The 71,611-nt window shown below is 49.8% G+C and overlaps 1 protein-coding gene across 2 annotated transcripts; it reads right to left on the bottom strand.

The window, feature by feature from the left end:
* Positions 1-13,560: 13,560 nt before the first annotated feature.
* On the bottom strand, positions 13,561-41,185 carry LITAF (lipopolysaccharide induced TNF factor). 2 transcript variants are annotated; one of them, XR_012380445.1, is made up of 5 exons: positions 41,116-41,185; positions 20,800-21,024; positions 18,212-18,368; positions 14,983-15,163; positions 13,561-13,944 (listed from the first exon to the last, which is right to left on the bottom strand). XR_012380445.1 is itself a non-coding variant. In XM_025855646.2 (4 exons), exons 2-4 carry the CDS (start codon positions 21,017-21,019, stop codon positions 15,055-15,057), a joined length of 486 nt encoding a protein of 161 aa, XP_025711431.1. In that variant the 5' UTR covers positions 21,020-21,024; positions 41,116-41,185; the 3' UTR covers positions 13,561-15,054. The 2 variants fall into 2 exon arrangements, 1 of the variants encoding a protein (XP_025711431.1); XM_025855646.2 differs by having other exon boundaries at positions 13,561-15,163.
* Positions 41,186-71,611: the final 30,426 nt, after the last annotated feature.

Genomic DNA, 71,611 nt, shown 5'->3' with positions numbered 1-71,611 from the left:
ACATACACATAGCACATAGCCTTCTCACATTGGCTGCTTTTACTCAGGAATATGCATTTAAATTTCCTCCCATCTTTTCATGGCTGGATAGGTCATTTCTCTTTAGAATGGAGTAATATTTCATTGCTTGGATGTACCATGTTTATTTATCCATCCACCTACTGAAGGACACCCTGGTTGCTTCCAAGTTTGGGCAATTATGGATAATGCTACTATAAACATCTGTGGGCAGAGCTTTGTGCGGACATAAGTTTGTTTGTTTTTTTAAATAGGCTCTATTGCTCAACGTGGGGGTTGAACTCACAACCCTGAGATAAAGAGTCACATGTTCTACCGATTGAGCCAGCCAGGCGCCCTTGTGTGAACACAAGTTCTTAACTCCTCTGTGTAAACAGTGAAGAGCATGATTGCTGGGTCACACGGTAAGAATACGTTTAGTTTTCTAAGAAACCACCAACTGTCTTTGAAAGTGGCTGCAGCATTTTACTCCCACTGGCAATGTATGAGAGTTCCTGTTGCTCCACATCCTCACTAGCATTTGACGTTGTCAGTGTTTCAGATCTTAGCCATTCAGATAGGTATAAATAGGCATAAAGTAAAATTCATTATTTTATTTTGCATTTCCCAGATGACATATAATATAATCTTTTCATGCACTTATTTGCCATCCATACATCTTTATAAGGTGTCTGTTAGGGTCTTTTGCATATATATTTAGTTCTTTTATTTCTTTCAGCAGAGTTTTATAGCTATCCTCATGCATATCTTACACATATTTTGTTAGGTTTATACCTAGGTATTTCATCTGGGGGAATACCACTAGAAATGGTATTTTTATTTTCAAATTCCACTTGCTTGTTGCTAATAGATAGGAAGGCAATTGACTTTTGTATATGAACCTTGTATCCTGAAACTTTACTATAATAGTTTCATAGTTCTAACAGTCTTTTAGTCGATTCTTTCCGATTTTATACATAGATGGTCAGGTCATCTGGGAAGAAAAATAATTTTATTTCTTCCTTTACAATCCGTATATCTTATATTACCTTTTATTGTCCTATTGCATTAGTTAGAACTTCCAGAACAATGTTGAAAAGGAGTGCTGAGAGGGAACATCCCTCCCTTATTTCTGATCTCAGTGGGAAAGCTTCTAGATTCTCACCATTAGGTGCGATGTTAACTGCAGATTTTTTGAAAGATATTCTTTAACAAGTTGAGGAATTTCCCTTCTATTTCTGGTTGACTGAGAGTTTTTGTCATGAATGGGTATTGGATTTTGTCAAATGCTTTTCCTGCATCTACTAATAATAATCATGTGATTTTTCTTCTTTAGTCTGTTTGATGTGATGGATTACATCAAAATTAACTGATTTTCAAATGTTGAGCCAACCTTGTATACTTGGGATAAATCCCACTTGGTCATGGTGTCTAATTCCTTTTATACATTGTTGGATTCAATTTGCTAATATTTTGTTGAGGATTTTTGCATCTATGTTCGTGAAAGATATTGGTCTGTGGTTTGTTTTGGTTTGGGTTTTTTGTTTTGTTTCTGTAATGTGTTTGTCTGATTTCAGTAATGGATTAATGCTGGCCTCACAGAGTTAGGAAGTATTCCCTCTGCTTCTATCTTTTGAAAAAGATTATAGAGAACTGGTACCATTTCTTCCTTAAATGTTTGGTAGAATTCATTTCACCAGCAAACCCATCTGGGCTGCTTTGTTTTGGAAGGTTAATTATTGATTTGAAGGTTAATTAATGATTGGTTAATTATTGATTTCCTTAATAGATACAGGCCTATCCAAATCATCTGTTCCTTCTTATATGGGTATTGGCAGATTGTACCTTTCAAGGAATTGGCCCATTTCATCTAGGTTATCAAATTTGTGGGTATAGAGTGACTAATATTCCTTTACTATTCTTTTAATGTCCACAGGATCTATGGTGATGCATTCTCTTTCATTTCTGATATTAATAATTCGTATCCTTTCTTTTTCTTAGTTAACCTGACTCTAGGCTTGTAAATTTATCTTTTCAAAGAACCAGCTTTTGGTTTTGTGGACTCTGATATACTTTTTCAATTTCATTGGTTTCTGCTCTAATTTTGGGGATTTCTTCTGCTTTCTTTGATTTGCTCTTCTTTTTCTCGTTTCCTAGGAAGCTTAGATAACTGATTGTAGATGTTCCTGCTCATCTAATGTGTGCATTCAATGCTATAAATTTCCCTGTAAGCACTGCTTTTGCTGAGTCCCACAAATTTTGGTTAAGTTGTGTTGTCATTTTCATTTAGTTTGAAATATTTTTTTCATTTCTCTGGAGATTTCTTCTTTGCCCCATATGTTATGTAGAAGTGTATTGTTTAAATCTCCAAGTATTTTGGGATTTCCCTGCTATCTTTCTATTATTAGTTTCCAGTTTAATTTCATTATAATCTCAGAGCTGGCATCGTATGATTTCTACCTTTTGCCAGATCTTTTATCTTTGAAATAAAGCCTGCTCCCTGTTGACCAGTGAGTTTGGAAAAGCTGGGGTGGGGTGGGGAATGCTAGCTCATCTCTTTACTTGCGCAGTTAGTAGTGTGAGCTTAGAAAAGTCACATGACCTCTCTGGATTTATTTATTCATTGGCATAATATAGGAGTTGGAAATTATCAGTCTAGTGTGTTCTGGCTCCACATTGTGTTCAAGTGGAGGACAGAGGGACCAGGAAAAGAAAAAAATCAAGTACACACAGGAATTACCATGTGATAAAAATAGCATCACGAACAGTTGGAGACAAAGTTTATTCAATAAATGAACCAGGTATATAATATGATCACCCTGTTCACAGAAAACAACACTTCAGTAGATTTTCATCCAGCTAAAAGAGGCTCAGGGGCGCCCGGCTGACTCAGTCAACAGAACATGCAACTCTTAATCCCAGGGTTTTGAGTTCGAGCCCCATGTTGGGTGTAGAGATTACTTAATCTTTAAAAAAAAAAAAAGAAGAAGAAGTCTAAGGTGGATCTCACTGGGCTAAAATCAAGGTGTTGGCAGGGCTGATTTCTTCTGGAAGCTGAGTGGAAAGAACCCATTTTCTTGCCTTTTCCAGCTTCTGGAGGTTTCCTACACTCATTGGCTTATGGTTCCTGTGTCCATCTTAAAGATTATCCAAGATAATCTCCCCCAACCCAAGGTCCTTACATTCATCATCTGCAAAGTCCCTTTTGTCATATAAGGTAACATTCACAGGGTCTGGGGATCAGAATGTGAACATATTTAGGGAGCCACACTCACCTTGACACATTGGGCACACCCAGATAATCCAGGATAGTCTATTTGAAGGTCTGTCAACCTTATCATATCTGCAAAATCCCTCTGGCCTTGTACCATAACATCAAGTTTCCAGGGGCCTTTGTGTGAACCTCGGGGACCACCGTGCTCCCCATATTTCCACCATCAAGAAAGCAAGATGCAGAGCGCTACAGGTTTTAAGCCATCATCCTGTGTTAAAAGACTGAAGCAAGAGAGAAAATAAATGTGTTTGCTTGTTAATGTGTAGAACACTGCAGGCAAGAACCTGCCAGGAACTGGTAACCGTGGTTTTGTCTGGGAGAGGGGGCGGGGGGGGTACTGGAGGGGGAAGCCAGAGGTGTGAGGAAGAGTCCATTCTTACTGCACCGTTTCAATTTTGCTATGAGGCATAGAATGCTTATTCAAAAATTAACTGTTTGGGGCGTCTGGGTGGTTCAGTCGGTTAAGCACCTGCCTTTGGCTCAGGTCATAATCCCAGGATCTGAGGAATCAAGCCCCACATTGGGCTCTCTACTCAGCAGGGAGCCTGCCTCTCCCTCTGCCTGCCGCTCCCCCTGCTTGCGTGCTCTGTCAAATAAATAAATAAAATCTTAAAAAAAAAATTTAACTGTTTATGGGGGCGCCTGGCTGGCTCAGTTGGAAGAGCATGCGACTCTTGATCTTGGGACCGTGGGTTCGAGCCCCATGTTGGGTGCAAAGATTATTAAAAGATAAACTTAAAAAAATATTCTAAAAGACATTATTGGGAACATTTAAGAACTTTTAACTGTTTATGAGTGAAAGGCCAAGAAGTCTGCATGTAATATTGGCAGCTAGTGAAGAATGAGGGAAAAGAAACACAAAAGGCATTTGGATGTCTTACAGGTAAGATGGAAGGCAGGTAAGCACCAGGGATGCAAAACTCTTAACAGTATAATAATGTCAAGGGCAAAGACCACCCTTCCCTCTGTATCCCTCGTTGCGGGATCAGTTGTGATGAGAAATCAGCTCTTCTAGGTTGCTATGCAGGGATGTGACCAAGGACAACCCAGCTCACACCCAGTATCTGCACATTTAAGATGAGAACGCCAGCTTAGGATTCCTGCCCCAAGTTCCCACCCTGCTTTCCGGGGGTGGGGGGCACCTTTTACAATAACCACTTAGAGTTGAGCACTTGAAAAATCAGGGTCCTCCTTAAGTCACAGGGGCAGACTACCCTGCTCTCCATCCCCTGCTCCCTCATAACCTGGAGCAGAGGACTGCCCATCCCCCAACTCACTGGGGCCCCACCCCATTTCTTTCCATAATAAATCTTGTGACCCTGCTTCCTTTGTGTGGGTGTATTGAAACTACGTTGTCTTCAATGAAAACGACTCTGTGGGTTTCACTTCCCTGAGGCAGGGGCTCTGATGCATAGAGAACCACCTGCCCACGGCCCCCACGTGGGTGGCTGGCCCCTCATCATTCAGCGGGTTGGTTGTCCTGCCTACTGTTCATTTCACACACCAGCTACAGGCCTCCCAATACAGGCTCCGTTTCACAAATCGAAGACCAAGGACCCATTCCGCGGCTCTCAGGTGTGGAGCATCGAGTTAAAGCAACCAGCCTAAAATGACCCCTTAACCCTTCAATCACTCAATGTGATGGGGTAAGTGGGACACCCTCCTGCTCCTCTCCCCCCACCCCCACCCCTGGGGAACAGGGCTCCCACTGAGGTTCAGGTGGATCAGCCCAGACGTGGGGAGTCTTCTCGCCATTGGGAGATTCCCAAAACAAAAGGCTGTGGTTGTTTTATGGACCCTGAGTGGAGGGAGATGGGGAAAGAGTGGGAAGCAGTGAGCCCTGCGATCAGCCTGAGAAATCACACACAGGGTCTTCAGCAGGGACTGGCCTCCTCAGCATCCTTATCAAGGGTCCGCTGGAGCAAGATAGTTCCCTGCCCGCACCTGGTCCAGGAGCGGGGCATCCATACCTCTGGTTTGCCCAGGACCGCCCCCACTCACACTTGCCGCCTCGTACAACCACCAACAGCGACCCCTTTCATCCTTGAAAGTTCCTACCTTGGTTTGCCACAATTAAAAAAAAAAAAAGAAAAGAAAAATCTTCAAAGAACACAGAGTAAAACTATCTAACAAGCCATCGTTTTACTAACAAATAGCTCACAGCTGATTCTTTTTTGAACGGCGGCAGCCAGTACAGCAAGTCGCCATTTCACAACCATGAATTTCGTAGCAAAAGGTTGCCATTTGACGGAGGAACAAAATGTGGTCTATCCGCACAGCAGAAGCCTTCCTGACACCTGCTACAACATGGATGAAACTCGGAGACATTATGCTAAGTGAAAAAAAAAAAAAAAAAAGCCAGACGCAGAAAACCACACACTGTATGAAATACCCGGAAGGAGCAAACCCACAGAGATGAAGTAGATTAGTAGGGGCTTAGGGCTGGTCGGGGTTTGGGGAAAGATTGGGGGTTGGCAACTGTAAGGTATGGGGTCTCTTTTTGGGGTGATGAAAATGTTGTAAAATTGATTATGGTGATAGTTGCAAAATTCTATGAATGAATATACCCCCCAAAAAACCCCATAGATCGTACACCTAAAATGGGCAGATTCTATCTCCATAAAATAAAGCTTCCCCCTCCCCGCAATAAAGCTCTTCCTTTGAAACCCTTTGTCCGTGGCTGTCTACAGAGGAGATCCCACAGGGGAGTCTGAACACTTCCTTCGTGTTCAGAAGACTGCCTCTCCCAGCCCCCTCTCCCCGACTTTTCCCCACTCAGACACCCACCAGCCACCTCGCCTGGGCGTCTGTTATATATCGTTCACACCTGCTTGCAACCCCACCTCCTCCAAACCGGAGTACACCTGTCCGGTATTCTATTCACACCGGTTGCTGGGGCCTGCAAGGTAATCAATGAGCCCCTGTGAGGACTAGAACCCATGTCCAAGCGTGTATTTGTTCCTGCTTCGAGGGAATGGGCTCCGTTAATCACGACCCGAGGATGAAACACCTCGCCTGAGGTCCATGAATGCCAGAGACATTCTCATGATGGCTTTGCAGGCTGAGGAGGAAGGCGGCCACTCACTCCTGGCAGCAGATGGTGGAAAGGAGACCCAGGCAGTCAGTTCTTGTGGCTGAGTCTCACCTGCTTGGCTCTTCTGATCCTGCTCATCAAAGCTGAATGCTGTCTGGTCCTAATGGAGACTGACTACTTGGTGCTGAGCATGTGTCTTGAGAAGTTCCCTAGCTTGACCCTGATAGGGCAAGACAGCCAGCCCCTGCCATATTCCAGCATGTTCTGGCATGTACCAGTACTTTCTGGAATATTCCATAGCCTTCCCCTGGACCCGCCTATTCCACAGCACAGACTTTTAGAGCCGGGAGGATCAGCCTGCCTCTTTTTCAAGAGGAGAGGAACTTGGCCCAGGGAAGTTTAAATGACTTGCCCCAACCACACTGCAGACTGTAGGTGACTCAGGCACAGTTCTTGATGGAACTGCTGCTTTCAGTTCTTTTTCCTTCTGAAGGTCAGCAAGCCTGGACTGCCCCCTTCCCCTGCACTGTCCTGGTTCCAAAGTACGGAGGGCCTGCCCTCAAATTCTACCTTGTGCTTTACCAATATTATTTAATTACATGTTATACTCTTATTATACTTGTTAATGGTTATGATCTCATTTAGATAGCCCTTCTTTTTTAAGATTTTATTTATTTATTTATTTATTTATTTATTTATTTATTTATTTATTTATTTAAGAGAGAAAGAGAGTGAGCACGGGAAAGAGCAGAGGGAGAGGGACAAACACACTCCCTGCTGAGTGCAAAGCCCACTGCGATCTCACGACTCTAAGATCACGACCTGAGCTGAAATCAAGAGCCGGACATGCTTAACCGACTGAGCCACCCAGGCGCCTCGAGATATCCCTTCTGATTTACCCTGCACGCACAATTCACTCTGGCCCCGTTTTACCGACTGTCACAGGAAATCGCACACATGGGCGCATTTTGCATGAGGGTAAAACTCACCTGGCCTACAACGAAGCATTTTCAAGTGAACAATTCAGTGGCATTTAATACACTCACAGTATTGCACGACCACCACCTCTGTCTAGTTAAAGACCTTTTCATCCATCCCAGAGGAGACCCCGTACCCGCGAGGCAGCCACTCCCCTCTCCCTCCGGACACAGGCAACCAGCAATGTCTAGAGGCATTTTTGGTTGTCACAACCAGGGCATGTGCTGTGGGCATCTGATGAGTGGAGGCCACAGATGCTGCCCCACTCCCTTCAATGCACAGGACAGCCCCCCGCCCCCCAACAAGGGATGATCTGGACCAGGCTTCCAAGAGTGTCCTCTATTCCTCACCTGATCTGATTCCACATTGCAGTATGTCCCAAACTCAGCTGTCATTAGGAACCACGTGTGCTTTTTTTTATTTAAGATTTTATTTATTTATTTATTTGAGAGAGAGAGAGTGAGTGAGCTGGGAGAGGGGCAGAGGTAGAGAGAGAATTTCAAGCAGATTCCCCACTAAGCGAGGAGCCCGATATGGGGCTCTGTCTCATGACCCTGAGATCATGACCTGAGCCGAAATCAAGAGTGGGACGTTCGACGGACTGAGCCACCCAGGCACCCCAGAAACCACCCATGGTTTTTTTTTTTTTAAATACATACTCCTGAGCCCCTCCCGGGCCTTCTGAATCTGAATCTCCAGGCAATAGGCCCAGGGATCTGTAGTTTGGCAAGCATGAGGTGAATTTCAGGACCAGAAGTCTCTCTGTTATGGATTGTTCAGTGGTCCCTGGTAAATCACTTGTTCTGTGTCTCCATTACTCTATCTGTAAAATGGGGATGAAGTTTTTCCTTTCCATCTGGAAGCATTCTTGGCAGGATTGGTGAAGACAATATGCAAAGAAGCGTTAGTACACAAGATAACCTTATAACATGCAAAGCAACCCTAAAATGACAACGTTCTTGTTTAAAATCCCAGGAGCAGGGCGCCTGGGTGGCTCTGTCGTTAAGCGTCTGCCTTCAGCTCAGGTCATGATTCCAGGGTCCTGGAATCGAGTCCCTGCATTGGGCTCCCTGCTCAGCGGGGAGTCTGCTTCTCCCTCTCCCTCTGCCCCTCCTCATGCTCATGAGCACGCTCACACTCACTCTCTCTCTCTCAAATACATAAGAGCAAGGGGACTGCGTCTCTGTTTGCTGCTGTGTCCCTGGACCATGCTACACATCCAGTAAGCACTCCTTGAAGGAAAGAGGCACAATCGAGTCTGTCACATCAATGATAGAGCTTTGAAATGAAAACCAAACCCCAGACCAGACTGCAACTCGGGGGCACACGGGAGCCCCATGCAGACATCCCTGGGCTCCTCCCTCCATAAAAATATATTCAAAAGTGTATTTTGGGGCGCCTGGGTGGCTCAGTTGGTTAAGCATCCAACTCTTGGTTTCGGCCCAGGTCTTGATCTCAGGGTCATGAGATCGAGCCCCACGTTGTTGAGCTCCTCGCTCAGCAAGGAGTCTGCCTGTCCCTCCCCTTCTGCTCCTCCCCCGTGCTCACTCTCTCTCTCTCTCAAATAAATAAATAAAATCTTTTAAAAAGTTAGCAAATTAATTAATTAATTTTAAAATGCAATAAAGCAGGGGAAAGTTAACCAGTGCAACCACAAAGAAAGGCTCTCAGTGATATGGGGCAAGAATCCTGTAATTCCATGGTCCAGATGCCAACTGACAAACATACCATGATCACACATGCGTGCGTGCGCTTGCACACACACACACACACACACACACACGCAGGAGCTCACTGCTGTGCTAACAGCTTCGGGTTTGAGAACGTGCAGAAAGGCGAGACCCCAACGCACAACCTCCCCACCAGCCTCATGATGAGGATTTTTTTTCTACCACTTTAATTTCAAACATGAACAAGAAATGTAAAATAGCGTTTCTAAAACTCTAAGATGCTGTGTGTGTTCTTACCATCTATGCCCTCCCCTCCTCTCTCAGCCTGGGACACCCTGGGAACAAAGCAACAGAAACATCCCCGCTGGACGTTCCCACAGTGTCCTTAGCGGGGATGGCAAAGTCTGCTCAGCTGACCCGGCTTCAGGAGGGGGTCCCCACCCTCAGGGGCAGACACCTAGGAGAACGATGCAGCCCTGCGTGCAGATGTCCCATTTCCACTGACCAGAGGCAGGTGGGCAGAGCCACACCCCACCAGAATCTACCCACTTACTGGAAGCCAGTCCTGCACTTCCGGCTTATCAACAGGAAATCAGGAGACAAGAGCTAGAGGAAAGGATTAGGTTTCAAGGACTGCTGCTCTTCCAAAGAAAATGGGAGGAATCTGGTGATTCCACCCAGAGAGGGAGAAACAGCAAATTAAGTCGCACAGAGCAGCAAACAAACTTTCAGACTCCTCTGCCACAGGCCGCCTCCTACCAAGGAGAAAACACCAGAAAGACTTGCTCCCCTAGAGGATGAGGCGCCCCTCCCCGCACATGCCATTGCTGCCCAGCCCTGTTTCCCTGCCCTTCTCCCTCCTGGCTTGTAACAGTTTGTAACGTTAGGTTTATTTGCTGTCTCTCTCTCCCCTTCTATTGTCAATGCCACAAGGGAGCGGACAGTGTCCCCCTTCACTGCTGCACCCCAAGCCGGGCGTACAGGTAAATAAGTTTGCACCTGAGGACTCTATTTTGGAGTCTGTAGCACCTTCCCAAAAGAGGGTCCACACAGAGGGCTGAGATGCAGCACCCACCCCTCCTCACTTTTTCAGGCTCAGTAAGAGCCCCAGAAGGATTGAAGAAGGTTCAGATGAGCCCAGGAATCAAGGCGGGCCAGCCTGGGGGGCAGGTTGCTCCGAAACCAGCTCTGTGGACAGCAAACTGCTCCAAATGGCTCTTGTTGTGGGAGATGACCAAGTTCTCCATGCCAGCTCAGTTCGCAAAGGGGATCCCTTGCTAGAGGTGGCTTTGCAATAGGAAACATGTGTTTAAGAAGCAGCAGGGAGGGGCGCCCGGGTGGCTCAGTCGTTGGGCGTCTGCCTTCGGCTCAGGTCATGATCCCAGGGTCCTGGAATCGAGCCCCGCATCGGGCTCCCTGCTCAGCGGGAAGCCTGCTTCTCCCTCTCCCACTCCCCCCGCTTGTGTTCCCTCTCTCGCTGTCTCTCTCTGTCTGAAATAAATAAATAAAATCTTAAAAAAAATAAAATAAAAAGAAGCAGCAGGGAGGTTCTTCAAGAAGTTAAACCAAATTATTGTATGGCTCAGCAATTCCACTCCAGGTAGATACTCAGGAAAACCGAAAACAGACGTCCACGCGAAAACCCACAAACCAACGTGAACAGCACCTTCCGTTGTTCGTAACAGCCCAAACAAACTGTGGACTGGTGTGTCCACACCATGGGATACTTTCCGGCCGCTAAAAGGCGGGAAGCACTGAGATCTGCTACAACATGGATGAACCTCAAAAACAAAAACAGGCTGCATGAAAGTAGCCGGACACGGAAGGCCACAGATCAGAGGACCGCATTTATATGAAATATGCAAAATAGGTAAATCCAGAGAAACAGAAGGCCCATGGGAGGCTGCCAGGTGCCTGGGGAGGAGGCAAAGGGGCATGACTGCTTCAGGGGGGTGTAATTTTATGCGGGGGGGGCGATGAAAATGTGCAGAATTCGGTAGAGGTGAGGGTTGCACAGCACCTCGAACATTCCAAACAGCACTTTCATGGCAGGTGAATTTTAGCTTAAAAAAACAGAAGCCCCCAGACCTGTTGGCAGGGCCAGGCGGGGCCCACTGCTCAGTCTTCCCAGGCAGGGCGGTATTTGGTACCCCAGCTGTACGGCCAGGCAGGAGTCAATCAATAACACAAAGACAAGAGGTGGCAGATCGGAGGTTCCCAGATGTCACCCTTAGCACTCACTTTGCACCTCGATGCCCCTCCCTACACACATGCATGACTCTACACACACAGGTTCACAAACAACACTGTGCTCTGTGATGCCCCGTCACCCTGCACGCACCGCGAGGCTGATGCTGCCTATTTGGGAAACGGTGCACGAGCACTTAGGAGATGCGGCAGCACGAGAGCTTTAGACCCACTTGAACGTGTGGCACATCCGCACCACGGAACACTATTCAGCATCCAAAACAAATGAGCTCTTGGGCCAGGAGGAGACAGGGAGGAACCTTAGATGCACAGTGCCCAGGGAAGGGTGCCAATCTGAAGAGGCTCCATCCTGGATGATTCCAAGTGTGGAACATTCTGGAAAAAGCCAAACTGTGGAGACAGTAAAAGGATTAGTGGTTGCCAGGGGTTAAGGGGGAGGGAGGGATGAAAAGACAGAGCGCAGAGCTGTGAAACTAGTCTGGAGAATACTTTAATGGTAGACATATGTCATCACACCTTTGTCCAAACCCATAGAAGGTACACCACCAGGAGTGAATGAACCCTGATGGAAACTATGGACTTTGGGTGTTAATGGGTCCGTGCAAGTTCATCAGTCGTAACATACGTCCCCTCTAGTGGGGGGAGGCTGTGCATATGTGGGGAACAGGGGATGCCTGGGAAATCTCTGTACTGCCTACTCAGATCTGCTGTGAGCCTAAAACTGATCTCAAATAGCTTCTTTAAAAGGTAAGTAAAAGTACTTAAATGCGTGAACATTTTCCTAATACTGAGGAGATTAGTCACAAAACGGTTAAATGCGCTAGCTGGTATACTTGGCTGTGAACTGGGGTTTTGTGTGTGTGTGTGTGTGTGTTGTGTGTTTTAATCTGAGCCTTAGAGTCTTGTTTCTTTCAAATTCTTAAGACTGGGGGAAAAAACAACAACAATCACCAAAAAAAACCCCTCCTGGTTTCTCTCTTTCATCGCCTTGCTGGATCTACTTACAATTCTCCCGTGCACCTATGAAAAACAGACGGCTCATTGTAAACATTTGAGTCATAAATGCAGGAGATAACTTTAATAGGCTCCAAAATGGAAATCAGAATTTTGGAAGTAAAATTCCAATGTCTCCATTTACTCCTAATAGAGATCTTTGAGCCCAGAAATTCGGAGAAGGATCTTAACATCCTGAACACGAGAGGCTGTCGCTGGGGAGAAAACTGAGGCCAAGCTGTGTGAGTGTACGAAGCCACATTTATGAATAGCTCAGTGCCCAACAGAAGTGCTCACAGTAGCAACTGGGAAGCCAATTGTCCCAGAGAAAACATTTTCATGGGTAGCGCTGTGGTCAGCCAGGAACCAGTCACGTGCTTCTAGCTGGCTTAAATAGAAGCTATAACTAACTGAATGCTTTTTGTTAACGAGACACAAACCCCACACTTCTGCAGAAGCCCACCTCTCCTAGACGGACTAACAGCAGGTTAAGACAGACAGCCATCAGGGGCTTGAAACTGGTAGAATTCTACTTTGAGGTCTAAGCGGATATAAGGCTCTTTCATTAATTGAATGTGATTCCGTGTTAACAAACTTAACTCCGATGTCCCCGATGCACAGAGGCCAAACAAAAGAGCCTTTCAATTTGTAACCATATATGAGTAAGCCCACACTCTGCACAATACAAGGGAATGACGGATGGAGGCTTCCTACTCCAGGCATCTAACATTATTTTTAGTCCCACAGAGTGTATGTTTGATGGTCCTTGAAATAGGGCTCTTGTTTTGTAGACTCTGCATATGTAATTAATAACAGCTTGAGACCATTTATATACCCCCATCTGAGCAAAACCGCTAAATATGCACAGCCCCCATTTTGTCAAATGAAAGGAAAACACATGCTCAAGATCGGGTGAGCGGCAATTTTTTCAGGACTGTTGAAGGCAAGAGTTTAAATGACAACGTCGGCCACACCAAGAGGACATGATTGTCCTGTGCCTTCCGGAAGGAAGCTTTATCACCAGGTAGGAGAAGGGTGGATGACATTCCTATTCCCGGCAGAGTTAACAATGCCCCCCTTCTCGCATCTCACAACTGCCCCGATCAATTAACAAAGCATGTTTTGTTTGGAGAATGAATGAGGACAGCTTTCTTCTGTGCATTTTATTAAAACTTGAAAGCTATGCCTTACACCATAGATAATGCCCAGTGAGTTCCAACAGCCTAACGTCCAAATCGGACTCGCTAGTCATCCACCCAACTCACCATCGGTCGTCCTGACGTGGAGGGATATTCAGCGAGTCTGACGTTTTTATCATGAAGGGTTTTCTACCATCATGGAACAAATAAAGGTTCTTTGTATCAGTGGCTGGAAACGCAACACAAGACCTTTCTTCACACCGTAAGAACTGATAAATAGTTCACTAAGTGAACCAAAGACTTTATTTTTTCAAAAGCAGATAACACCAAAGTACTATGTAGTATCCGTATTCATTGCAAAAATAATTACTGGAACTTTCAAAACATCAAATGAATAAGCTGGATCACTGGTTACAACTATAATTTTCGGCCAATATACAGATTTTCGTTCCAGGTCTAGGCTTGATTTCTACATAATATTATTCACATGCATTCCCTGTGCCTATTCATTATCAAAACAGGGACTCTCGAGAAAGTCGAGCCCAGCTTTATCTTGATTTCGGAGATGATGCAGCAGCTAACCGAGAACTCTGGCTTGTTGATTGAGTCCTAGAAATCATGTCTTCTGATGTCCTACAACAAATTCTATTTCTGAAAAATAAAATCAGAATTTAGATTCCTTTGAAGCATCAGGTCCCCAAGCTCTCCAGCACCATGGTACCCAGATGTGCTCACCCTGTGCGTTCCTCTGTCTCTCTAAACACACCAGTAGGGTTCCCAAAGAGGTCCCCCTTGAAGAGTCCCATTACAGATGTTTTTAAGAACCGCACTAAACCCAGGTAGAGGCAGTGGATAAAATTATCCATTGCTTTTTCTGTTAAGGACCAAAAAAAAAATGCATTGATCAATAGGAAGTGGTAGCAATCATATGGTTAAGAAAAATGGTTCTATAAATCCCTCCTTTCAAAATTAAGACCAAAAGGAGGTCATAAAAATGGTTGTTAAGACAAACAATTCCCCTAGAAGAAAAAAGCCCTTCCCCGGAAGGGGCTGAGGATCTGGTGCCAAGAATGGGGTTGGGGGGCGGGGGGGCAGGTCCGCAGTAAGAGCCAGCCCTGCATCTCCAGCTCACATTTAGGACCTCATGGGTGGGAATAGCTCCTCCTGGCACTTAAAAAAGGAATGAAGAAAGTAAAGTGAATTTGTGTGCTAATGAAAAGCCCGCACTGACAGGTTCTGAGAGCCAAGCCCTTCGCCGACGAGGCAAAGATTTTTGTCACCAGAAATGGGAACAGGTGAACGGACGCAGGCACTAAAGGTGGGGTCGGCCGTATTCGGGCCAGAACAGTCTCGAAAAATAAGGCAACCTGTGGCTTCTCAGCTTGAGACCTCCCCCCAGAAAGGCCCACGGAGGCAAGAAGTGAAGCCAGCCGATGGCCAATCGCCAGAAGATATTCCGATGGGGCAACAGTCACAGTTAGGTAGGGTGACTTGGCGACACGGTAAGCGGGAACCAGCACTGGAGGTGAATGTCTTTGCATGTCCTGTGCACAACTCCAAGCAGCCATCTCCGGGGTTCTGGAGGAGGTGTGTTATTTTTGCGATATTTTTTTCCCCCAAAAGAAGACACGAAGGTGAAGCCCCTGGAAGGATGTGGCTACCGAGGTGGGACACCCCACACACACACACCAGGGGCGGGACGGGGTGAGAGGCGGAGAGCGCTTCCGGCAGCACGCGGCACCCTGCAGGTCGGGCCGAGTCCTACAAGCGCTTGTAGGTGCCCAGGAGAGCTTTGCAGTTGGGACAGTAGTGGTCCACGTCCTGCAGGGCGTCCACACAGAAGGGGATGAAGCAGCAACCCGCTACGCACCTGGAGGACAAAAACAGACACAGAGCGTGTCACCCTCTGTCACAGTTGTGGATGGTGGCCACCATAAAGATAGGTAGGCCGTCCTAAGCCCGCAGGAACTCTGGGTCTGACCGTCCTTGGGACCAGGGTCTTTGCAGGTGTCACGAATGATCTCAAGATGGGATCGTCCTGGAAGATCCAGGTGGGCTCCAAGACTGATGTCCTTACAAGAAGAGGAGGGGACACACAGAAAGACAGGGAGGGATAAAGGCCAAGTGACGATGCAGGCAGAGACTGAAGTCTTGCAGCCACGAGCCAAGGACCCTAGAGTCTCCGCCCAAGGGAGCACAGCACCTTGACTGTGGACTTCCGGCTTCCAAAATTGTGAGAATAGATTTGTATTGTTTGAAGCCGCCACGTTTGTGGTTATCTGTCACGGCAATGCATACACCAACCCACACCGAGCCTGTTCTCTCAAGACAGACCGCCCTGGGGGTATTTTCAACTTTTGGGGCATGCCAGCATCTTTCAGTCTTAGATTGGGGTCAGTGACCTTCTTGTGTCAAGGGCCAGATGGTACATATTTTAGGCTACACGGACCTTGTTCTGCCAAAACAGCCACAGATAATCTGTCAACAGACAGTGTGGTATGTTCCCATAGAACTAAAATGGGCTGGATTTGGCCCCAGGGTTGCAGTTTGCTAACCCAGGTGTCTAGACTGATGATTCTTCCATATGGAGAGGGCGCTTCTTACAGTAACCACCAAACAAAATTCCCCAAATAACATCTCTTAATCTACATAATCAATTATCCGTGCACCCAGGTAGGAGTTTCAGATAGCCTGTGGTAGAATAAGAAATAGATCTGGTCTCTGTCCCCAGTTCCTGGCAATTAGCTCCAAAAGTCTGGGAATTTTCCGAGTGAGTGACCGCAGTGAGTGCCTTCTGTTATTCAAAACAAGCCCCTTTCAATCACACCTGATTTTATGCTAATAAGGCGACCAGGGCAGGGTCCCTGCCTTAGGATAGGGCTGGTCACCAGAAAGATCCTCGGTTCCTCTGTCATCAAGAGTGCGTCCTTCATAATAAACTGGTAAATGTAAATAAAGTGCCTTCCTGAGTTCTGTGAGCTGCTCTAGCAAATTAGCAAACCGGAAGAAGGGATGGTAGGACCCTCAATTTATAGCTGGTGGTCAGAAATCCGGGTGGCCTGAGGCTTGCGACTCACATCTCTCCTGGGGGCAGTCTAGGGGACTGGCTCCTTAAGCCGTGGGCTCTGTGCTAACTCCAAGTAGCGTCAGAACTGAATTGAATCACCGGACACCCAGCTGGTTATGGAGAGCTAGATGGTATCAGAAAACACCCCCACAGCCTTACAACCAACGTTGGTCCAGATTTAGTTAAAAATCAACATTTTGTAACACAAGCATGGGGAATATAATCCATAACATTGTCATAACCTGATAGGGCAACAGATGGTTAACAAGACCTATCATGGCGATTTCATAATGTATAAAAACATCGAATCACTATCTTGCAGGTCTGAAACTGATATACTATCGTATGTCATTATGATTCAGTTAAAAAAAAAACAAGTTACAGGAAGACAATGATTTACATAAAGGAGAAACAGGATACATTTAAGAAAAATGGTTCTATGAGCCTGATGAGGAAACAACCTCATGCAAAAAATTTCCTCCTACTGCCGAAGTTTACCCAAATTCAAGCAAGGGCGCCTCAGTGCGTTAGCACTAATCCTTACCACACTCTTAGGAATACAAACAGAGCTCAGAGCTACAAGTTGTGGGACGCACATATTCACTTATTTTATCCTCAACAACCTCCCTGGGTGGGAGCATTACTACCTCCAGTTTTCAGAGGAGGGAACTGGAGCACAGAGAGGTGAAGTCACTTGCCCACAGTCACACAGCAGTGAGAGGTTAGGACTTGAAGCCACAACGCCACGTATAAGGAAGAAAAGGAGGGAGGGGCAGAAACGCTGCCTTGATTTGAGAGCTAGATCAGCAGAGGCTGACATTCAAGAGTTCTCATCCCGTCTTTCCCTGGTTTCCAGGATTAAAAACAAAAAAAAAAAAAGAGTTTTAATAAAATGTCCAAGGACGATGAGCTTTTATTTCACATTTTTGGTCCAGGGACTCAAGAGGTCAGCCTTCACTGCAGTCCCGTGGGCAGGACAGGGAATCCGGTGCCAAGAAACCTGTCTTCTCTCCTTTCTACCCCCCACTGAACGTGTGTCCTCAAGGAAGCCAAGCTCTCCGGGGCTTGGCGCCTCCCTTCGAAATGAAGAAGAGAAATATCATTCCTTCTTAGGCTAAGCCACAAACAGTGAGGAACAAGCCAGGTGTCCGAGAGGCCAGGCTCCTAAAAGAGAAATGCACAGACACTGTTTCCTTCGAGGGAGAAAACAGAGCCAGGAATAGGCAACTGCCTTAATCTGTTTGGGGAAAAAACAAATAAATAAATAAACTGTGCTTCCTCAAATATCTCCCAGAACTTAAACTATGATCTCTTTCAATATAATACCCTTGGGGCAGACATAAAGACACACTTTCCCTGTGTAGACGATGGGAAAAACACTCGGGGTCCTAAAAGGATAAGAAGGGTTGAAGAGGTGACTGTGAAGTTATTTTAATGTGCAAGTTGTTCAAAGCTTCTCTCAGAGTCGGGCAAACATTATTATTTAGGTCGTGAAATTCTTCAAGAAAAAAAAAGAAAGAAAGAAAAAGACATTCCTCAGGGTATCACCCGGCACTGATGCTGGGGGTGTTGTGCCTGCCCCTACACGCAGGGAGTGGTCTGAGCGGGCGGGGAGGGGACAGCATTTTCCAGGTGCTGATCTGCTCAAGGGCAGTGGTTCCCCACTGGGGACGATGTCTGTGTGGGGAGGGGTGCCACAGGCACCAAGTGCACAGGCCAGGGGGTGCAGCTGAACACCCAGCGGTGCACGCTTCCCCCTGCCCCCAGGCACAGACAGACATGCTGCGGTGGAGAAATCCTGCAAGAGAGGAACGAGGAGGAGCCTGGGGACCGAGTGGGCCCTGGACTTACCCCAGCAAGCACAGGCTCCCACAGGAGAGCCAGGTGAGGGCGCCAGCGTTGTAGGACAGCTGAGTCACGATCATCTTGTTGCAGGAAGGACAGCACATCTGGACCGGACGGTCGAAAAAGGAGACAGGCCGCTGCACGTATACGGTCTGCACAGCAACTGCGGGGAACAGGTAGGGGCAATCGGTGAATGGGGAAAGCATCCGTCAGACAACCAGGAGGTGGGGGCCCGGTATCCACGGGGGGGCTGGCCCACCCACCGCTCACGAGAGCCAAAGGGGGGCAGCGAACGGATAAGCATGATGGGGGCTGGCCAGACAATGGCATCTTGCTCGGCCTCAGAAGGACATTCTGCCCCATGCTACAACACGGCCGGACCTTCGGGACATGACGCTGAGGGACGTAAGCCAGCCACAGGACACACACGGCAGGATTTCACGTATATGAGGCACCTGGATCATCCAATTCACAGACAGAGAAGAGACGGTGGACGCCAGGGGCTGGGAGAGGGGCAGGGGGGTAACGGGGAGCTGCTGTTTGGCACGTATGGAATTTCCATGATTACAAGATTTAAAAAGTTCTAGAAAGGGATGGTGGTGATGGTTGCACAACAAAGTGAATGTGCTTGTTAATGCCACTCAACTGTACCCCAAGAGACGCTTCCGGTGATCAATTTGACGGGACGTGTATTTTAACAAAACAGTGGCAAATTTCCAGCATTATCATTTGAGGGGCTCTCCACGTCCCCGACCCCCCCGCCATGTGAGATGGGGAGAAGTTCCCGGAGCTGGGATTTGGCTCAGCACGACCAGGCTTTCGAAATCACTGACCACAGAATCGGGTGGGGAGTTTACTGCTAATGCAGGTTCCTTCCCCGCCCCTCCCTGCCCTGGCCGGGGCAGGAAGAGTCAGCAGGTCCGGGGCAAGGTCCCCAGAAGGCTCTTTCAGCAACCTGTGTGGTTCCACGAAGGTGGTCTGCAGATGGTAACTCCAGAAACGGCGATATGATGGGGTTTTAGCCTCAATTTTCTTCATCCATAGATTAGTGGTTGCCAGGGGCAGGGGGGATGGGGTTTCTTTCTGGGGTGGTGGAAAGAGTCTGGAATGAGTGCTGAGGCTTGCACAGCTCTGTAACTATACTGACCACAGCGAATCAGACACCTTGAACGACTGAACTCCAGGGGACAGGAATTATATCTCCGTGACACTTTTATTTTTAAAAATGGAAGTAACAGGGCTGTTGCCAGGATTCCATCAGATGAGGATAGTAAAGCAGCTCACACTCTGGGACACGGCAAACCCTCGATTACACAGTTTGTTCATTTCACACAGGGCTCTTAAGTCCAAAGCCCAGCTATAAGGCTGGTATTTACTGGCCCGGGGACGCTGGCCCAGGCTTTGCAAGGAGTCTGGGAATCGAGCTGACACATGAAATGAGTACATAAAATCGTGCTAAAAAGAGAAAACGATATGAAAAACTCACACAGGCATTCACAGTCACCAGAGGAGAGCCCGGAGTGATATAAATCGTGAAGTCCTTAGCATTCAGAATGTTTTTGGGTTTTGGCAAAGTTGTTTGAGCTCGTATTTCTGTCAAAGTGACTTCCTTCTGTTCCTTTCTGTGGTGCTGGAATGCCATTTCTATAATCTATGTGTTAGGGGAAATTCATTGTTGTCCAAGCCAACAGAACTTAATACTTCTAGAAAGACTCTCCTTCCAAAGAAGCAGTATTTAAGCATACTTGACCACTCACATGTAAACTGTATTAAAGTCTTTTTTTTTTTTTTGGTGCAATAAATTATTGACCAAAGCATGATCAGTCTGAAGTCACCTTGTTCTCTTCTATCTGAAGGGGTCAAAGTTACTCAAACACGACAATAGCTCACTTTTATCAAAGGATTACTCATAGGACTTTATTCCATCTGAAAAACCTACTGATGGAGGCACTTGATGAACCCTATTTTATAGGTGGGGAAACTGAGGCACCAGGCAGTCAGGTGAACCCAGGCAGTCTGACTCACGGGCCTACTCCCTGAGCTGGCGATTCCTCCCTCTCAGCTGCTGGGGATACTGAATCAGCTACGCACCTGGGCACACCTGGGCGGCAGGAAGTCCCAGGGGGCAAGGCCACAGAGAAGTTGCTAGAAGGCAGGGAAGCCACGCAGGCATGGGCTGGGCCAGTGTCTGCTCACCAGTTCCTAACTCCTAGCTGTTTCTTCTCCCCCCGCCCCCCACTGCAGCCCTGGCCTCAGCTGGAAGGGTGGGGGCCCTTAAAAACACACTCTCATTCCCCAGTTTCTCTGGGATTGTTGGTGGGCCTCTGTGGTTAGCACCAAACAATCGCTTTGCAGCCGACTTGGGAGAGCTCATAAACTGCTTTGTTAGGAAAAAGACGCAAGCCCCCAAGACATGGAACCCAGAAGACTAGATGGGACACATTCCAGGACGAGGGGTTTAGACGGACTGACGGGCACTTGGCTTAGACCCTTAAGTGGACTTGCTTCTGTGGCTTCCCTGATTCTCGCAGAGTCCCCAAGGCCAGGGTGGAGGGCCAAAGGGAGGTAACGGGGGCACGGGAGGTGGCACATACTTGCATTGGCGTTGGGGCCGGGCACTGGCTGCGTGTAGTAGGCAGGCGGATTCATGCCCTTGCCATCCGGGCCTGTCACCAGCCCTGTGGTTGGCCCCGGCACGACGGCAGGAGGCATGGGGAAGTAACTGTTGACGGCCACTGTCTCGTCGTAGGATGGGGGCGCGGTTGGCACCGAGGAAGGCCCAGCGGCCGCCTGGTAGGATCCTGGAACAGACATTTTACCTAAAGCAAAACCAAAAGACACGGGATCAGAAATGCGAGGGACACCCCCCTCTCCTTCTCCCTTTTCCACCTGAATCTTCCAATTTCTACTGGGCAAACAGAAAACATGAAGACAAGGCTTGTGTCCAGCCTTGTCCAAAAGCCAGAAAGGGAGCTAATGTCCCTCCCAGACCCAAGAATGATCACCCTAACAAGGGATTCCCTAAATGAAGCTAAAAGGTAAATACAACCCCAAATCATCAAAACCTAGAAAAATCCCGTGGGCACACGTCACCCCATTTAGAGCAGAAGCTTTTCTTCTTCACACTTCAAAAGGACCAAGCAACAGTGGCCTGTCTTTCACATGGAGTATTGTCTTCTTCTTTTTAACCACTGTGGTTTTGACTAAAAGCATTTTAGATGCCGGAAAAGACAAAGGCATTCAAACTCAACCACAGACTATGGCAAATAGAGTGCGTCTGAAGGAAGCCAGAGGGCAGAGACGGACACACGGTGTGATGCCATTTACATCCAGAAGCAGGCAGAATGAGTCACGGGCCAGAAGTCAAGTCGGGGAAGTGGTTGTTCCTGGAGGGGTAGGGAGTGGAGGCTGGAAGGGGTGGGGGGGTGCGGGGTTCTTCTAAGGGGCCGCTCCTGTGCTTTTTCTTCACCTGGGGGCGGTCACATGGTGGGCACACTGCGTGAACATCCAAGCGGTACAATTACAATGTGTGCACTTTTCTATTTGTATTTTACAGTTTTAAAAAGTAAACACACGCACACACACGCACACACACGCGCGCACACACACACACACACACACACGCCGGCTCCCATTTCGAGAAAGGAGTATCGGACCCAAGCACAGATTTCCTTTTGTGAGGGCAAAGAAAGGGTCCCCCCCCATTCCCCCCCCTGCCCCCCCCCCCCCCCCACCCTCCCCCCCCCGCCCCCTCGCGGGGGCAGAGCTAATGCCCGCCTAGAATTACGTGGCCGGTACCCGGGGTGTATTCCTGTTGCAGCCCTGTGCACAGTGGCCCGGCCCCGGGGCAGCTGGAGGACACAGTGCGGCCCTTGTGTCACCATGTTTTTCTAAAGGGGCAGGGCTACCGCAGCCTTAGAAGATCCATTCAAACCTGCCTCAGGAGAAATGAAGAAATGAGCTCCCAGGGCGGCGAGCCACGGTCCTGCTGCCTCTCCCCCCACACACACTCGGCCTCGTCTTCAGGAACCCATGGGAAGCGGAGGCAGCAATTAATTATGCCAGGGGGAGGAGGGGAGACTCGTTTGAGGAAGCTCTCTGCCTTTAAGCAGAGACAGAAAAGAGGAAATTTCTCAGAGGAGAGGACAGGGGATTTCAGAGGGGAAAGAGAAGCATGGGAAAGTGGACACATGTCAAACAGGGTCAATAAATAAAGCTAGACAGGTTGGGGCTGGGTTGTAAGAAATCTGAAAGCCCTGTGGAGGTATTTGGCATTTACTGTGTAAGTCTGCCTGCTGGAACCTTGTGGAAGAGTGGAAATATTCTCCATCTGGGCTGTCCAATATGGTTGCCCAGCAGCTCCCCCCACCACACACACACACAACACTCAGCTACTGGCATTCACAGAGTGGCCGCTGGGACCCAGGAACTGAATTTTTACATTGTATTTCAAGGTTACATGATTTAAAATTTAAAATCCAGGGGTGCCTGGGTGGCTCAGTCGGTTAAGCGTCTGACTCTCGATTTCGGCTCAGGTCATGGTCTCAGGGTTGTGAGATCCCACCCGACACTGGGCTCCGCACTCAGCACAGAGTCTGCTTAAGATTCTCTCCCTCTCTCTCTGCCCCTTGGCCCCACTTGCATGCTCTCTCCCTCTCTCTTAAAAAAAAAATAAATTAAAAAAATCTAATACACCATGCAATTACTGGAAAATTCCATAAGCGTACAGAAACTTACGTTAAGTTTTCCCACCTTTCCAAGGGGCACCTTGGCTATGTGAATCTACTTTTCGAACAGTGAACGTCATGGGCTCTGAATCTAGACCAAACGGTTCTGACAAAATACTAGCAACCAATTTGGGATATGATGTCAACATAAAACACACCCTGGATTTTGAGAAATTGTAAAACATTCACATGAAATATTTCATTCATAATTTTTTTATACTGGAAATGGTAACATTTTAGATAAGTGAAGTTAAGTAAAACGCATTGTTGCAATTCCTTTCACCCGTTTTTTGTACTTTTTAAAACGCGGCTGCTAAGAAATGTTTAAACTACCCACGTGGCTCACACTTTCCTGCTTCTACAGGACGGCAGAACAATGGAACACAGGGAGTCATGGAAGATTATAGAGAAGAGGACAGGTCCAACCCTAGACAGCATAGATGAAGCAGGTCTGTCTGAGCAAGAGGCAAACCTTGGAAGGCCCCTGGGTATGGGCTGGGGGGATGGTGGGTGGCGGCCACATCCAAGTCTGCGGGGACAGTTAATCAGGAGGAAGGCAGAAGGGGAGCCAATGAGATCACAGGGCATCTTTGTGCAAACAGGTCCCGGGTATAAAAATGAGAAAACGATTGCACAAAGTGGTTATGCAATGTTGTCAGTTTACTCTGACAGACTGGAACAGAAAAGTAGAAGGAAGAAGGGAGGCAGACCACAAACATCAGCCCCAGGACACTTCCTCACCAGGCTCACCCCCCTAAGCTGGCTGATGTTCCTTCCCCAGGAACACCGCCCCACCCCCCACCCCCCCGCCCCACCCCCGCCCCAGCTGCAGCTTCTGGCCCTGCCAGACTCCGGGTGGGGGCCGGCCGCCTCCCTCGGTGAGCTGGTGTGCTGGAGGAATTCACGACCTTGCCAAACGTCAAGGACTCGCTGTCCCTTCCTGTCTCAGGAAAGGCAGACCCCCAGCTGCCTACACAATTTATTATGAAAACTGACTCACAGCAGAAAACCGCAAGGGCCAAAAATACCTGGGTGGACAGAGGGCCTAAAATAGCACGGCGTGCCGCAGTGGCAAGAGGAGAGCTTTGGGAGGGGAAAAGGAGATCTTGGGGTGCCCCGAATTGTGCAGGAAAAAAAAGCCTGAGTCAAACCGCTGGGAAACAATGACTCAACTCGGAAGCGAAATCCCTCCCCTTCAGAACCACTGCTCCCTCCTCCAAAAGTGACCCAAGGCAGCTGAGTCTGTTGTCCAGAGCAGACATGAGGTGCTGGGGGGCGCTCCTTTCCTCTCAAGGAAGGAAGGGCCTGTGCTTCTGGAAATCAAGGCCGGCCGGCTTAGCGCTCCGGCATCCCTGGTCTCGTGGCCACAGCCTAGTTTCTGAACTTGAGGACCCTGCCTCTCGGGGAACATTGATTTTGTCCCAAACAGCCACGTAAACAACGCTTAGATTTCTGAAAAGGAACAAGAGTGCCGGGCTAGAGGAGTGAAAACAAAACAAAACCTGTAAGCAACTGGTTTGAAGGCTTTTCTAAATAAATTCCACAGCCTCCCTTCCCCAGGCCCCAGGCCAGGAAATGCCACTTCGCTCATTCCTCCTGCTCTTTCTTCTTCTCCCCACACTCCGCCCCCCCAACCATTTCAATTGGGCTTCCCCAGGGGGGGCAGGGGGCCCAGCTAGCTACCCACCCTGCCACCCCCTCCGGGAAGGGTTTGCTCTACCTGCCGCCACCTCCTGGTCCTTGCCCCCCAAGGCAGAACTCTTCAAAGGGGGCAAACAGTCCCCCTCCCTCCCGCCCCCACCCCCACAGACATGCACGCACACACACACACAGCCAGACACAGATGCACAGACAGACACACACACACACACACCCAGACACAGATGCACATACAGGCACACACACACAGACACAGAGGCACATACAGGTACACACACACACAGACATAGATACATATACAGGCACATACACACACACAGATGCACTTACAGGCACACACACACACAGACATAGCTGTACATACAGGAACACACACACACACAGACCCATAGATGCACATACAGACACACATACACACACACACACCCAGACCCAGATGCACATACAGGTACACACACACCCAGACATAGCTGCACATACACACACACACACACACCCATAGATGCACCTACAGACACACACACACACCCACAGATGCACCTAGAGGCGCACATACACACACCCAGACACAGATGCACATACAGGCGCGCACACACACACCCAGACATGGATGCACCTACAGGCGCACGCGCGTGCACACACAGACACAGATGCACATACAGGCGCGCACGCACACACACACAGACACAGATGCACATACAGGCACACACACACACAGAGACATTGATACACATACAGACGCACGCGTGCGCACACACACACACACAGATGCACATACAGGCGCACACACACACTCACACAGCCATAGATGCACAGACACACACACACACACAGGCACAGATGCATATACAGGCACACACACAGACACACACACACACCCAGACATAGCTGCACATACAGGTAAACACACACACACACACACACACACACACAGTCCACTGTCCCCAGAGAACCCTTGTCCCTCCAGTTCAGGCCACCGATGTGCTGAGGTTGAGCACAATTCCATCTAACACCTGTGCTCCTTTTTCTAGGACAAAGCGAGAAAGCATCTCGGAGTTCAACAGAAGAGCAAAGCCACAGTTTGGCACCAAAAAGCGCGGCCCTGAGCACCCCTTCGGTGGCCCTGGGCAGTTGGCTTGGACAGCCAGGTTGTCATAGTTACAGGGAGCCTCCAGCAGGGGAATAAAGGAGCCAATGAGGGGGTCTCTTTCCTCCCTCCTCACTTGTTTAACTTTGTTATTAGGCCCCCAAGAGTGGTTCTTCTTGACTGCCCGTTTAAAGGAACTCGTTGAAGGCGATTCTCCAAACACCTTGCCCCCACCAATCCCCACAGCGATGAAGGAAATGCTCATCAGGGTTGGGGAGCTCCGTGTTCCCCACATCAGAATGGCTCTGCCATGACTTCCAAATCCACAGAGAGGCATTCCAAACCCACCATTCAAATCAGAAAATGTGACTAGGGCAGCCCACAGGCCCTACACCCCGGAGACCGTGCTCAGCCCAATGCCCTGTGGCTACCATCTTGAATCTGTGAGGACTTAGGGAACCGGGGGCCCTGCGTTTCCATGCTGCGCTGAGGCCCCAGGTCATGAAGCCCTGGGTGACCACAGGCCACGAGAAAGGAGGCATGCCTAATGCACAGAGAAGCATTTCTAATGCAAGAAGGGCTGGAGGCAGACCTGGAAATTGGCCCATGACCAGCCGCAGGATCCTGGCCCCCACTTTCTCACCTGTCAGTGTGCCACCTGGAATTTTGGGGCCCCTAGATGAAAATTCCCTTTGCTCCAAGTCTCCACGATTTCCTTGGTGAGAGATTCTCTCTTAAACGGGCAGTGAGGGGTATAAGGATATTTCTTCCTGGGCTTACGGGACTGAGTCCCAGGAGTAGCTTCATTCGTCAAACCTGGGTACGGAACAGGATTTCTCTGTCTTGTTTTCATTATAGCTGCCTCCACCCCCCACCCTTGGCCCCAAGGAGAAAAATTAAATTATATTTAAATTTAATTAATTAACTTAAATATAATTTAATTTCTGCCTAACAAGAGAAAACGAAATACTAAGAAAGAAGATTTCGTTGGATAGGGTTGAGCTTTGGAGGGCCACACACCCCTGTAATATCTAAGACTTGTTTTTTCTTTCTTTCTTTTTTTTTTTTTAACCTCGCCCCTCCCCCTAAACTGACTTCCACTTGCCTGGGTCCCCACTGAGAGAATGGGGGAGAGAGGTGTGGAATGAGGTATTCGGGTGCCAATGAGTTTCTTAAATCACCGATATTTGTTCCTTCAGTATTCCCAAAATGTGTCTCCCCTTTGCTTGCCATCATAAATGCAATTGTCTGAACAAATTTTAACCTTTTACTGACTGAGGTCTGAGGTTCCTTACATCTGTCTATTCTTTTCCAACCATGCTCAGCTTTCTCACGATTTAACCTAATGAGCCACAACCAAGGGAAATGGGCAGGGTGAAGGTGACCAGCCCCGGGGAGCGCTCCCCTCTGCCTAATGGGGCCAAGCAGGTTGAGACTGGCTGGGGTCACTCCTCTGAGTCTTGAATCTGCATCGAATCTGCTGGATTCTCACACAGGAAGAAACTGAAGGGTGCTAAGGGTACCAGATAACCAGGCTGTTTAAACCATGCTTGGGAATCTCTGAGTCCAGAGGTCCTGGTCTGAGCAAAATCCTATCCCCGTCAACTACTCTCCACCCCCACCCCAGGTTCACAGCTGCATTAAGATGGACCATAACGGGCTCTTACTTTGCAGCACCAGGCTCTGTAATTCACATCCTCATGCGTGTCATCCCATGTGGTCCTCACACCGCTGAGCGGATTATTGTTATCATTATCCCAACTCACACACGGACAAACTGGGGCCCAGAGAGGTTAAGCTGCGTGCCCAAAGTCACAAAGATGGAGGAGGCATGGCTAGGGTTTGCACCCACATCCGGTGGACTCCAGGCTGCTTTTGACCTCACCAAACACCTCCGAGGCTAGGAGATGCAGACACAATCAACAGCCTTGTTTTGCACACCTTACCCCCAAACGAAACATGAAAATATGGGAGCAACACACTGGAACGCCTTTCTCTCTCTCTCTGCCTCTCTTACACGTGTAAAAAGGTGCACGTCCTGCAGACTCTCACGGCACACACTCAAGACAGGGCGAAAAAATACCTATTATGGATTCCCACTAATTTTGTCACTGATGACTTCGTGAATTAAAACAATCTGTTTCTTGGGGCGCCTGGATGGCTCAGTGGGCTAAGCATCCAACTCTTGGTTTCGTTCGGCTCAGGTCATGATCTCTGGGTCCTGCAATCGAGCCCTGTGTTCAGCGGGGAGTCTGCTTGGGATTCTCTCTCTCCCTCTGCCACCCCCCCCCGCCAAAATAAATGGATCTTTAAAAAAAACCATAAACAAAAACGATCGGCTTCTCTAATAAGGATCAGGGGGCCAGGACCTTAATATCAACCAAAGGCAGATATCCACACACAAAGCTCTTCCTTCTCATTCTGGAGGAAAGACACACAGAAGGGGAAGATCCCAGAACCTCCCGGAGATACAACGCGGGCGCGAAGCTGCATATTTAAGGGACCTCATGGTGCCGGGTGTGTCCGCCACCTGCTGGTAACACCCGGGGTGGGAAAGGCAGCAAAGGCCCCTTGCCAGGGGAATCTCAGAGCAGCTCAGCCTCAGCCTTTTAAATACGGCTCTGTTGAAAGAGAAGCAAAGTGTCCTCAAAATGCTGGAGAGAAGTTGCGCTGTCAGGCCCGGCGATCCTCACATCCTGAGCTGATATTAATGAATGGGGCCTGAGACCTCGGGACACTGGAACAATCCCAGACAGGCCTCACTTTCAGCAACAGATCTGCTCCTAAAACGTTCGGCCTGAACAGTCTCAGAATTCCCTGGAACGCCCGAATCGGGGCTGCTATTCTGGGCGTTTCCCACTGCTCTGAGGATCATCTTCCCCCGTTCTATGCCTGCACAGATGTGCATTCGGGGTTTACCGAGCCAAGCCCAGCAGCGCTCTCTGCCCGGAATCCTCAATTCCCGGGGAAGGGTCTGCACCTCTGGGAGGCCTGGAGACGGCTGGCAGACCAGCCTTACCACCACTGCACAGTCGGCCCCAAGAGACCGCCGGGCGAATCTCGAAAATGTGATGCTGCGGGGAGGGAAGCCAGATGCAGAGACCACATAGGGTATAAGTCCATTTCCATGAAACGCCCGGAACAGGTGCATCTAGACACAGGTCAGCAGTCGGTGCTGGCCAGGGGCTGGAGGGAGGGTGTGGAGAGGAAATGGGGGTGCTGTTAAGTGGTACAGGTTAACTGGGGTGATGAAAATGTTCTGGAGCTAGACTGAGATGGTGTTTGCACAACACTGGGAACGTGCTACACACCCCTGAACTGTATACTCTGAAATGGTGAGTTTTACACTATGCGAGCTTCACCTAAATCACCAAGGGGGAAAATAAAGGCATTGCTAGAAATCTCCAGTCTCTGTGTCACAAGCCAAGGCCGGCAATTTGAGCCTCCCAAATTCTACTAGACTTAGTTCAGCCCATCCTGGGGCCCCATTTACCTAAGCCCAAAACCTCTGGGGTCTTTCTGACATGCCCAGTGCCCCCAAGACGAGAATGACTGAAGATCCTGGGTTGCCCGGGATGGAGGGGGTTCCCAGGGCACCATGAACCCCGACGCCTACCCCATTTCCCATGTCACCACCCACTACACTGCATGTCTGTGATGCGTCCACAGCCCGGCTCAGATGTCCCCGGATGCGTCCCAGGCATGCTCTTTCCACTGCCCTGGGTGTCCTTCCTTCCCAATGGGCTGCAAATTCCTCTCAGCTGTCCCATCCCAGCTTATGCATCACCTCCCCCAAGAAGCGATCTCAGGGGAGAATTAATCCCCACTTGAACCTCTCTACACAGTGCAGAGATCAAGGGCACAGGGTCTGTAGCCGGACTGCCTCTGGTCAGATGGCATGCTTCATGGCATGACTTGGGTGCCTCGGTTAGCCCACCCATAAAATGGACACACTGGTAGTGTCTTAAGGCTCTTGGGCGGATTCAATGAATCCCCTTGTGAAAAGCACCCAGAACAATGAGGGGCACAGAAGCAGTGAGTATGTGTTAGCTGTGACCAAGACGTGTTTCTCCACTGAACTTGTCACAGAGCACTTTTCTTTACTTGTCTGGCTTCCAGATCAGTCTGTGGGCCCGATTGAAATTTATTAAAATCCACATCCCTAGCACCTACAACTAGGCTCAAAACACCATGGGTATTTTACAGGGTGACCCACCGGGATGGAGGGCCTTCCCTGGATATGGGATTTTGGGGCTCACCCCAGGCAACCCAGGACACGCTGGTCACCGTGACACTTCCAACAAATGGGGGTAGAACACCAGACCCATCTTGGATGGCATCAAGATCTGGAAGCAGACGTAAATGGGAGGGTCTTCCCCTAACAACTCAATTTAGAAGCTGAGAACGTTTCTGCAGGAAGATGTTTATACAATGACAAGCCTCAGGAACAGACGGTCTCCTGGTTCAGCTCAAGGTAACATGAGTATTTGGCCCAAGTGTCACCAAACACGCTCCGGAACTAGAATCACTTAATTGGGTCTGAAATCCTTCATTTCCTCCAGGATTCCTGAGGAGAGTGGTATTTCTCAACAGGGCACCCCGGGATGTCAAGGCAGGAGATCGAGTCAAGACGTGGGTGGGAAAGGGAAATGGGGAGGTGTGCAAACATGAAACAAGACAGAATCAGAAAGAAAAAAAAAAAACCCCACAATCTCTGAACCTCAAGATGGGCTCTCTCTACTCCTCGATGCAAGTTTCTGACGCTGTTAGTATCCGGAAGGGGTACTCTTGGCAGATGAGGGACTTAAGGCGTCATGGGTCATTTTTCCTGCCCACTACCATCCCTTTTTTTTTTTTTTTTAGATTTTATTTATTTGAGAGAGAGCAAGAGAGCACACAAACAGGGGGAGGGGTAGAAGGAAAGGAAGAAGCAGACTCCCCGCTAAGCAGGGAGCCCGATGCGAGACTCAATCCCAGGACCCCGGGATCATGACCTGAGCCGAAGGCAGGCGCTTAACCGGCTGAGCCCCCTGGTCACCCCTCCATTCTGATGAGATGACCAACAGGCAGCCCCCAAAGCAAAGAAGCACCGAGAGATGATGCCTGATGCTGAGAGGTCCCATTGGGCAATGGTAGAAGACATGACCGGCTTCACTGCAGAATCCAACCAGGAGCTGAGCTGATGGGGGATCGGAGGCCACAGCCACCACCGAGCTCAGGGACGGTACAGGTGGGCCTGGTGGGTTTCCAGAAACCCCTGCATGCACGCCCCGGTCATTTACAAGAGTGGGTGGGCACCACCCATGTCTCAGGGGTCACTAGGAATGGCTCGGACCATGGCCTGGCCTGCTGAAAACCCACTGATGATCACGAGACAAGAGAAGACACGGAAGGATGGGAGCAGGAAGGGCACGGAGAGGGAAATGGAAGAGCTCAAAAGAAAGTCAAGGTGATGGAATGTATTTTAAGATGATGGAATCTAGAGGCAGGTCGAATTGTTTAAGAACAGAAACTCTGGAACTAATAAGCTCCCTTGGTTCAAAGGCCCAACTCTGCCGCTTCTAGGCTGTGTGAACTTGGGAGAGTTGCTCGACTTCTCTGTGCCTTGGTGTCCTCATCTGGAAAATGGGCTAATAGTAGCCATACCTCAGAGGGGGGCAAGTGGATGTGCTCAGAACCCTGGGCACGTGCTAATGACCTGCAGGGAAGCAGACAAGGACCAGGGAGGGGATCGCTTGCCCACAGTGGCCTGGAGGTTTCACTGCCAAGATCCAAGCACAGACCCCACTGCACCCCGTGCTCTGGTTCTGGGGCCATGACCCACCCGAAATAGCGCCCCCTAGAGTCGTCCACATCCTAATCCCCAGAACGTGTGAGTGCGTGAGCGTGGTGCCTTAAACAGCTGTGCTTCAGTTAAGAGACGAGGAGACCAACCCGAGTTCCTGGTGGGCCCAATGTCACAAGGCTCCTCATAAGAGGGAGGCAGGAGGCTCTGAGAAGACAGGAGGTGCTCCCCTACCGGCTTTGAAACCGGAGCAAGGGGCTGCAAGCCAAGAAACGCAGGTGCCTCTGGAAGCCAGGAAAGGCTGGGAGATGGATTTTCCCCTAGAGCCTCCAGAAGGAACGCGACACCTTGATTTTAACCCAGGAACACCCATTTTGGACTTCTGACCTCCAGACCCAGGAGATAATGGACTTGTGTGACTTGAGCTGCTGAGCTTGTGGTCATTGGTTGTCCTCCCTCCCACGTGGAGCCCCCCACACCTCTGCCCCCTGCAGACCCGACTCCCTCAACCTCCCATCCGAAACACCCAGGCCCGTCCGCCTGCCCTCAATCCAGAAGGAGCCCTTCTCTGGCTCAAACTTCATTTAACCGTGTTGAGTGCGGCCACCTGGGCATGGCCTGCCATCTCCCCAGGGACCCTGGCCCAACAGTGTGCCCCACCTGCCAATCCCATCTCTCAGCTGGCTCCCCTCCTAAGAGCTCTATGATGGCTCAAATCCTTCCTTATCAAAATGTAAAAAGAAATACCCCTCTTCCTTCAGCCTGGGTGCTCAGCCCCTCTGGCTCCGTGCTTTTCTTCCCCATCCCCAGGTTCACTACCCTCACCCCCACTGGCCTCATTCCTCCCTCAGCCATGACCCCACTAAGCCCAGCTCCTACTTCTTGTTCTCCTCTCCCCAGGCTGGAGGGTCTTCCTCTCATCTGGCCCAGCCCCGCACCTCTGTATCCTTCAGGGGGTGTCATTCCCCACCAGGCCTCCCCCAAAAAGTTTCCCAGGGACTCAGGGGTCTGCATCCACTCCTCAACTGCACACTCAAGCTGACCTGGGTCATCACAGTCAAAAAGATGCTCACCTCGCTCGAGGAGAGGAGGGAAAATGGCCCAGAAACAGAGTCAAGCTTAATATCAGTAAGAAGTCACATGGACATCACACACCTGCTGATATGATGGGGTGAAAAGTGCACTTCGGCTCTGTGGCCTTCCTCCCCCAAACCCTCGACCTCAGGCTCATCATGAAAATAACATCAGACAAACCCAGACTTTCTACAGGGGACCGGGAGAGTACTCCTCAAGACTGCCAAGGTCACAGAAAATAAGGAAAGTCTGAGAAACTGTCACAGACCAGAGGAGAATGGAACATAACTAAATACAAGGTAGCATCCTGGATTAGATCCTGGAAGAGAGTCCAGTAGAATAAAAGTTCTTCCTCTGAGTTCAAATAGTTTGGAATTGGTTAAGAGTCCGGGACACCAATGTCAGTTTGGTAGTCGTGACAAACACACCCTGATGACACTAGATGTTTACAGTGGGGGAAACTGGATGGGAAAACTTCTGTGCTAACTTTGCAACTTTTCTGTAAATATGCAATGGAAGTGTCTTCCAAAATGTAATGTGCATGGGTCCATTGACCCAGCAGTTCCTCTTCTAGGTATTTATGGTCGCGCTATCCCATGCACGGGTGAAGTGACAAATGATGAGCACACAGGGGTATCGCCTAACTATCTATCGGCAGGGGACGGGGCAGATCCGTGACAACCCATCCAGGCCAAGGGAATAGTACACAACCATCAGAACAGAATAAGCAAGAGTTTTATGTATGGAAATGCATTTCCTAGATGCATTGAAAAAATTGAAAAAAGTGCATGAAAAAAGCCCCAACAGTGTTCATAGCAGGCCATCATTTGGGTATCAGAAAGAAGGATATACATATCACCTTATAGAATATGCATAAAATGTCTCCAAAAGATATATAGGAAACTGGTAACAGCGGCTGTCTATGAGCAGGGGAGGGGGCTGGACTGGGAGATGCAGTGGGAAGGACACTCTTCACTTAACTCTGTTGATCTTTTGTATACTGAGCCATCGCAATAAAAAATCAAATTAAGAAGAAATTCAATAAAATAGATTTATTAAATACAGCTTATTAAATTTACATGACTCAGCATTTATTAATAGTAACATATTTACAATTAAATGACATAAATTAAAAATGAACCTGTATCTGCCCTCCCCAGCCCAGCCTCCCATGTACTCCCACCTGTGGGTGAAATGACATCATCACAGCCCTTTGTCCCTTGAACCATCTCACGTTGCTGCTCAGCACCTGGCCCTTAGTCCCTCCCTGAGTGTTTGCAGAGTGATTAAAGCTTCTGATTACTTCTGTTTAGTGAGATGTGTAAACGACTATTCTCACTACATCATCCCCAAATTTGTACCAACAGCGTCCTATTTACCAAAATAAAGTTCTCTTTGAATTTTGTGCTATGACCCATTTTTCATGCAGGGAGTTCTGAAGGCTGGTGGTTTATATGGGACTGGGGAGACATGGACTCTCCCTCACCGGCCTTAAGGAATCCCTCTGGGGAGGCAAAGTTAACCAACATGGGGGAGATATGGGAACAGACCCAAAGGGGAAACTGAGTCTAGATTCTAAGGCAAGTGGAGGGTATAGAGGGGACACAGGCAAGGGCAGGTCAGGGGTGGGGGGAACAGCATGGCTGGACATGCAGAAACAGGCACACTTGTGTCCTATGGGGAGGCGAGCAGCAGTTGGCCAGGAGGGTGGGGTCGGATCACGGGAGCCTTCCCACCACCAAGGGCCTCCCTGGCCCAGGCGAGGTGTGTGCCAGGCTGGACCTTTCAGGGAGGGACCCCACACAAGGGTTCTGCTTAATTAACCAGCGGCCCAAGAGCAACTTGAAAACCCCCCTTAAAATATTCAACTCCTGCCAAGATGGAGAGTTAGATTCTAAAAATAAGCCTCAAAATGTAGAACACCAGGAGAAACCAACCACGGCAGAAGCCACACAGCGACTCCCATCAGTGTAAACAGACATCAGAGGCCCAACGGCCCATAGCCAAGGGGGTCCCTCTCCCCGCATCATGTCTGAACTCCAGCCTCGTAACTTCTGCTACTGCTTCATTCTGACTGGAAGCTTCCTGCAGCATCCCTCCCCAAAAAGTATCCACACTATTTTCTAATATCAATCCCATATTTCTCTCTGCTTCCTTAAAGTCTACAAAAAATAAGAAGATGGCGCCTGGGTCGGCATCTGGTGGTTCTGTGCTATCCCAGACTGCAGAAGGTCCAGCCTGGGGCTGCTGGTTAACTAACCATCCCTGCCCTTGCTATGCTAAAGCCTCTCAGCATGGGAAACCAGCACTCACTGTGTAAGAACTCTATGCAAAGTAAGAGCTCCTGGTTTCCTTGGGTGCCTTCTATGAGTAAGGTAAACACGTTTGGGCATCTGCCTTGATGATAAATATCTGTGTTACTTGGAAGTCTTCTATTTGCTTATTTCCTCAATTCGGGCTATATTCCAGTTGACTATGGGGATTATAGCTGTCATGTCTTTGAAAATTATGGGAAACATCCGCCTCGCCTTTAGCAAGATTTCAGGTGAGAACAGGGTGGTAAACGTTAGCTACTGAGTTCTCTTAAAGCCTGCCCCCGTGCCTGGGCCGAGCCTACACAATCCAGCCCTCTACAACATACGCCTTCCTTGTGCATCCTAATTGCATCCTGTCTGCAAATTAGATTCTGTCTCCCTAACTGGACCACATTACACCTCTCTGGGGCAAGGGCTGGGTTCTACACTTCTCCCGGGTCCCCATGGGGCTTTGGGAGAGCTATGCCCCACTACATCCTTGTAGAACTGAGATTTCACAAACATACACAGCACATACACCCCCTATATGATGGCAGTATCTATCGTGCAAGCACTTTATAAGTGTGTATTTTTTAAATACAGAAGACAAATCTTCCTTACAGAATTCCAAATAGTGTGTCAATACCCCTCCCTCCAGGGGGTGGAGCTTAGTCTCTCCACCCCTTTCCTGGGATGGGCTGGATTTAGTATCTTGCTATTAAGGGACAGTCTACAAAAAGACAAAGACAGGAACTCGGCAATGGGCAAACCTGGCAACCACCACCTCAACCTAGTGAAGAAGGTTCAGATTATTAGCAATGTCTTGTGGATATCAGGTACCCCCTGATGTCATGAGAAAGGCATTTCACCTCCATGCCAATTCTTCCCCTGCCCACGAGAAAAACACCAGACAAACCCAATCTGAGGGAAATTCTACAAAATCTCTGACCAGTGCTCCTCAAGAAGTCATGGAAACAAGACTGAGACATTGTGAGACCAGAGGATGCTGGGAAAAGGTGTTAAAATGCCATGTGGTACCCGGGATGGGACCTTGGTACAGAAAAAGGAAGTCAGGGGCGCCTGGGTGGCTCAGTTGGTTGAGCGACTGCCTTCGGCTCAGGTCATGATCCCAGGGTCCTGGGATCGAGCCCCGCATCGGGCTCCCTGCTCGGCTGGAGGCCTGCTTCTCCCTCCTCCACTCCTCCTGCTTGTGTTCCCTCTCTTGCTGTCTCTCTCTCTCTCTGTCAATTAAATAAATAAATAAAATCTTAAAAAAAAAAAAAAGAAAAAGAAAAAGGAAGTCAGGGGGGAAAACGGGTGAACTCCAAAATAGAATCTGGAGTTTTGTTAATGGCGAGGCACCAATGTTAGTTCCGTGGTTTGAGGGTACTGTGGGGATGATGCGCAACAGTGTTAACAACAGAAACTCCCTGTGCTGGCTGCAACTTTCCTGCAAACTTAAAACTAAACTGTAAGGTGAACAGGGGCAGGCAGGTCTCACCCAAAGACATTCAAGTTCAATTTTAAAACACAAAAAAATTTTTAAAGGTGTTGTTGTTGTTTAAGAAAGTATTTTTTTTAAGGGTATTTTGGTTAAATGCAAAAGATGAAGTGAAGCCAGTTTCTGTGACCAGGGTTTCTAATTATTTCTAATTGGGGAGATTAAAGAGAAAAAAAGAAAGAAAAAGATATCCCCAAATGTAAGCAATGTACAGGCCTTGAGGTTTAAGAATCTCCAAAACCCCTCCCAGCTGGATGCACAAGGATGCCTGGCCTAAGATCTGTACCCCTCCCTTAAAACATCGATTTCAAAACTCTCACAGTGGTTTTAAACAAATGTGGGTGATAAACTCTTCTAAAAATACATCAGATCAACACAGAAAAGGGCAAGGCCTTCAGGGAGAAGATAAAGCAGCTTTTTCACCACCAACTTAATCCTCCTTCTTAAAATCAGTTCTTTCAAGGAGAGAAAAGGAAGATTATTCACTTCTACTCCCTGCCCCCACCCTCCAGCCCCAGAGAAGCAACCCAGAGACCAGCTCCCAATATTGGAATATTCGCATCACTGAAATGACCCCAGGGGAAAAGGGATTCCTTCAGCAAAAAAAGAAAAAAGGGGGGGGGGCTGCAAAGGGCATTCCTGAAAATTGTCCCTGATGCCTAAGAAAACAGCCCTGTTTGTACACAAGGTGGAGAACCAGCTGGGAAGGCCAAAAAGATCTGGTCTTTTGCGATCTCTGGAGAAAAATGCTCTTTCAATAATGTGAACGTAAGTGAAACTTGATTATAAAAACTCTAAGGAACTATCTGACTTGTACATGTACTAAATCGAATATTGCTCAAAATTCTTAAACTAAGGGCCACTAGCTAGCAAACTTGAAAATACAAAGATACTGCAATGCTGTTTTTGTTATAATGGAATTTAACTTGCCCACGGTTCCGGAAAATGTCCCGGAGAATGGTGCTTTCTAAACTCTAAATTAGTAAGGAGGAAGAATTTAGACAAAAGGGGAAAATGGGATCTCCAGCCCTCTTCGGGAAAGGAAGTGAGAAAACATTATGACAGCTCTTGGGCTAGCTGCCCTCAAACAAATTCAGATTTGGTATACCTCAGTAAAAACACTGAAGCTCAGAGGAAATATTTCAGAGAAATTATTTTCAAATACCATCTTCTGAATTCTGTCTGTTTCCATGGGGTGACATGTCCCACAAACCAAAGATAAAGTTACCACAGTCTGAGAGCCAGGTTCAAAGATGGCGTAAGTACAAATTACAGTGATTTGCGGGATGGAAAATCCTTCCACTGGAGAGGTGGGCTGCTCCCCCGGAATCAGAGAGGGCGACTTCCCTCTGGATTCCTGGTGAAACCACATCCGCAAGTTTCCACAGGAATGATGAGTTTTGATGAAGCGGCACAATGAGAACATTAACAGGACTGCATCGGGATACAAAATTGTATGTACCCTGATTGTAGCTTCGGATAAACAGGCAACATGATAACAGATCAAGCCACGGAACAAACAAGGAAAGCTGATGCTAGCTGTTTGGTTCACAAGCTGAGATTATGCCTGATCTTCTTTATCTTCCACGCTTTCTGCAACAGTGTTATTTTTTATATAACTTTCAAAAAACATCAATGCATCGCCTACAAATAACCTCCCCAGACTCAAGGTTAAGGCAAGGCAATGCTGAGCTCCTAAATTTACTCCAGGAACACTGTCAATTCTAAAGGTCATTGAGCTAAGTAGCTGAAATTCTCCATTGTTCTTTCAAGTTAACACCTATAAAGAAGAAAGTGATAAAGGAGGGAGTGCCTCGGGCTTTTAGGATCCCGGTGAATGAACTTCCGACCTACTACAGGTAAGCACAGAACCACCACACAAATGCCCTCAATATTTCCTTTCTTCTTTTTTTTTTTTTAAGATTTTATTTTTAAGTAATCTCTCCACCCAACATAGGACTCGAACTCACAACCTTGGGATCCTGAGTTGCATGCTGTACTGACTGAGCCAGCCAGGCAGTTCTCTGTCGTGTCTTAAATCCTATGAAATTACACACAGTCCTACTGAAATAATCTGCACCCGAGGGACAACTACATTAGCCAAGGAAGCATTCACAGCAGCCCAGAACACCAATGCAGGCTCAAACAGTAAGAAGAAATTGCGGGGACCTATGAAAGCACCACTTTGAGCATAAATAACAATTTTAAGGTTAAGAAAACACAAGTTGAGTTCAGAACAGACCAGGGAAGGCCAACTGGGCACCAAAAACACCATAAACACGTCTGTACTAGAGAAAGGCAGAGTTAAGGAGGTCTGTTTGCCTGATGAGATAGACCACCTCTCCCACTGGGCTGTTTTCATTGCAATAAAAGCAAAAAGAAATACAGGACAACACGTAGTGCCAAGGTTCTAGGACTTCCTCTTATGAGTCTCCTGTCCTCCACCATCACTGTAGCTCTGGGTTGATTCATCTTTGGTGGGAGAATTTTAAGTCCCAGGTGGGCACCGGCCCATTCTTAGAGTGGTATTAATACACACCTCCAGTGTGGGTGGTTAACAGCAAGAGTATATACTGCTGATCTCCTTGAAAATCAACATAGGCTGGAAATGCCTTCTGGCTCCTTCCCTCCCCATGGCTTCCCTTTTATGGTCCAACCCTTGTCTTGTCTGTGCCTCCTCTGAAGCTTTGCCGAGACCCTTCTGCTCCTTTGAAATGCTGCTCACCATGTCCACATGCCCCTTCTGCCACATAAACTCAGGCCTTGGCTTTGCTACTAAACCCACTGTAGCTATCCTGGCTCCTCGCTCACACCTCCCTCCTTTCCACTCCCCTCAAGCTCCTTCCACGAATTACAGAACACTGACTTTTTTGCCTGCATGTGTTTCCACTTTCGACCCACAGCATAAACCCCTCAGGGCCTGGAGCCACTTCTCCTGTATCCTTTAAAGGGCAAGGGTAGCACTTTGTTTCCCCACAGCCAGCCCATAAAAGGGACTGAAGGAGCAAAGGGAGGTATACTCGCCAAACTATCTAGTATTTTAGAGACCTGAGAAATTGATCCTCCATCTCAGATCGATCACCCAGTCACTTCATCCACAAAAACATTACAAGGATACTTTTCCAAATGCGAATAAGAGCATCTATTATCAATGCCTTAAAGTAAGAGGAAAATAGTAAAGAGGGAAGATGGGCCTCCCTCATAGGAGAGCTACAATTAATGTTTCTTAGAGAGGCTGGTACACATTCAGATCCCAGACAAAGGCTGGCTTAAAGGTAAGCCAAGTGCAGCAGGAGATGTTATTCCATGCCAGGTAGAACAAGTCACCTGCTCTCTGGATTCTGAGCCAACCGTGACAAAACCAAACACGGTGGTGGAGTCCCAGACACCAGCTCATGCCTCTCTTTACAATGGCATCCAGGTTAGTCCCATTTTAAAAGAACCACCCTGAGGGCGCCTGGGTGGCTCAGTTGGTTAAGCGACTGCCTTCAGCTCAGGTCATGATCCCGGAGTCCTGGGATCGAGTCCCACATCGGGCTCCCGGCTCAGCGGGGAGCCTGCTTCTCCCTCTGACCCTCTCCCCTCTCATGCTGTTTCTCTCTCTCTCCCTCTCTCTCTCTCTCTCTCAAATAAATAAATAAAATCTTAAAAAAAAAAAAAAAACCACCCTGAAAAGGCTGGGGATGGGGGCAGGAAGGTAAGTGAGGCAGTCAAACATACACTAATGCAAACCATGTCCTTCCTTACAAGGGCCCCAGGGGAACCACAGGGCCAACCTGCCTTCCAGGCAGCCCCTGAACCAGCACTAGCCCACCAGGCCAAAGGGAGGGATTTATCCCTCTTGGGAAGACTGGTGGGAGAGTCTAACCTGATGGGTTAAGAAGGGAAGGGCCGTGGCTTCCAGAAACTGGGTTTCCCAAACACCAAAGGTCAGTCCAACAGGTAACGACATCAGCCCCATGAATCAGAAGCACAAAAGCGACCAGAAAACTAGTAAAGGTCCAACTGGCCTGATCCCTGGAATGTACCGCCCTTCCAGAATATGCCCATTTCCCCATCCCCTGACCTTGACCAGGAAGTGCAGACACAACACCCACCCCACTGCCCAGATCTATACTGACCTGGAGAACAGGGGAGGAGGCCACCTGCCAGGCTTGGCGGGGGAGGGGTGATGTCCACCTCTGCCACAGGTTCCCCAGCCGGTGCCACCCGCATCCAGGCGGCACAGGCAGTGGGCGGGTCTGGGCCGACCCTGCACTCACCCGGTGCCCACCTTAACCCTCGGAGAGGGGATCTAGCCAGGGCCAAAGCTCCCTTCGCGCTCTGTCCGGATTTTCACCTCTCGGGGGCTCCCTAGCCTTCCGCCCCCCCCCCCCACCGCCGGTGTCCACAAAGGCACCCGCTGAGGGTGGCGGGGCGAAAAGCGCAGATACAGCGCGGCCCTTAGAAGCCGAATTTCTGGGACCGGCGTCCGGAAATTTTTCCGGACCACCCCAGAGCGGGCGATGGGCCCACTCTTGGGAGCAGGGCCGGAACCCAGCCCGTGCCCCGGCTCCGACGGGCCCCCCGCGGCACATCTCGGCGGGACCCCTACGCCCTCCAGCCCGCCTCGACCCCCGGGGGCCGCTGGGGTCCCCGCCACCGCGACCGGCGCGATGCCGCGGGTCTTCCGGCTTCGGCTGCTCCCGAGCCTGGGGCCAGTGCTTACGCCGCCGAGACCCGCTCCCGCGCGGGCTGCCGCGCCCCCCACCAGCGCCCGCGCCCGCGCCCGCGCTGCACTCACCGCCGCCCGCGCCGCCAGTCGAACCGGGAGGTCTGAGCGCGCGGCGCTGGCGAGCCGCGGGGCCCGGCCGGGGGGCGGGGGGGCGGGGGCCGGGGGGCGGGGCGAGGCCGGGGGCGGGGCGAGGCCGGGGGCGGGGCGGGGGGCGGCTCCGGCTTCCGGCTCTCGCTTTGCCGCGGGCTGCCTCAACTCGCTTGCGGGCCCGCCCGCCCCGGGACCCTGCGCGAGGTTGTCCACCCTCCGCGTCCTGCCCGTCCCCTCCGTCCCTCGGAACACCCCCAGAGTACACCCCGACCCCGCTCACTCCCGGGACCCCCTAGCTGCAGCCCAGGCCCCTCGCTCTGACCTCGGAGGCCCCCCAGTCGCCCCATCCTCAGTCTCCCCTTGGGGATTCTGCCCCTGCACGTCGGTCCCATCCCCTCCTGATTTCCGCCCCCTGCTCTCCCCACTCCCGTAGGTACCCCATCCCTGGCATTCCTTCCCCACCCTCAGACAACGCAGACCATCAACCTCCAGTCCCAGATCCAAGGTTCCCTGCCCTTTGTAGGGCGGCCCTTCTCTCCCCAGTCCTCAAGTCTGTACGTTCAGATGCATCCAGACAGCCCGAAATATTCCGTGTGCCTTTGGGCAAGTCACCCACTCTCTCTGGGCCTCAGTTTCCTGTCTGTAAAATGGGCATGACTGTACCTGTCTCAAAACTTCTATGAAGACAATGCAGGCAAAGGGGTTAGCACAGATTGAGTGTTAATCTTACTACTTTCTATGCCCCCAGGGTGGTCCACGGCCCCTAGGTACTTTCTCATTCTGTCAGTAAAACTCTGGAAATCAGTATCTCCTGTTTCAACATCCACTCAGTCCTCTGCCCCTAAATGGGTAGGTACCACCTGCCGATCTGATAAGAGCCTTGTCTGCCTGCTCAAGTAATAGCAGCTGCCCTGATCCAGCATGGGCCCTCTGAGAAGTCATCACAAGGCATTAAGGAGCTCGTGTGGCTTTCAAAGTACAGAGTCCTGGAGATGCCAGGAACCCTAATGTGGCCATCTAGAGAAATGCCACTTGGGTGGAAAGCCTATGAGCCACTCGAGGGATTTATAGACCTGGATCCTACTGGATCCTAGAACTCCTCCAGTGATAGAATCCCCTGCCTTTGCACAGAAACCCCAGAGACACTGAGACCCAGACAGAGAGAGGGACTTGCCCAAAGTCCCACAGCAAACTGTCCCCTCCGTCCTTGTCCAAAGCTCTTACCACCTTTCATCATGTGCACCCAGCCATTATCAGCCATGGACTCAGCTGGAGGAGGGGATTTCAAAGTCCCCATGAGAAATTGCCAGGTTGATGTTATTAGGGAGGCCAATCTTTTATTTTAGAATGATAGAGGAAGCTAGATTATGCCCAACCTCTGCCATTCTCCATTCTCAAGGTGGGCAAAAAGACCTGTCATCCTGACATTAACCCAGAGCATCACAGACTGCCACTTGAAAGACACGAGGCCTAGGGACACTCAGAGCAAAATGTTTAGGAAACGTGTGAATGCTTTCCTCCCTGCCTCCTTTCCTCTCCTTCCCTCCCGCCTGCCCACCTGCCTTCACCTTCCCCTTTCTTTCCTTTTTCCTTTCTGCAGGGGGAGAAGTAATTGCACACCTGAATTCACTGCTGTCTTTTACTCGGTGCTACCACGTTTTTATTTGTTTTTCTCCCTGCAACTGCTGAGCACACCCAGAGCCGGCTTTGTTTTTTTCCTATATCCTGAACACTTAACTGCGCCTGTGAGTTGGCGATTATTTATGGGGAGACCTGTAAAACTGTGACTGTTTTTTTAATCCCTGAGAAAACCACAGAGATTGAATTTCCAACCCAAGGCCTCAGAGAAGGGAAGGAAAGCAAACCCGGCACGTGATCATCTCAAAAGATGCTAAAAAAGCATTTGACAAAATCTAACACCTTTTCATGAGAAAAACACTCAACAAAGTCGGAATAGAAGGAACTTTCCACAAGCTGATAAAGAACATCTACTGCTCACATCCTCCGTGGTCAAAGACTGGATGTTCCCCCCGCCCTGCCCCCCAAGGTCAGGAACAAGTAAGAACATCTGCTTTTGCCACTTCTATCCAGGACAAAGGTTCTAGCCGGGACAGTTCCACAAGAAAAAGACATAAAAAGCACCCAGATTGGAAAGGAAGACATAAAACTATCTCTGCTCCCTGACAACATGATCTTATATAGAGAAAATCTTAAGGAACCCACACACACAAAAAACTATCAGTGCTAATAAACAAGTTCAGCAAGGTGGCAGGATTCTAGATCAACATACAAAAATCAGTTGCATTTCTCTACACTAGCAAGGAATGGCACAAAAATAAAATTCAGAAAATAATTTAAGGAAGTTTCACTTGGACATTGAAGACTACAAAATATTGCTGAAGAAATTAAAGACCTAAATGAATGGAAAGATGTTCATGTAGTATATTAGTCAGAGTTCTATCAGAGAAATGGTACTGGAAGGAGATGCTAGATAGATAAATAGATAGATAGATAGACAGACAGACAGACAGACAAGATAGGATGGATTGAGAGAAAGAGAGCTAGGAAGAGAGAGAGAGAGATGAAGCCCTCAGGCAGAAGCTCTGCTCCATAGGTATAATTCTTCCTCTGGGAAACTTCAGTTTTGCTCTTAAGGTCTTGTAACTGATTGGATGAGGCCCAAATTACCAAAATAATCTCCTTTACTTAAAGTCAACTTGTTGTAGAAGTTAACCCCATCTAAAAATACCTTCCTAGCAACACCTAGATTGGTGTTTACTTGAATTACTGACTACTAGAGCCTAGCCAAGTTGACACATAAAACTAACCATCACGGGCATGACTCCCCAAACTGATGTAGAGATTAGTGTGATCTCTATCAAAATCCCAACTGCCTTTTTGGCAGAAACAGACAAACAAATGTCTCACTCTGGTGGGGAATGCTGATAACAGGGGAGGCTGTGCATGCCCGGTTTCCGGGGGGGGGATAGGGGTGTGGGAAATCTCTGTACCTTCCTCTCAATTCTGCTGTAAACTTAAAACTGTTTTTTTAAGATTTATTTATTTATTTGAGAGAGAAAGAGAGAGCATGAGTGGGAATGTCAGGGGGAGAGGGAGAGAGAACCTCAAGCAAACTCCACACTGCGTGGAGCCGATGTGGGGTTCGATCTCACAACCTTGAGATCACAACCTGAGCTGAAACCAAGAGTCAGACGCTCAACCGACTGCGCCACCCAAGCGCCCCCTTAAAACTGCTTTTAAAAAATAGTCTCTTCTACAAAATGTTCTGGAGCTGGGTGGTGGTGATAGTTGCACAACATTGCAAATGTACTTAATGCCACCGAACTGTCCCCTGAAAAATGGTTGAACTGGTAAAATTTAATGATATTTTCCCATAAGAAATAAAATAAAACTGCTTTTTTGGGCGCCTGGGTGGCTCAGTTGGTTAAGCGACCGCCTTCGGCCCAGGTCATGATCCTGGAGTCCCGGGATCGAGTCCCGCACCGGGCTCCCTGTTCCGTAGGGAGTCTGCTTCTCCCTCTGACCCTCCCCCTTCTCATGCTCTCTCTTTAAAAAAAAAAGAACTGCTTAAAAAAAACCTGCTTTTTTTAATACTAAGAATAGGCAGAGGACTTGAGTAGATGTTTCTGCAAAAAAGATATACAAACGGCCAAGAATCACATGAAAAAATGCTCCCTATCATTAGTCATCGGGGAAATGCAAATCAAAACCACAATGAGATACCGCTTCATACCCGCTGGGTTGGTCATAAATTTTTTTTTTCTCAATGGAAAATAACAAGCACTGGGACGGACGTGAAGAAACTGAAACTCTCACACGTTGCTGGTGGCCATGCAAAACGGTACAGCTGCTGCCCAAGCCCTAAAGATATACACAAAGTGATTGAAAACAGGTATTCAAACAAAAATAGAGAGAGGAATGTTCATAGCGGCAACATTCACGCCAGTCAAAAGGTGGAAATGACCCAGATGTCCGTCAACCGATAAATGGATACACAAAATGTTGTGTCTCCATATGATGGAATGTCATTTGGGCAGAAAATGGAAAGAAGTACTAGCACGTGCTACCAGGTGGATGTAAACATTATGCTTGAAAACATTATGCTCACTGAAAGAAGCCAGACAGAAAAGGTGTCCCATATCATATGATTCCATTTGTATGAAATTTCAAGAATAGACAATTCTATGGAGACACAGGGCTGATTCGTGGTGGCTCTGGGGCCGGAAGGAACGGTAAGCGACTTCCAATGGGTATGAGGTTTCTCTTAGGGTGTGTTATGAATGTTCTGGAAGGTGATCATGGGAGTAGTTGCACAATATTTTGCATGTACTAAATGCCACAGAATCGTAGGGTTCAGAATAGTTGAAATGTTAAATTTTATATATGTGAATTTTATCTCAATTTAAAAAGGGGGGGTGGCGCCTGGATGGCTCAGTCAGTTAAGCATTTGCCTTTTGGCTCAGGTCATGATCCTGGGGTCCTGGGATCAAGCCCCGTGGTGGACTCACTGCTCAGCAGGGAGTCTGCTTCTTCCTCTCTGCCCCTCCCCCTGCTTATGCTCTCTCTCTCTCTCCTATATAAATAAATAAAATCCTTAAAAAAATAAATTAAACCAGGCATCCCGTGTATGCCCTGTTAGGACACAGCAAAAGGTGTGGGGGGGGGAGGCTACATGGTTTTTCACGACATCCGTGACTGTTTCTGTTCCCACCAAAGACTTTGCTGTTGTGTTCTAACCCAAAAAGGCTCAGCACGAGATCTGGGAAGTGAACACATGTGCGCCCACATCCCTGGAATCACACAAACAGCACAGAAAGGGAGAACCGCCCTCAAATGCCCCCCAGAACATCAGAAATTATAGCAGCTGGGGGAGAAAAACGAGTTGTCTAGAAGAATGCAGATCATCCTGGTTTTTTTCTTAAAAGGCGGGGGGGGGGGAGCGCACACACACACACACACACACATCTGGGAAAATGCCTTCACACTTTCTCGAGGATAAAGAACACCACAAACTGTAGTCTCTGAATAAGGAGACTGTGTCCTTTTACTCCCTTCCATTTACTGACATTTCCAGGACACGTACAAATCGCTTGTTTAAAATAATGAATCTTCAGGGCGCCTGGGTGGCTCAGTCGTTAAGCGTCTGCCTTCGGCTCAGGTCATGATCCTGGAGTCCCGGGATCGAGTCCCGCATCGGGCTCCCTGCTCAGCGGGAAGCCTGCTTCTCCCTCTCCCGCTCCCCCTGCTTGTGTTCCTGCTCTGTCTCTCTCCATCAAATAAATAAATAAAATCTTAAAAAAAAATAAAATAAAATAATGAATCTTCAGAGAAGGAACTCAGTCCCCAGAAACAGCCTCCACGGACCAGTCTGTGCTACTCCTAACAACAAATTCTGGTACCTAATGTTTCCATAATACCTCCTCCGTTTGCAAAACACGGTTCCCGCACACGTCACACGACACCTCCTCCAAGAAGCCCTGCGGAGCAGAGATTCTTACTGCTGAGCCAGGCAGACGGGGAAACTGAGGCCAGGGGGACCCTGTGCCCATATCCTGGCCCTGGACAAGCCCTTTGTTTCTGCTGCCGAGAGATGGAGCCAAAATGGGGTGAGCTGGGGGCGAGGGGGCGCTGGAGAGCGGCCTTGGGAGAGCTGCCTGATGTAGCAAATCAAAACACAAGGTGCCCGATTAAGTGTGAATTTTAGACAAACAGCCAGTGATTGTTTAGTGTACGTATGTCCCAAATATTGCACCGGACATACTTAAGACTAACAACAAGGAAAAATCACTCCTTGTTTGTCTAAAACTCACATCCACCTGGACGTTCTCCATTCTATCTGGCAATGCTACCTGCCCAGTCTGCTGGGGCCAGAGCAGGAGGCCCAGGTCAGCAGGCAGTCCCTGGTCTCTGTCCGTGAATGGTGGCACCTGCAGCCAGTGCCCGGATGGAGGCCCAGGTGAGCTGTCGTTACGTGGGTCAGCCTCTCCTTCCCCTGGGGGGCTCTGTAGGAGGCTGTACTGGAGGGATAGGCTCTGAGGTTCTATGGCCTGGAAGGTCTAGGTGATCTGGAAGGCTCTAAGCTCCGAGAACCTCTTCACAGCATGGAGCTAAACACAAGACTGGCCCCAAAGACCACCGCTCCCATTACCAGCTGTGTGACCTTTGGCACCTTGCTTAACCTCTCTGGGCCTCGATTCCTACATCTGTCAAGCAGAAACGATAATGCTTCGTCATAGGGTTTGGGGAGAGTAGTGCCTGGTGTGCCATGTGACTGTGGGTTAAAGAAGTATGACTCTGGGATTTACGTTCTACCCACCCCTGCGCAACCCCCACCACCCCACCCCTCCAGTCCAGGGCTGTGGAATGGATGTGTGTCTGTCCAGGGCTTCCCATTCGGCTTTCAAAGGGACCTCCACCTCTTGGGCTTTCTCCCGGGCACACCATTGCTGGCCTGTTTCTGTGTTCTCTGGAATTGGAACCTGAACGCCAGTGTTGGTCCACCAGCTCCGGGGCGCCTGACACCAGCTGCAGAACTTGGTTCCGGGCTGGTTTTCCCACCAGCCAGAAGAAGTGCAGGATGGGGGCTGTGCTTGTGGGCCCAGGGAAGCCTGGAATTGTCCCACCTCCAGAGGCCCTGAGCAGGGCTTGCAGGTTGGGGGGTAGGTGGTCAGGCCCCTCCGCCCAGAGGAAACGGTCGGTGATGACTTCAATTCTGGCACGACGCCTGGGCCAAAGTTCCCTTTGGCTCCTTCCCAGCAGCAAGACCTCAGCCGGCCCCTCCCTCCAGACTCCCCCGGTTTCTCGGCTGTCCTGCCAGTTCCCAGTGTGGCCATGACAGGGAGAAAAAACCACGAAGGGGGCAGTATGGCACCTTGCCTGGCACGGAGAGAGGCTGCTACTAGTGTGTCACTATTGTTCCGAAGGTCTCCTTCCATCAGGAACAAAAACCCATAAGGCCTATGAGCGTGCTTCCATTTGTTTCTGGAATCACAGTCTTGATCTGTGGGCAGCAAGCCATGGCCCAGTGATGAGAAAATGGTCCCGCTCAAACAAATGAACTCTGGACACAAGTCACCAACCCCAACCCCCCAACCTGAGCTCCTGACTCAGTTTCCTCACAATCTAGAGAGGAGTCAGGGTCCTCCCTAAGGCCTCCAGAAGTCTAGATGATCTAAGCCCCGTTCTTCTTGGCGATTATCTCTAAACACCTTGACCTCACTCACCCCTCTCCAGCCACACTGGCTTCCCTGCTGTCTTAGCACAGTCCTGCCTCAGGGCCTTTGCACTGGCTGTCCCCTCTTTAAAACATTATCAGTGAGGAAGCAATCAAGACCCAAGGTTTTGCCACCTGTGTCAGACCCTCGAAACTAAGGTAGGACTACGAATAAATTCTGATGTTAACCGCTCGAATTTTCATTCTAATTCACTGCAGCCAGGGGTCCCCATTCCGAATCGTGTGCACGTGTGCGTGGAGCCAGCTTCTTCTCGCCTGCACACCAGCAGGCCATGTCGCACAACACGAGAGCCCTAAGACCCCTGGGCAGAAAGGCCAGTGGCGTGGGAGAGCTACGGAATCAGGGCTGCGGAGGGTCCCCTCCTCCAAAGCCCTCCAGTGACAAAAGAGGAAGCGAAGGAGGAGAAAGGAGAAGTGAATCCCGGGCCGGCCTCATTTCTCACACCCATACAGGTACTTCCCAGCGTCGTGAGCAGGTTTCGGACGAAACAGAAGTGAAGTCCTGCGTAGTCGTGGAATGCAGGGCGCCCCGCAGGGAGCAATCAGTCCTCCTGCACCCCCACCCCTCAAGCACCCCTCAGTGAGCCCCTCTCCGGACCATTCCCGGCTGCCATCGAGGTGGTTGAGAGGTGCTCCCTTGTGGACCTGGGGGTTCCGCCCTGGGATCTCACTGCACAGATGTCCTTGCAGCTGTGTGCGCACATGGGACGTCCCGCAGAACCTCGCTGGTGACAGCCCAGGGCGCAGACAATGCAAATGGCTACTGAGAAGGAGCTGGACAAACACATCATGAAAAGTCACTGCAGACGGTCCTCTGCCGCCATTAAAGGAAGAAAAAGTGGTCCCAGCCCCGTATGTCCAGTTCCGGAGATGGGGCTGTGAAATCCTCCAGTGGGAAAGGCAAGTTGTAGAGCAGGGAGGAAGGGAGGCGGTCGGTAGGGGATGGACAGCTGACCTTGAACATGAACACCTACAGCCTGTTTTCCTGAACGTCCCAGCCAGCAGTGGGGCGTGAAACCATACGGCTGGGTTATGACCAGCCGCCTTGTCTTTTAAACAGAATGGAATGGGATGGAATGGGAAAGCACAGACAGGACAGGGTAACAGAGCCAACCCCAGACAGCACTTCTTATAATAAGCAGCATTGCATAAAATTACAATACAAAATCTATTTTTTCACTGTGGCTTGGAGCTAAAAAAAAAAAAAAAAAAAAAAAAAAAAAAAGTCTGAAAACCCCTGATACGGAAAAAAAATAAATAAATAAAAGAAAGGACCCAAACATCTGAAGGTGGCCCTCTGAAGAGAAGGGGAGGGAATGGGCAGGAGCTTTATTTTCTCCAGTTCTGTACTTTCTTTCTTATTTTTTTTTTTTTAACCATGAACATGAATTGCTTTTGCAATAAAATAAAGAGCTTTCAAAACCTTTTAGAAAGAAGCAAACATGCCTGCCTCAGTCTCCAGGAAAGAGGCCGGGCTGTTTGAGCCGCAGACAAGTGTGAAAAAGGCCAAATCCCCGTCTGGAGGGGTGTTGCCTCCTGGGGGGGGGAGTTCTAGAGCCTCCCTGGGTTTTTCCACTTGTCCTTCTCTTCCCTTCCAGAAAGCCACAGGACCCTCCAAAAAAGAAACCCGCCTTAAGATGCCAGACTTCATATTCTTTTCTTTTCTTTTTTTAAAGATTTTATTTATTTATTTGACAGAGACACAGCGAGAGAGGGAACACAAGCAGGGGGAGTGGCAGAGGGAGAAGCAGGCTTCCCCGCGGAGCAGGAGCCCGAGGCGGGGCTCGATCCCAGGACCCTGGGGTGATGTGTGGATAAAGAGCCCTCTTGACTCCCTTTTAAAAAATGCCTACTTACGATTCCAGCAAGAGTTACAACACGCAGGGCACGCCTGATGATTTCCTGTTATAAATGTCGCTGTAGTAGAAACCACTAGGCACGTGGCCTTTCTTTTCTTTCTTTCTTTCTTTTTTTTTTTAGGATTAATTCCTTCAGGCAAATTCCCAGAAGTGTGATCACTGGAAAGGGAAGCGTAGACCTTTCCGGGCCCTTGAAACACTCTGCCAAACAGCTTTCCGAAAGAGCTGGGACTCGTACCTTTTCAAGGAGCTGACGCTGGGGTGGTTGGGTCATCCCCACCTTTGTCCCCTGACGTGAGCCATCGGTGACCCAGGTGCCCGTGTCAGGGAGCCGCAGTAATGCGGGAAAGAGCATCCTTCTCTCTGAATGGGGCCCCAAGGGCTCTGGAGGGCGGGGAGAACATCCCTTCCTGGCCTCCTGCCTCTGGAAGCCAGGGCTGGGAGGTGGGCATCTTTTCTCGGTGGGCTGCCACGTGGACCATGGACCCCATCCATCAGTAGGTTGTGACCATGAAGAATGTGGCCCGGAGCATGTTATGCTGGGTGTCTCCATCTGTTTCGGCTGCTAGGCCAGAATACCATAGATGGGGTGGTTTGGAAGCAACACAGATTTATTTCTCATGGTTCCCGGGGCTGGGAGGCAACTATCTTCTCTGTCATCACCTCCCCGAAGCCCCACCTCCTAACACCATCACGTGGGGGGTTAGGTTTCAACATGTGAATTTGCGGGGACACAAACATTCAGTCCATAGCACTGGGTATATGCTGAACACAGAGGACAAGGGCCGGCAGGTGTTGAGATGGGGCAGATGGACAGCTGGGGACACAGCTCGGTGCTGGCTTTGCCTCCAGGGACCCCCATGAACCTCCACAAGGTCTGGGGTTCTCGCCGCGAAAGCTTGCAGGCAGGCTCCTGCAGGAGAAGGGCCAGCAAGAAGGAAAGGAGGTTGGCAGGCAATTTCTGGACACCCCTCACCACCCCCACGCACTCCAATGCACGCACCTGGCACCGCCGCCCAGTTAGAATCAACACAAAACTCCCACCATGGCCACCCTGCTTCTGGCTCCCCATTTTCTCCTTAGGGCCTTGCTCACGCAGGGTGTGTAATTAGACACTTAGTTAAGGGATTGCATTTTCGCTAAACTCACCAAGCACTATCACAGCATCTACTGACCTGATCCATGCTTCCCCTACATCCTCTCCACCACTGGATTTTTTTTTTTTTAAGATTTCGTTTACTTATTTGAGATAGAGTGAAAGCCAGAGAGATCACAGAGGGAGAGGGAGAAGCAGAATCACCACTGAGCAGGTGCCCGATGCGGGGCTTGGTCCCACAACCCCGAGATCATGACCTGAGCCAAAGGCAGACGCTTAACCGACTGAGCCACCCAGGCGCCCCTGGATTTCTTTTTTTTTTAATACACTTGTTTTGGGGAATCATTTTAGTTTTATGGACTGCATTATGTCGAAGCAAATTCCTGACATCATCATATTTCATCTATAAACACATTCGTGTGAGTCTTTAAAAGATGAGGATTTTTTAAAAAATATAGCCGCAAAATGATGACACGCTAAAAAAAAAAAAAATGAACACATTTCTGAATTCCATCCAATGTCATCCAGTCTGGGTTTACATTTCCCCAGCTGTCTCATAAACATTTTTAAAAGAATCTGGTTTATTTGAAATGGGATCCCATTGATTATGTCTCCAGGCCCTGGCACTCAGCTGGTCTGGGACGTAGTAGGTGCTCCATAAATCCTTGCCGGGTGAACAAATAAGGCTAAAGAATTTTCAGAAGACAGCTCACATCTTCAGAGTAGCTCTCAAACTGGGCAACATGGATGTTCATATCTCACCGTGACAGCCATGCTGAGAGGTACTTTGGTTGTCCCATTTGACAGAGGACACACCTGAGGCACAGAGAGGTGACAGGACCTGCCCAAGGCCACACAGCAAGGAGGTGATGCCTGAACGAACAGGTAAAGAGGGCGTGGGAAGCTAGCTCCCTGTGCTAGGTGCTCCCCGTTCCGCAGCAACAGCCCTCCGTCTGCAGCTGAGGCTGTGCTGGGCTGGCCTCACCCACTCCCAACTGCTCCCCCACAGCATGAAGACAGACAGACGTGTGGCACAGTGTCCAAGGCCGGGAGTTAATCCCTCTTGCAGACAGACAGACACCCATGCGGGCACCCTCAGCTTCATGGGCACCCTGCCGAGGAATGCCCGACCTGCTTTCTCTCCTCCAGGAAGGAGAAAGAAAGGAATCTGAGGCTGCCCTGTCCCTGTTTGGTTGTGCAACAGCTAGGCAGTGATCAATTTACAAGATGCCAGGCACTATGGCAAGCCCTGGAGGACAAGAAATGGCCAAGCCCAAGTTTGAGTCCAGTGGGGAGACAGCACTTAAATAAGACCACCAAATGAACTTCTAATGGTCAATGGGAAAAGGGCATAGAGGAAGGATGTGAGGTTCTAGGTGCATCAGGGTGGAGCGGTCAGTGAAGGCTTCCTGGAGGAGGTGAGGCCAAGACTGATGAATGTAAACTCCTGAAGCTAGTGGCTGAGTCCTCTTATTATTTATTTTGAACAATTCCCATTAACAAAGTACTCATAGCAATAATAATTATGAACAAGAATCGCAATGCCAACAATTACTGGATTATGTGCTTTTGTGTGTTTCTTTATGTATGGCATCTCCTTTAATCTCTACAATAACCCAATGAGTAGAGACCGTTATAAACCCCATTTTATAGAAGAGAAAGCCGGGGCTCAGAAAGGTGAAGTAATTTAGCTGAGTCACAGAACTCAGTGGGTGGTGAAGCTGGGATTTGAACCCAGACCGGCTGGATCATGGGATGCCTGATGGATTGCTGGCTGAACCCAGGCCTAGGGCCTCATGGAATCCTGTCAAGTTGTCTCCCTTCTCCAACCGCTACCCTAGGTCCATTACAAGGTGATTTCGGAGTCACAGGCACTAACAGCACGCAGAGCCCAGAAGGATCTGAAATCTACTAGCGCCTGTTACCATCATCTTCTGAACTGCCTGAAGCACAGACCCTGCTTTCTGCCAACAGGTCGGGAAAGTAAACAACCATACTCAGGTGAGGCACTTGAAAAAGGGCTGCGTTTGCTGAGCTGGCCTCAGCCTTATGTCACAGGCCTGCTCTAGAGAATGTGACATTTGCTACTGCATAGGGTCGTCGTCAAGGACAGTGTCAGCTTTAGCACATTGCTGTGGGCCCTGGATAAAGGGCAGATAAGAGAAAAGCCTTGAGTTCTTCAGACCCAGAAAAGTCAGGTTTCCCTTGAGCTCTTAATTTGTCTTCAACTTTGGAATGATAAGCATTGTGATTATTTCCCTTTTTGCTCTGGCCACTAGGAACCTCAGATCAAATGTACCTTCCAGCTCTGGAAGCAGTAGTGTGCTTTAACATGGGTGTTGTTTTATTTTCCTTTCCTCCTATTTTTTTTTTAATGACAGTGTCCTCCTTTTAAAAAATCTCATTGTTTTTGTTGTGATCTTTGTTAGTTACTTCTAGTCCATTTTGGCAAGGGGCAAGGTTATAAATAAAATACATACAGGGATTTATTCCAGGGATGAAAGGATGGTTCAACATCCACAAATCAATCAACATGATATTCCACATTACAAAATGAAAAATAAAAATCATATGATCATCTCAACAGATGCAGAAAAAGCATCTGACAAAATTCAATATCCATTTATAAAAAAAAAAAAACTCTCAACAATATGGGTATGAACAGAACATATGTCAACATAATAAAGGCCGTGTATGACAAGCCCACAGCTAATATCATACTCAACGGTGAGAAGCTGAAAGCTTTTCCGTTAAGATCAGGAATGAGACAAGGATGTCCACTCTAACCATGTTTATTCAACATAGTATTGGAAATGCTAGCCATAGCAATTAGGTGGGCAAAAGAAATAAAAGATATCCAACTAGGAGAGGAAGAAGTAAAACTGTCACTAGCTGTAGACTATGATTTTATACATAGAAAACGCTAAAGACCACAAAAAAAAAAACGGTTAGAACTAAGAAATTCAGAAAAGTTATAAATTCAGTACAAAGTCAACACACAAAAATCAATTGCATTTTTATATACTAACGACAACCTATCAGGAAGAGAAATCAAGAAAACAATCCCATTTATAATTGCATCAAAAAGAATAAAATACCTAGAAATAAATATACCCGAAGAGATGAAAAACCTGTACACTGAAAACTGTAAGACACTGATGAAAGAAATTAAAAATACAAATAAAACAGAAAGATATTCCATGCTTGTAGAATGGAAGAATTAATGTCAAAATGTTCATACTACCCAAAGGAATCTACAGATTCAATGCAATCCCTATCAAAATTCCAATGGCATTTTTCACAGAAATAGAACAAACAATCCTAAAATTTGTACAGAATCACCAAAGATCCCAAAGAGTCAAAGCAATCCTGAGAAGAACAAAGCTGGAGGTATCATGCTCCCTGATTTCAAACTACGCTACAATGTTATAGTAATCAAGAGTGTGGTACTGGCATAAATACAGACACATAGATCGATGGAGCAGAACAGAGAACCCAGAAATAAACCCATGTGTATATGGTCAATTAATTTATGACAAAGGACGCAAGAATATACAGTGGGTAAAGGGCAGTTTCTTCAATAAATGGTGTTGAGAAAACTGTCCAGCAACATGCAAAAGGATGAAACTAGACCACTTCCTTACACCACACACAAAAATTAACTCAAAATGGATTAACAACTTAACTGTAAGACCTGAAACCATAAAACTCCTAGAAGAAAACATAGGGTGGTGGGCTTCTTGACATCACTCTGGGTGACGATTTTTCTGGAGCTGACTCCAAAGGCAAGGAAAACAAAAGCAGAACTAAACAAATGGGACCACATCAAACTAAAAGGCTTCTGCACAAAAAATAAAAAATAAATCAACAAAATGAAAAGGCAGCCTACTGAATGGGAGAAGATATTTCCTAACCATATACCCAATAAAGGGTTAATATCCAAAAAGAAAGAATTCATAAAACTCAATAACAAAAAAACCAAACAACCCAATTTTAAAATGGGCAGAGGATCGGAATAGACATTTCTTTCCAACGAGGATGTCCAGACGGCCAACAGACAACACAGAAAAGATTTTGCTCAACATCACTCGTCAGGGAAATGCTAATCAAAACCACAATGAGCTATCGCCTCATACCTGTCAGAATGGCTAGTATCAAAAAGACAAGACATAACAGGTATTTGCAAGAATGTGGAGAAAAGGGACCATTCACGCACCGTTGGTGGGAATGCAAACCGGTGCAGCCGCTTTGGAGAACAGTACAGAAGCTCCTCAAAAGGCTAAAACTCGGGGTACCTGGGTGGCTCAGTCAGTTAAGCATCTGCCTTCAGCTCAGGTCATGATCTCGGGGTCCTGGGAACGAGTCCCGAATCGGGCTCCCTGCTCAGTGGAGAGTCTGCTTCTCCCTCTGCCTCTGCCTGCCACCCCTCTTGCTTGTGCTCGCACTCTCTGTCAAACAAATAAATAAATAAAATCTTAAAAAAAAAAATTAGAGCTATCATCTGATCCAGCAATGCCACCTCTGGGTTTTTATCCAAAGAAAACAAAAACACTAATTTGGAAAGATTATCTGCGTCCGCATGTTCTCTGCAGCATTATTCACAAGAGACAAGACATGGAAGCAACCCAAGTGTCCATCGATGGATGAATGGATAAAGAAGATGTGGTACAGATATATGACGGAATACTATTCAGCCATAACAAAGAGTGAAATCTTGCCATCTGCAACAATATGGCTGGGCCTTGAGGGCGTGATGCTAAGTCCGACAGAGAAAGACAAATACCATATGATTTCACTTCCATTTGTAATCTAAAAAAAAACAGGACAAACAAATAAAAACCAAGCAAAACTCATAGATACGGAGAACAGATTGCCGGTTGCTGGCGGGGGTGCTGGGGGTGAGGAGGAGATCAAGAGGTGCAAGCTTCTGGTTATAAAATAAACAAGTCCTAAGAATGTGATGTCCTGCGTCAATCACGTCGTGGCGCGTATCTGAAAGCTGCTAAGAGAACAGATCCTGAAAGTTGTCATCAAAAGAAGAAAAGGGTTTCGTAACTGAATAGTGACAGTAATTAGATTCACTGTGGTGATCATTTCACAACATATACAAATATCGAACCAACCCATTATAACCTGAAACTAAAGTAATGTTCTTTTTTTTTTTTTTAAGATTTTAATTATTTATTTGACAGAGACAGAGACAGCGAGAGCAGGAACACAAGCAGGGGGAGTGGGAGAGGGAGAAGCAGGCTTCCCGCGGAGCAGGGAGCCCGATGCGGGGCTCGATCCCAGGACCCTGGGATCATGACCCGAGCCGAAGGCAGACGCTTAACGACTGAGCCACCCAGGCGCCCTAAAGTAATGTTCTATGTCAATTATACTTCAGTAAAAAATTGTTAATAGGTGAATAAATACACACAGGAAAAATGAGTAACAATACTATCTATTAGATCAGAGTTTCTCAACCTTGGCGTGATGGGCATTTGGGGAGGATCATTGTTGGGGGCCGTCCTGTTCTGGACGATGTTTAGGAGCAGCCCTCGCCTCTACCCACCGGATGCCAATGGCACCCTCATCCCACTGTGGCAACTGAAGAGGTCCGTTGCCAAATGTCCCTGAGCGGTAAACTTGCACATGGTGAAGAACGTGTGCTCTAGCCCGAGCTCCTCCAAGGCAGGCTGAGGGTGTTTTGGGACAGCAACCAGGGCCTGGGGTGGGGGTGGGGGCTGGGCCTTGGCGGGGTGAGAATCCCCCCCGACTGCAGAGACGAAGACACGCTCACCCCAATGCCACATCGCCTGTCTCCGCGTTGCCGGCACGCCAAGCTCTTGCTCACGTCAGTCTTCACGGCAGCCCCATGGGGTCATAAAATGAGGTTCTCATTTCACAGAGAAAGGCACTGGGGTCCAGAGAGGCTGAGCGAGTGGCCCAACATCACACACCAAAAGAATGACAGGGCAAAGAATGCAGAAGCAGAGCAATCCCCCCGCCTCTTGCGGAAGCTAAGAACAGAGAGCGACCCCTGCAAGGAAAGGGAGGTGAGCTGGAGCCTGACGCATCAGTCAGATCCGACTGGGCAGGGGGACCCCAGGCAGGGAAGTCCCAGCACGAGGAAGGCCCACAGCTTTCTTAAGATGGGGACAGGGGGAATCCTGAGATTCCCTATTAGCAGCCCTATTCACAGTAATCGACAGGTGGCAACAACCCAAATGTCCATCAACAGATAAATGCACAAATATGAGGTCCATCCATGTCGTGGAATATTATCTGGTCATAAAAGGAATAATGTCTGACGCACGTTCTGATGTGGATGAGCCTTGAAAACATGATGCTCAGTGAGAGCTTTGCATAGAGGTTCTAGCAGGGGGGAGCGCAGCTACTCGGGTACCCTCGACCGAAGAACGGTCCCCCTTTCTTGGGGAAGGTCATGCTCTTCCACATAGCACGCAGCCTCGGGAGGGACGCACGTGGGGTGGTGAGGGAGGAAGGGGACACCTGCCCAGCCAGCCGGATCAGCTGAATCAACCCCAGCGATCAATGGGGTGACGGATGTCCCAGCCAGATTGGCCTCACATCTGAAAACACGATCTCCGTGAAAGAAGCCACACACAAGAGGCCACATTTTGTACGATTCCGTGCCTAAGCCATGTCCCAGAGAGGCAGATCCACAGGGACGGCGAGCAGATGAGTCATTGCCAGGGGCTGGGGGAGCAGGGGAGGTGATACCTAAGGGATAAAGGTTTCTTTTCAAGATGATGAGAACATGCTAAAACTCAGCGTGGGGGCGACTGCAGAACTCCAGATACTGAAAGCCACTGACGGGACTGTACACTTGAGATGGGGAACCGTATGGTACGGGAATGAGATCTCAAAAAAGCTGTTTTAAACAACAACAACAAAAGACTCGGGTGGGTGGGTGACTCTCAAGGCTGAGGAGTCAGGCTTCAGTGTTGGCTGTGGCCCTGCCTTGCTGCGTGACCATGGACACCTCATCTTCCAGAGCCTCAGCTTCCTTATCTGTAAAATGGGCATATCAATGGTTGCCCGCACACTACGGCTGAAGGAAGAGAAGATGAAGGAGACGCTTGCAGCCAGAGCCTGCCATACAAGTGCTTCATAGACATCAGTCACTAGATAGTAGACTCTGGATGTGCCTCTTCCTACCCGCTTCTCCCTTGAACTCCAGAAGCCTCGAGAACATCCATTCCAGGAATGAGGCAATTCCTTGAAATCTGAAAAGACCACGCAGGCTTTCCTGGCTTGGGAAGGGAATAATAGCCTTCCGGTGTTGTCCAAGCTCCGGATCCTAAAATCAAGCCAGACTTCTTTCCCCAGACGCAGAGGCCCTCGTCCATCATTTCTAGTTTCAAGATACCACATGACCTCAGCAATGTGCAAAGGGATCCTCACTGCCACCGCCACTGGGAGCCGTTGAATCCAGGTCCCCCACCCCCATCCCCACTGCTCCTGGTAGCTTTGGGGGAACGCAGGAAAGGCGAAGAGACGCTGGCACTGACCCTGCAAAATAATCCAGAGCGGGTGGGATGGGGTGGTGGGGGGAACCCTACAAAGAAGCGAGTGTGCAAGGAGCCCGTCTATGTACAATGGCCCCTCAGAAACCTGTCCCCGGGGAAAACAGAGGATCTCTATTGGCATGGCCTAAGAAAGAAATGTCTGTATTCTTCTAGGACCTGCCCCCACAGGCTCCAGGCCAAGAATGTGCAGCACAGCATCTTATTAAGTTTCTAAAATTATGCCTAAGTTGGGGGGGGTTGGCCAAACCGAGGAGCGGGAAAGGATGTGGTGGGCGGGCAGGCGGGCAGGAAATCTTTAATCCGGCTCTTTGCACACGCTGGGCAGCGGGAAGGGAGTGCCCCTCCAGCAGATGTCAGGTCGGCCCTGAGAATCAAAAGCCCTTCTGTGCACAGCCTGGGCACTCAACTGTTTTTAAACACTACTACAGTGCCTTCCCAGATTGCCCAAGTTTTCCTTGGATGGAGGGAGTTGGGGGCAAGGGGATGGTGTCCTTGGGCAGCCCAATTTAAGGAACAAATGAGAGAAGGAAAGCTCCTGGTGGTTAAAGTCTAGACATGGGAAAGGGGTTGCTGTATAGGGTTGTGCAGGTTGTGCACTGCACAACTGCAAAGGGTCGTATTTTCAAATATGGAGTTGCACTGTGTACAACCTATACAACCGTTCAAGGTGGCCCATGATGTACCAGAAGGAGGAACAGCTGGCTCATGTGGCCAGGGTCTCACTCTCGGATGGAGTTGAGAGGATGTGAATTGGTGGCCAGTTTGTATGTCAGGGACAGACCAAGACCTCATCACAATGTCAATCCAGATGGAAACGCTTTGACACCCTTCCCCACCCAGTACACACAAATAACTAAATCTAAGCGGGAGGGGGAGGAAGGAAAAGCCAAGGGGGTAGGAGCCTCAAAATTTGTGGGCTGTCTTACCTCCCAGATATGGTTACCAGAAAAAAAACAGAAGAGTCAGTTAAATTTGACTGTTGAATAAACAATGAATAATTTTTTCTAGTATACGTACATCCCAAATAATTCATGGGATATTTTTACATTAAAAATTATCTGTTGTTTATCTGACATTCAAATTTAGCTGGACATTCTCTGTTTTTATTTGCTAAATCTAGCAACCCTACCTCCAGAAGACATGCCTATAAAGACTCCTTACCACCCACCACTGCCTGGAAATAGCTATTTAAGCAGCAGCTAATTAGAGCATGTCCCCCAAGCCTTTTTGGCTGCCGTGCTGTAGGCAGGATAGAGGAGTGCGAGCAGCCTCCCCCCGCCGCCCCCCTGCCCAAACAAAGTGACATGCGGTGGCCTCCGCCCCCCGTGGAGGCTCTGAGATCACCACCTGGCCTGGCGAATAGGTTTATCAGAATGTAGGTGCCCAGCATGGCCACATGCCCCTGGGGAGGATGGAAACACAGCCTCAGAGCCTGAGGATCTCAAGGCACTGCCCACGCCACCGAAACTGGAGGAGTGAATCTTGCACAAACAAGGCTAGCTGGGTCCAGATTTACCATCGGGCCTCTCCCGTAAGTCAGACCAGGTGGTTTCCCAGGCCTGTGACACTATGGCCTCTAGGAGTGCGGTGGCCTTGGGCTCTCATTCATCTGCACTGGGGCCACAGCTTGGGGTGGGGGTGGGGGGGTGTCAGCCTAGGCGGGGAGATGCTCAGGCCCCAGACAGGAGGGTTTTCTGGATGGCAGGTAGAAAAATGAGGAAGGAAGGGCATTAGTCTCCACCCAGGTGGTTTCCATGGGAATGGCTGGCTGACCTCTCGTGGGGCCACCTGTGGCCAGAGCACACGGCACGTAGCCAGTAGGCAGCAGAACCAACCCAGCCAGCAGGACACCTACATGCCCGGGCAACCTGGACAGAAAGATACCCAAGGCCAGAGCACGAAAGGCCTGGATCCTGAGCCTCCGAAGAGCCCTGGGTGTCCCCACTCCCCTGCCCCAGCTCACAACCGGCCACCGACTTCCTTACCTCTGCTCCCCACCTCTCTGTCTGTCTGAGCCCCCGGGAAGAGCGGAGAGGCCAGGAGGGGCTGAAATGGCATGGTAGGGGTGAGTCAGCTCTCTGTGGGAGCAATTCCACCTTGCTAGACCAGAGGTGATGGGAGCCGTCAGGGTTTCCCTGCGGCTCCTGATGACGGTGGGTCCCCTCCCAGATCCCTGCTCCGTGGAGACGTACAGGGGCACGTGGTCCCTGCAAAAGCTGTCCCGTGTGGGGCATAACCAGGAGGTGCCCGCTTCCCACGAGAGGGCAGCCAGTCGGGTTCTTGGCTCTAGGTTATGTTTCCACTTCGGATCCCTGTGGTGGGAGAGAGGGAAGGACATTCACGTGGGCAGGAAGACTAGAGCTCCTGCACGACCCGGGGGGGGACAGGCAATGCAGCCAGATGCCAGGTCCCTGGGGCTGTTTTATCCTAATTATCTGGGTGCCTCCTTCACAGACAGGTTTGTCTGCCTGTTTAGACCTGCCCCACTGCAGAGGCAACCGTGATTCACATGCTGCCAACTCCTGGAGGGCAGGGCCCCTGCTGATTCAGACTGGGCTGCCAGGAGAGCCCCCAGAGGGAGAGGGCAGTCAGGGAAGGCTTCCAGGAAGAAGCAGCTCCCGCTGAAGCCACGGTTCGTTGGCAGAGGAGAGGGAAGGGCATTGTTACAGGGGGACAGTGAGATCCAAGGTGTGGCGCAGGTGCAGGCTCAGCAGGCAGGTAACCCCTTGGCAGTTCGGGCTGGCGGAACTAGGAACATGGTGGTGGCTAAGGGTAAGGCAGAACAGAAAGAACATCCTGGAAACCGGGAATTTGGCCTCAGCCCTGCCACACGCTGCCAGGTGTCTCTGGGCAAAGTCACTTTCACTCACCGAAGCTCGGTTTCATCTCGAAGATGGGAACAGTGATGGGGATGAACGTCACTGCTCTATGGGGCCCCTCAGCTCCCCACCAGGCCCAGGGCCTGGCGCATCCACGCATACACCCGTACATCTCGTTCATTCCCACAACATACAAGGAAAGGGTCATCCCCGCTGTTCAGACGGGGAGGCTGAGGCTCAGGCCGGGATCAGAAAGGTGTGGCAGGTGCCGAGGGGACCAGCTCCGGTAAGGATTAGACATCTTCAAGCTGAAGGAGTTTGAGAAAAGCAGAAGCAGGAAGGGGTATTTGGTCTTTGCCCTGGGTTCCTGCACAGAGCCCCTAAAACCCTTAGGATTTCCTGCATGACAGAGGGTCTTTCGGATGCTAATAAGATGACTCCAGGCAGGGGGATCGCGTGGCCGGTCAAGCCTCCCTAATAATGAAATCTCAATAAAAACCGCTACATGACGGGGTTTGAGGGACTTCCAGGCTGGTGAACACATCCACGTACTCGGAGGGTGACGTAGCCCAAGTCCACGGGGACTGAGGACCCTGCGCTCGGGGCCCTTCCAGACCCCACGTCCCTCTTTATTTGGGTGTTCCTCTGTCCTCTTTATAATAAACTGTAAGAGTGAGAATAGTCCTTTCCTGAGTTCTGTGAGTCCTTCCAGCAAATCCTGGAACCCGAAGTTGGGGCAGTGGTGGGAGAGTCATGGGCAGCCCCGAGTTTGTGGTCAGCTGGGCAGAAGGGTGGGGAGGCTGACATCTAAATTGGGGGCCGCCGGGGGTCAGAGCCCTTAGTCTGTGGGGTCTGCCTCTACTCCGGTTACTGTCGGAATGCAACAGTTACAGAGCATGTTGGATGCGTTCCTCTGGGCCTTTGTTGTGCGCGGTGGGCTAACCACAGGATGGCTTTCTTCCCAGCAAGGGACCCCGGCAATGCCCTTGCTTCCTGGCGGGTGGAGCGTTTCGAGGGGGCTGCCGGGGGCTGTCGTGAGGGTGGACGAGAGAGAGACGCGGGCTGAGAGCAGGCATAGCTCCACGTGGTATCATCAGGGGGAAGCCAGTGCCCCGGGGGGCCCTAACTGCCAGGTGAGGTCCACCGGCTCAACCTCCTGCAGGGACCAGGCCAGCAGCAGAAATAGAAGTGAGCCGAGGGTACTTAAAACCACAGGGCATCCTGAGCTAATAGTTTTCTTTTGCATTTTTGAAGGTGATGCAAACAGAGAGGGGGTGTTTCTCCTCTGTAAGAAAATCAGCCGCACTGAGTATGACGACACGAGGAAGGAATCCCACATGGCCTCCTGCCAGGAGGACAGGCGATAGGGAGGGAGGTACTGTGGCAAATAGAGAACAAGGCCCCACGTAGAGGCTGTGGCAGGCGCTGTGGTGGCCCTTCCAGGACATGTCGACAGCGTGTACGATGACTCCCCATCTGTGAGGTTTTTCTCTTGGGCAGACCTGCAGTGCGGGGGGAGTTAATACCCCAGATGCAGCCCCCCACCGGCAACAGACAGAAGCTGCAGGGCACCAGCCCAGTTCCCCGAGGCACGTTCTATGTGGTGTCCCAGGGGTGCCCAGTGGGGCCGCAGCAGGGACGACCCACCAACACCAGTATCCCTGCCCAGCCCCGCTCCGTGCTTCCCGGGACCCTCTCCCTCATCAACTGCTTTGCACCCAGGTCTCGGTGTCAGAGCCTGCTTCGGGGGCCACCGAAACTCGGGGCCGGACCCAAGTGCTGCTTAGTAGCCCCTTTTCACTGGTGGAGGGATTGCAGGCCCGGGACTGCAAGACCTTCCCATTTTTTTTCAAGACAAACCAGAATCCGGAGTTCCCCTGTGAAACCTTCTGAGTTTGAATTGCCAGCTCCCATTAAACAATATGACACAAAATAAAACAGAGCAAAACAAAATGCATCTGTGGGCTTGCTCTGGTCCTTGACCTGCCAGTTCAAAGCGGTTGGTGGCAGAGGGGTGGGGGGGACTCAGTTGGGGGGGCATTTTTGGCAACCCACTCCAGCAGCCTGAATGGGGAAGGCGGACGAGGCCCCATGATGGGCCAGGCAGCACGGCCTGTTTATGGGGCCCCAGGTGGAAGCATCTGGAAGGCCCAGTGTGGCCACCGTAGTGGGCCGGCTGTAGACGCAGAGTAAACAATCAGCTGGAACACTTTTCCAAACACACAGACCCCGAGCCGCCTGCGGCCTCCCCCGACTCGCGGGGTGGGGAGAAATCCCGGGACCCCCTCCACCCACGCCCCGACATCTAAGCTCAGGCCCAGGAAAAACAAACTCAGGGCGGCCCGAGCGCCCGAGGAGAAGGCAGTCACGACAGCGCCACTTCTAGACCCCACACTCGTGAACTTCTTTTTAATTCTGTGCAGATGGAGGAGCCGGTCTTTACAGATTTCCATCTCTCCACACGGCCCCACTTCTGTCCTCTGCAGAGAAAACAACAAAGGATGTCTCCTGAGATTGTTTTTTGCATCATTTCACATGGTTATTTAAAGCCGTGGCTTTTCTGCTGCCTTTTCGGAATTTAAATGAAGAATAGAGGGTGTCAAGAGTCCAGGCGGTAATGTAAAATTTTGGTTTTACGCGCTCATTGTTCTACAACCAGCCAAACCCATCCATGCCTGTTCTAAATGGCTTAAAACATTTAATAGATTCTAAGTTGGAACTGTATCCACTGGGGGAGGTGGGAGGGGAAGAGAAATTCCTGAGAGGTTACCTTTCACAGGACCCCTATAAGCCGTATATTCCTTATATACTGTTAGCTCATTGAATCCTCATTATGACCGAAGTAGCTGTATAGCATTGTATCATTAAGATGTCTTTTGGTTGCAAGGGCTAGAAACTTACATCAAAGGGAATGTATGGGCTTACATAAATGGAAAGTCCACGGTAAGGACTTCAGGCATGGTTGGATCCAGGAGCTCAAATGCTGTCATCAGGAATCTCTCTCTCTCTCTCTCTCTCTCTCAACTCCGCTCTCCTCTGTGACTGTTTCATTCTCAGGCAGTCCCTTCTCTTCTGATTGCAAAGTTGATCTCTGGCAGTTCCAGGCTTCCTATCAGCCAAGCAACCCCAAAAGGGGGAAAGAGAACACCTTTTTCTCAACCGTTTCAGCAAAAGCCCCATGACTGAATCTCACTGGTCTGGCGTGGATCATATGCCCATCCTTTGACCGATCCCTATGGTTAGAGTGATAGAATTCCTGGTCACATGCCCACACCTGGAGTTTGAGAGGGTTAGCCCCACTAAAATACAGGTGATGGATGGGTAGTGACTATCCCTGAAAGGAGTGCTGGACACTGGGCATTCAAAAGTAACAGATACCTGCCACAGTGAGTATGTGAGAACACTGAAGTCCATGGCCATCAGCAGGGCTATCCGAACAGTTGCACAGATCGTGCACTGCACATCTCGAGGAGGCTCCACTGACATGCTCTGTCATCGTACCTAAATATGTTTCCCATAACAAACTTCTAACGATGGCAGTTAGGTGTGTTGTGATTGAAAACCATGGCCACAGTAATTTGCAATTCTTACCATCAAGAGACAGAAGGGGTTTCCTCACCCCTCAAATCTGGGCTGGCCTTGTGACATGCTTTGACCCACAGAACGCAGCAGAAGTGATCCTGCAAATTTTGAGGTTAGGCCTTAGGAAGCCGGGTTTCCACCCTCACCCTCTTGGAATTCTGCCTGAGACCAGCGCGTAAGGAAATGAGCTCCCTCTGGGAGGAGGAGCGGGTCATGTGAGGGAGAGCCAAGGTACCCCGCTGCCCAGCTCCGGAATGGAGGACCTGAGGAGGGGGGACAAGTGTGCTGCATCCACCCAGTTAAGCTGGAAACCAGTTTCCCAGAACCTTCTGGGTTAGAATTTGACAGAAGAGGAACATGCATGAGGTTTGGAGGGTGGAAGGAAAGCAGTGGATGAGGTTCTATGAAGGTCAGCATGGTCAGATAAGATGACAGTGTGCCCTAGGATGACTTCCCCCCGAATCTTTGTCTGAGTCTGCTTCCGGGGGGACTGAGTCTAAGACAGGCTTCTCAGGAGACCCTGAGCTCCCCTGTGCTGAGTGCTCAAGGAGCCCAGTAGTGGAGCTCGGAGCAGAAGAAGGGAAAGCTTTCCTTCATTCATACAACAGTCAGCAAGCTCCTGCTTGTGTCAGCACTGGGCACAGAAAGAGCCTAGAATGTGGGGTCAACAAAGCTGGTGCTAATCCTAGCCCCCAAGATATAGGCAAGTCACCCAAACTCTCAGAGCTTCATTTAATCCTCACAGAGGTCCCATGAGCAGGAAATGCCATGGTTCCATTTTTCAGATGAGGGAATGGAGGCACAGAGAGGTTGAGTGACTGCCCCAAGGTCACACAGACAACCAGGATTCCTACCTAGGGATTGACTCCAGATCCTATGTTCTTAGCCACTTCCTTAAAAGTTCTGGAGACTGAGCTGACTGAGGAAAATCCCAGAATTTAGGACATTATATGAATTTTTCCATAATACTTATGAGAATGATCTCATTACTTTACTTTTCTAAGTCTGATGAAATTGGGATCTGATCCTCCTCGCCAGGGGGACAGGCCTTTGCCACAGAGAAGCCTGCCTCCCTAGAGACACCCCTCCACCACCACCACAAGGCTCTGCCAGACAGCTCCGTCTCCACCCCCTATGATTAGACACCCCATCCGGGTGTAGACAGCATCTGTCACCAATTTTGACAAAACTCCCCTTCTCCCTAGCCCCACCGCAGGCTCTTGGGCTGAACTGTGCACATGACCAAGGCTGGCCATAGTGATGGCTTCAGGAAGGGGCATGGGACCCAAGCTGAGCCAACGAGACTCAACCCCAAGATTGTTCCTAGAATTGTTGAAGAGGAAATCTCTATTAGGCTAGTGAGATAAAAACCTGGGGCTGAGTGGCAGCATCTTGACAGCAGATGGAGAGATCCCACCTGAGAATGAAGGCAACATAGAGGAAAGCAGGGCCAAGAGATGGAGACAGATCCCCCATAACACTGCCCGAGCCCCTGGATTCAGCCAGGCCTGAAGCTGTTGCACACCCAACTTTCCAGGGACACAAAACAATAGGTTCTGTTTTGGCAGAAGCTAATCTCAGTGGGATTCTGTTCTTTGCAATGGGTGAGTCCTGACGAAGGTACTAGGCTTTGTACTAATGTACCAAGGCCTGTCGATTCTCCACTGGCCCAAGGCGAACACAGCCCTTCAGAACACAAACACATAGTTGTTCTTTGAAGGAGACTGGAGAGAGGGGGAAATACCTCTCATTCTTTGGTGATGAATCAACAGCCAAACTAAGACCTGGTTCAGTCCTCAAGCAGGTTATTCTGCCTAGCAACCATTACTCATCCTGGCCCCAACCAGCCCTGAGGTTGGTGTGGCCCCAGAGAATCTGCTATGCTCAGAGCTGCCCCAGATTTTCCATGTTCCTATGAAAAGAATATCTGTGCCATGGCTCCTTTCTCCTCCAGCTCAGAATCCTGGGAACTGACTGGGTCTTCTAAAGCTCCAGGAAAACACTTTAGGGAATGTCCAGCCAAATCAACACCCAACAAATGCCTCCAATGCACCAGGGGGCCTCTGGAAATGGATGGAAATCCACATCTCCATAGAAAGTGTCCAAAGAAGTCGGTCTGGCCCCTTCTTACTGAGTGGTGGGCTAGCACAGGACCTGAGAAGCAAGGGGGTTGGGGGGAGGGCAGCAGGGGACAGATGAAGAATGGCTTCAAAGGCGGAGCCAAGGAAGTGAGACTTTCTGAATAGATGGAAAGCATATGGGAAGATTCTAGGCTGGGGAAATCAGACATGACCTCATCTTGGGTTAGGTCCCCTAGAAACCGAGCCTGAGATAGGGATTTGGGTGCATGCGGCTTTTTGAGGGGGAGGTTCCCAGGAGCAGGGGAATGTCATTTCCTTTGGGCTGCGGGGGCAGGGGTGAGGGGTGGGGGCGGCAGCTGAGCTTTGGCAAGCCTCTCCTCACAGCTACTGGCACGCCACGGCCTGGCAAACAGGATCTGGGCAGCTCCTTCCTTCCCTGGTGGGACCCCATAGCTGCTTTCAGGGAAGGGACTCCTCAGTTGGTTGCAGGTGGGTTGGGAAGGCTTCACCAGGGACAGCGGAGCACCGTGGCCGAGCACCCTGGGTTCGAATCCTGACTCTGGGGCTACAACAGTGTGTGGATCACAGGATGCAGTGCAGATAAAACACGATCTTGTGTTAGATGCTCCTCCACCCAGAGCCCAGTGTGTGGTAGGCACCCCAAAAGTCTTACCTTTGCACACATCTTTGTGTCCCAGGCCCTGGGGGGGCTGTGGTGCAAGTCTTAGAATCGGTCACCATCTGTGTGTGTGTGTGTGTGCACGTGGAGGGTCTTCCTGGGCCCTACCCAGCTCCCGAAGACACTGACTGACCTTCCTTATGCCAGGTGTTACCAGAGCCCCAGTCTTTGGGGCATCTAAACCTCTCTGTGTTGGGAGTCCTGGCTCCTCACTTCCCTTCCCAGTCGTGGTCCCTCTGGATGGAAAAGTATGGGCATGAGAATCAGGTCTGGACCATAAAGTGGGGGGTACTAACAGAAGGAACTCGGCAAGAGATGTAGGAAGTTTGGCTTTGGCCTTGAACCAGAATTACTTCAATGATCTTTAAGGCCCTGAGGATAAGCCCAGCCCCTCACAGGCCAAGCTCTTGGGGGAAACCTCTTGGGCCTCATGGCTCACCATGACCCACCTCCTGGGCCCTGGCTGCTCAGAATACTGACGAGTCCCTACTGTTCCACACACTCCTGCCCCTGGGCCTTTGCACCTGCTGGTCTTGCTGCCTGGGATGCCTTTCCCTACCTACTCCTGGCCTACTTGTCCTCTGCTCTGGCCTCAGGCTGCCCCTGATTCCAGGAAGCCTTTCCTAACCCTGGCCGGCCTCCTTCCTGCTCCCCACCTGCCTCCCCTCTTGTGCTTGTTGATCTCCTGTTCACTCGCCTCCCCAACAAGACCAAGCACCCTGAGGATAGCCCTCTGGCTTGACTGCCTTCATGAAGGCAGTGCCAGAGCGGTGCAGATGCTCGGGAAATAGGTGTGGCGTGAATGAATGAAAGCCAGTGAATGAATGAAAGCCAGCGGCCAATCAGACACCACCACTAATTGTACGGTGATTGTGCCAATGACCACGCTAAGCCAGTGACACTGTCCTCCAAGCCGATGTGGACCATGGTTTGTGATGGCCACACATTACAAGATACATTTATTTATCATGTACACCCTCCCCAACAAATTAAAGCTTCCCATTGCCCCTTGATGGGTGGACAACAGGTGCCACCCGAGGGTAACAGTCTTCACGAGGACAGCAATCCCTGCTCCTCTCCATGAACCTGGCTCAGCTAAGCAATGTCTACACAAGTTTTGTCGTGATGGTCCCTGTTTTACACATGTGGAAACTGAGGCTTAACGTGGTAAAAGTCACCTGCCTGTAGCGGGTGGTGGAATAGAGACGAGGAACAGAACTGCAGAACAACAAGGAAGTTGGGGTTGGAATAGTTTCAGGACTGGCTGAATCCAGGTGCTCAGGCAGTGTGGTCGGGGATCTGTCTCAAACTCTTGGCCCTGCTTTCCTCTGCGTTGCCTTCACTCTCAGGTGTGTTCTCTCCACCTCCTGGCAAATGTGGTGCCCCTGAGCCCTAATACCAGGCCGCTCCAGGCTAAGTGCACTTCAGGGCCGGCAGGGGTGGGTGGCCCAGTGGGTTCCCGGGGCCGCCGGAACAAAGTTCATACTGGGTGCCCCAGAACAACAGAGACTTCCCCTTTCACCATGCTGGAGGCCAAAAGTTTGAAATCAAGGTGTCAGCAGGGTCGTGCTGCCTCTGGAGGCCTGAGGGGTGAATCCTTGCCTCTCCCAGTGTCCAGGGCCTCCAGGGGCTCCTTGGCTTGGGGCCGCTTCCCTCCAATCACCCAGTCTTCACGGGCACCTCTGCCTCTCTGTTGCAAATCCTCCCTCCCGCCTCCTACAGACATCAGCCACTGGGTCTAGGGCCCACCCTAAATCCAGAATGATCTCATTTTGAGATCCTAAACTTGATGACCCCTGCAGAGACCCTGTTTCCAAATAAGGTCACATTCACAGGTCCCGGGGGGGGGTCATATCTTTTTGGGGGGTGGGAGGGGTCACTCTCAACCCATGGCAGGTGCAGTGAGAAAGCAAGGGAAAGCCAAAAGGATGAGCTGGGGGAGGACGTGGGGGAGGCACCCGAGCTGGGCAGGGACAGAGGGCCACCAGGGTGCACTCCATGCTGGGAAAGGCCTCTGCAGAGCAGGAAGCAGCCCAGTAAGGCCGAGAGGCTCCTGAAGGCCCCAGCTCAGGACAAACAGCTATGTCTGACTCTATGACCCAGAGTGTCTTGCACCACCTCCCCTGGGCCCTCTGGCCCGGTGTCCTGGCACATGGGGTCCCTTGGCCAGCCGTCCTGGAGGAGACCCCCAGAGTCACGTAGAGGCGGCTGCAGGCAGGGCTCCAGGCCCAGGGGAGATGTCACCCAGACCTTGTTTTGGGTTCTGCAAACATCACCAGCCCTGCTCCCTCGGAGGTCAGGGTCCAGCCCCTGCAAGTGACCAAGCTGCGCCCTCCACCCGCCCCTCACCCTCGAAAAGCAAATGCCTAGAATTCCATAGGATTCCCACAGCAAAGGGAACAAAGGCTGGCTAGGGGCCTGGTGGGGTGGGGGGTGGGGGAGGGCCTGGGGGGGAGGGAGGGAGGCCTCTCGGCCCCCAGCACACACATATGCACACACATACATGAACCACAGAGCTGCCTACATGCATGTCTGACCGCACAGGCAGATGTACACTTGACCCCGTGTGTACATGTCGCTGGGATGGAACGTGGGTGGACACATTCCCCGAGGGGTGCCTATGCAGGTGGAGCCTGAGGGCTGACTTAGGGAAGCCAGCCTGGGTTCAGATCCCACGGCTGGAACCTCAGGGGAGTCCCTCAACCTCTCTGTACCCCGGTTCCCTCTTCTGAAAATTGAAATAATAGTACCCACCCCAATGGGTTGGCGAGAGGGTTAACGGAGTTAATACACGTAAGCGCTGGGAAGCCTGGTACACAAGAAGCGTCACGTAAGGGCTACAGTTACGAGCATAAACCACAGGTGTGTGTGAGGCTACCCACCAATAACAGAGACGCACACAGGGGATACATGTAATCCAGATAGAAACTTCATGCAAACAGATACACAAAGAGACGTATGCGCCCACACACACACTCATACACACACAGACACACACAGATGCATTCAGAATATAAGAATGCATGCACAGGTGCTACATGCCTGCACGCAGCCCCTCCGGCCAGCCCCCCACCTGGGTCACTCCCCTTCCAGTGCTTCCCTTCCCCTCCCCCGCCTCCCGGGGCCGGCTGGGGACAGGACACATCTGGGTGCGGCCCTGAGGCCAGGGGAGACGTCCCCGTCCTAGCGCACCTGTGTCATGTTTCCAGTTGCAACACGCCATCCCACACACGGTGGTTGCTGTCTGACCACAGACACCCCACTGCCCCCCACCGCGCTGCCGTTCCCCCGGGGCACGGCCTAAGGCCTGACAGTGGGCCCCAAAGTGAGAAATGAGCTTCCGCCAGAAACCAGAACACAAACCCAAACTGCAGCAGCTCCTTTAGCCTCCCTCCTTGGATCAGGGATCAGCATCCCCAGCGGGACCCCGTTTGGTCATCAGCGTCCCACTCCTGACCCTGTGGACTGAAACCTTTTGTGTGGGGGACAACAAAGGGCGTTTCTGATCCAGGACTTGGGGCTTTTCATTCCTTCAAGGCCTGCATTGTGGGCCGCCTCGGCATCTCCAC

This window comes from Callorhinus ursinus, unplaced genomic scaffold (genome assembly GCF_003265705.2).
Source record: "Callorhinus ursinus isolate GAN/ISIS: 27379988/994484 unplaced genomic scaffold, GSC_fseal_2.0 scaffold13, whole genome shotgun sequence".
Lineage (NCBI taxonomy): Eukaryota > Metazoa > Chordata > Mammalia > Carnivora > Otariidae > Callorhinus > Callorhinus ursinus.
Note: the sequence above shows the minus strand (reverse complement) of the source record. Positions and strands in the feature narration are given on the sequence as shown.

What these genes read in the sequence shown, in the direction of transcription:
- LITAF (XM_025855646.2), bottom strand. Translation starts at nt 21,019, where the DNA reads ATGTCTGTTCCAGGATCCTACCAGGCGGCCGCTGGGCCTTCCTCGGTG. An exon ending in CGGCCCCAACGCCAATGCAA is followed by an intron (nt 18,369 to 20,799) that starts GTATGTGCCACC and finishes TGTTCCCCGCAG; the next exon opens with TTGCTGTGCAGACCGTATAC. An exon ending in GGGAGCCTGTGCTTGCTGGG is followed by an intron (nt 15,164 to 18,211) that starts GTAAGTCCAGGG and finishes TTTGTCCTCCAG; the next exon opens with GTGCGTAGCGGGTTGCTGCT.